The sequence below is a fragment of the Phalangium opilio genome, unplaced genomic scaffold, assembly GCF_054372755.1.
Source record: "Phalangium opilio isolate 3A_F unplaced genomic scaffold, DU_Popi_V2 ptg000039l_1, whole genome shotgun sequence".
Lineage (NCBI taxonomy): Eukaryota > Metazoa > Arthropoda > Arachnida > Opiliones > Phalangiidae > Phalangium > Phalangium opilio.
Window position 1 is genome coordinate 207122 of NW_028324162.1, and position 62012 is coordinate 269133.

Consider the following 62012-nt stretch of genomic DNA (forward strand, 5'->3'; position numbering starts at 1 on the left):
CTGGAACAGAATCACGCGTCATATGTTGCTATAAAATTGTACAATTATCTAGATATTAAAATTAAATCTATCATTGATATCAATCTCTTTAAAAGAAAAATCAAAAACTGGCTAGAAAGTAAAGAAAATTTAGAACTTCTTATCAAAATATAATAAAAAAAATATTGTATACATCCTTTGCTACTGCTCGCACAAAAATTAAAATTGTTACCTCGTCGTCCACGGACAAGTTATACTTATGTAGACGGCGAAAATCTTCCTAATATAATCAAAGTCAAATCGAAATGTATAATCACAAATGTTGAATTAATGAAATACAAATACAAAAAAATCTCAATTTATTTTGACTAAATTATAATAATGTTTACCAAAACTAACAATATTTTCTAAAAATTTCATTCGGTGTCGCTCGACGACTCTACCCTAAGTTTCGAACAAACAGACCTCCGCTTGTTGGAAGTCGACTGCGGGCGCGTCTTTCGTATCATGAGCCCTCGCGAAAATCGCGGAAGGAGCTGCTGAAAAGGTAAAAACAATTACTTAAGCAGCTGAAAATTTAAGTTTCTTGTAGGAAAATCAAGAAACTCGAGGATTTTGGAAAATATCTTATCATAGTGGACGTGTGGATGGTCAGTAGAAAGCGATTAACGAACTTGAGAGCCGTTGCCCAATGGACTTGACGCGATACGTAGAATGGTATATAAATTAAATATTTTGCTACTATAAACAACAATATATACGACCTTTTACTGATTTGGGCATCAGAATTAGCTCTCGTTCGATTATGAATTTAAAAATAGCGCTTCTTAAGCTTTAAGGAAAAGGTCAGATAACGACGACATTTTCCTTAAGGCTTTTTAGTGTAAGTTATTGCAGTTAATAAAAGCAAAACTCGTGGTAAAATTATTAAAATAATAAATAAAATTCTCGTGCTACAAAAAGTGTGTAAATAAATAAAGTCAATTCACTCTCTGATAAATACAGCACAAAATCCGAATCGTCCGATTCTATTCGAAAAGGTTTCTTACAAAGCGATCTCCGAGAACTTCCAAAGCATGGCTCTGCTTCTTTTTCATCTTCGAACGTGTTGTCTTCAATTTGGATAAGACTTACGTCAAGTATTATCGTTTCATTCTAGAAAAAAAAGTGGTTAATTATTAAATCTCAAGTTTAGCGTCATGCCAAAGACAAATAATGAAAGCCTTCGACGTAGGGGAAAAGTCATAGATTCAGGTAGAGCGACGCCTGGTGAGGCGCTGTCAAAGGGGGCTTAGTAATGCAGACTAAATTTAGGAAGATGGAAGTCCTGCGAAATTAACCACCGAGTGTGGTCAATAATTCTCGCTTCCGTCGATCTCCCTCGAACTAGCTCTCACTTGTAAGTCTGTCTCTAGCATTCCGGAGTTTAGGAAGCGTCATACTCACGGACGATATCTTAGAAACTTATGACAGTATTCAAAGGAGATTCCCTCCCCCAGCATACCGCGAGTGACTGTTAATATTTATCCAGTTGGCTCAAAGGCAAGTTGAATTCCCTCATTCTTGTTATTTGGATTTGTTTTTGATTTAACGTGGGAGGGCGTGGACCTTACTTTATAATCAGCTTTTTGTTGATTCGCTGGTCCCGGTTCCGCTTTTTCGTTTCAACTTTCTCGGCGCTGACCACCTACAAACATTTATTATTAATTCAATTCTGTCTCCTTCGCACGCTGATCTTACGTTTACTTTCGCAACATCCTTGGGATTTACACGGCTAGGACTGATGCCAAAGTCTTGAAAACTTTGAGCTAAACGTTCTAGAATGGTATATAAATTAAAAATTTTGCAACTAAAAACAACAATATATTGGAAGGTAGGATTTAGGCATCAGAATTAGCTCTCGTTCAATTATGAATTTAAAAATAGCGCTTCCTAAGCTTTAAGAAAAAGGTCAGATAACGTAGCATTATACCTTAAAAGAAAGGTTTTTTTCCAAAACACACAAGGAAAAATAAAAAATTAAATGATCTCTTATTCCGAATTAATTAGCATAAAATCAAAAGTAAATAGATATCAAAAAGTTAATAGCTTTAAGTCAATCATACCTTCCCGCCTGCATGCTATGTAAAATGAGTATCGAGTATCACGTGGCTTGCTTGTAACCAATAGGATGTTCGCATGACGTCATAGAAGCGACAAGAGATATTGGAAAGCAGTACAAATTACTGAGCATCATGGGAGTAAATTTAGGGCAATATCATTGGTAGCCGTAGTAGTGCGGGTAATTGCTGAATTATGGTAAATTATATTAAAATACTAAAGTCTAAAACTGTAATTAGTTTCATAATGCCGCGTAAAAAACGATTATAGTTTCGCCTTCGGTATCGACCCAGTGCAATTTTTATTTGAAACCTACGAATAATACCATAATACCGCATACTCCTCCATCATGTTGCAAACAAAAGTTTTCAAACGTCCTTGGCTCTCCCAACATTGTAGTATTGTTTTACGTTCATCTTTTTGTTTCACGAATTCGTCATAATCATATTCCTTATCCATTTTTCATATTACTATTTTATCACATTCTTTGGCAATCACATGTAGTCTTCACAGATTTTGTACTAGGCCTAGGCTATACTGTCACAGAATCACAGCAGACAGCTGATTGAAATTACCTTTAGAACGCATGCGCGTCGATTTAACCTTCAACAACCCGCACTACTTTGTCTGAGCGGCACGACACTAGATACGTTAGGTACATGTCAAGTGGTTCGCTAGGTGCTACGCCATTTGTGCGCTGCCGCGGAATAGGAGCGGGAATCTCAACTTTCATAACGTGCCCATGCCGGGGAGATATTAACTTCTTGTTTATAATCTATTTACTTCTGATAAAATTAGTCTTAAAAACGAGGACTACCGTGGAGTCTGCTAAACCGAACCTCTCTTACCCTTAGACCTCTCTCTGACAGCGTGAACTCGACCAATATCTCGTAGGGGTAAGAGTGTCGATTTAGCAGACGTCATACACTAAACCAAAGCCGGCGGTTGGCGCGGTAGTCATCGTCGTGTTTAAGACAAATTAAACGCTAATTATCATTTGTAATAAGAGATTATATTTTTCGATTTATATTTAGAAAAAGACCGTTGTTTTACGGTGTAACGTTATCAGACCTTATCTAATTTTTATGTCAGGTGAAGGATTGCTTACAAGACTTTCCTCGGGCAACTTCCTTCCTATCCAGGCACGCGTAGGGGCTTCTGTAGGTGCTTGTCCTCTTGCTCTCCTCCTCGACGCGTCGCGACTCTTGACATATTCGTTCCTGAGCCTCTTTTACCTGCAACGAGTGATCAAGAACTCGCAGCGTCAGGCTTTGGATGAAATTTCCTTTTTTATTGAAAATGGCGGCGGTGGCGGCGGCTGACCAAATTTTGCCGCCAAGATCCCCTGGGACCACCGCCTTTACCCGCACAGCCCCGCACTTCATCATCATCATCATGATCATGATCATGATCATGATCTCCACCCGGCCGAATCGCGCGCGCGCTTTCATAATAGGAAACTTGAAATCCCCGACGAGACCTAGACGGGGATAAACCCCGAGTATATTCCAATGATAAACCAAAATAAGCAGCCCTAACTTAGAACACTTTTCTTAAAATCGTCAAAAATGAAGTTCGAGAGCTTGAAACTATTATTTTTAGGCCTCATTTTGAAGATTGAAAATAGCTCTATCCGTAAAACACTATCCCAAGACGTTATGATAAAACTCAGAGAAGATAGGAGTATAATTAGACAACTTCTCGTATTTCGCGTCATTTACTTTTCCCTCGGGAAATAAGCACTCGGGAACCATATGAGGAAAAACAACATAGGCTTACGAAAACGAATCCATTGAAAACTTCGGTTGTTTCTCTTCAAATTAAACACTTTAGGCTTAATAATTATCGAGGAGGAATCTCGAATAGAAAATGAGTCTTCAAATTGGACACACCCCGTAATACGGATATTTACTCTATCCCTATACGTCCATAACTAATGTGTTATTGACTTATTGACTAATGGACAAAAAAAACTTTAGAAGATGTTTTGATTCATGACGTGTCTAATAACGTTGGACCAGTAGGCTTAGATTAAAACGCGAGATATGATACGGGTATTATTAGCCCAATATTCAGATTTAGTCATAAATGTCATGCCAAATTTAGCTGATTTAGCGTGTTTCGCCAAGTGATATTCCAAAGACCACGCGTCATCACTCGCTTGATTTAAAATGAAGACTCCATAACTTTTTCGCCACAAAAATATAGCAGTGCCTAAGTCACTTCAATGAGCTTTAAGCGGATGACACTCGGTGCCCGCTTTAAAATATACGTAGAGGAATCAAATAAGGGGAAAGACTTGGTCGCTAGATGGTCGCAGCATCGCCAACTTTACCCACCCGCCGATGCCTTCTTTACAGTCTCTTTAAAATATCGCCTCTAATCCGTACCAAGGCGAAGCTAAACTCGTGGCCATTACTGTTCTCCATTCCTACTTCTAAAATTAAATTTATCCCTGATCTTATTGAAATTAAAATAGTATAGAATAAGATTCGAGGCGGCCACGAACGTCTTGAAATCAAAGCTTTATTATAAATAATAACTTGTAGGGGTGTGCGAAAATACCACTTTTTGGTTATCAAACCGGTTATCGAATACTAAAAAAATTTCCTTATCGAATCGAATAGTTTATTCCAAATCGAATAGCAAATACTTAGGCCTTTGTCAATTTTTTACTAACCGATTAATCGCAAATAGCTAAGCCTAGTATTCGTAATATTTAACCCTAATACTCGCGAATACTAGGCTTAAATATCAGAGATAAATCGGGTGGTAACCCTAATATTCGCGAAGAGTTAATACAAAGTAATGAGAAAGACCATTTAGAAGCTCCAGGGTTCATACAACTTTTGGAAAACAAATTTCCCTAAGATTTTCAGGGTTTTTCCTTTATATGGAGTATCCTATGGAGCAAATGTTATAGGGCAAATTGGACTATAACATACTCAAAGGACATCCCCGTATCTCTAATATAACCAGAGTTATGAGCCTCCAAAGTTTAGTGCAATCTTTATCCTATGGAGGGGATGTTTGTTTACGTTTTGCTTAATTACTCGGCCCCTGTTTGTCGTAGCTCCAAGTGTTTAGTATGGTTAGATGGGGGACAAATTGGACTGAAACATACTCAAAGGACATCCCCGTATCACTAGTAGAACCAGAGTTATGAGCCTCCAAGGTTTAGTGCAATGTTAATCCTACGTAGGGGGTTACGAACATTTTGCTTAATTACTCGGACCTTGTTTGACGCAAATTTTCCTAATTTCCCTGAATTTTACTAGACATTCTAAATATCCCTGAGTTTTCGCTGAGGTTTTTGTCAACTATTTATTTCCCTGAGGTTTTCCAGGTTTGTATGAACTCTTTAGCTCTTAAATTTCTAAATTTCCTAGACACTCGCTGGTAGTTTTTGATGCGGGTCAAATAAAATCGGGATGATTAAATTTTTTAAATTTAGGTTGGAACGGCCTGCCCCCCCCCTTATCAAATTATACTGACAGGACGTTCGGGTAACCCCAATTTAACCAAGGGGGACCGCGTAACAACGTTAAATCAAAAAGAGTATGCCTATTGCGTCAACTTTATCCCATTTGGAGACTTAATAAAATAAAAATTATCCTTCATACCTTCGGCTGGTGTTCTGGTAGCGAAAGATTTTCCACTTAGAATTTGGTAGGATGCAGGACCCTTTAGAACTTTTAGATTTATTCTTCCTTTAATAGGCGCGGCTTTTAATGCATGTGTTAAACGCGAATATTTTTGCCGAGAATACACGCGACGACATGACCTACCAGTTGTTAACTATTTTATTTTAGATATATCAAAATCAAAAATTTCTGAGTACGCGTCTGAAATTCTCCCAGAAGTACGGGAATGCACTGGTGTTAACGGTCTTAAAGACAACGTATCAAGTTGTCTAGGAGAAAGGAAAAAGCTAAACTTAGTTCATTCATATTTTAACCCACATTTTAACTCCTCCTTGGAATCCTCCTTGCATGTAAACTATGTAAAGCAATATAAATCGTTCCGGTTGACGTCTATGATAAAAAAGTTCCCGCTTTTTTACGAGTACGATCATGGATGATGACGAGAGAGAGAGAAAGAGAGAGAGAGAGAGAGAGAGAAAAAGAGAGAGAGAGAAAGAGAGAGAGATGATGATCATTACTTTATTTAGGAGTAAAAACTGCCTTAACCATTATAGGGTTGTATACACACAGTGTACCAAATCAGTCGCGTGACATCGTTAAGCAAGTATTTAAATTTTTTTTAGTTAAGTATAAACAAAGCTAAGTTAATATCTTTATAATTTAATTAAGAAGAATGGAGATGAAAGTTAAGCTGCGCAATTGAATCTCTTAGCACAGATATTGCAATGTCCGTTAAAATTTGTTCGTGCAGTCGAAACCGGCGGGTGAAGTCAACCCAGAATTTGGGAATTGTTCCTCGGGAGCCCACGTACAACCCGATCGTTTCCCAGCAGAGAGAACTAAGTAGGGAGCGGAAGGTTGGTAGAAAAATGTAGCTCTATAAACCACGTGAATGTAATTTTAGTACAAGTTGTCTTCCGGTATGACGTTAGTAACTCCCTCCTTCGTAGGCGGGTCTAAAAAATACATTGGGGTTCCGGTTGGGGGTAAAATTTCAAATTTCCAGCGCTAGAGTGGCAGCATGTCTTTCCTCAAGAGTTTGCAGTTAAAAGGTAACTATTTTAATCGTTACTTTAATTAATTAAACAATTGTTATAATTAGTCTACTGCTTAGGTGTTGTTAACTACTGATTTCAATTAACTTCGAAGAAGATGAGGACCCAAATTTTTGTATTTCGCTTTGAAAAAAAAACCAACTATGAAGTTTCTTTTGGATCTTGACACCGCTGGAATTAGAAAAGCAATTACATCATACCTGTTAGAAAAGGTTCAGTCGTTACAATTTAAAACGACAAGAGAAGAGTTTTTGAAACAAACACATGGTTTAACTAAAATTGAACGAAATGAAGAAGAAATTGGAAATATTGTTCGTACTAGTTGCTCTTCAATTAAAAATGTGTCACGACAAGCGCAAAAAACATAGTAAGTCGCATAGTGCAACATTTCTTTCTTGAAGTGATGGTCAAAATGGAAGTTGGTGTTAAATATGCAGTTTGCAAGGAAAATGCCAAAGCAGAACGTGAAATTAAAAAGGTTGAGCTTCTTGGACTATCCCCTAAGAAATGTAACGCCTTCACCAACAGCAACCAAATTATTGAAAACACTCCAGTCACAAGATATGTTGCCGGCTATACTGCATATGCTTTGGTGAAGAAGAAGAAATGCCCTCCAGAACTTGCCAAAATGATTATCAAAGACAAAACAATTCATGCGGATTTTAAAGAACCAAATGAAACAGAAGTGTGGATTGTAAAATTGTCTAGAGGTGCATTAATCTCCGATACAGACCAATTTTTCCACGTAATCAAATTAATCTACGTGACTGATGTTTCCAAAATTAGAAATCAAAATTTAAAAATAAGAGCTATCCAACATATTATTCAAAATTCTGAAATTAAGGAACGCTGGAATTCTATTTATAGTCAACTTGATAGTAACAAATGGCTTTTAAAACTATTGGATTGTTTTCAAAATACCAGGGAAAGGTTTTGGGTCATGACTTGTTGGAGCAATACCAATATGAAACCAGAGAAACCCTCAAAGCAAAAAAGGCATTAAGAAAAAGTCTACTTCAAAAGAGCAACGAGTCAAAAATTAAACCCACGAAACAAGAAAACCAAAAAAATCTAATCAAATACTCAGCATAAAAAACTACCGTCCCCCAAAAAAACCATTACAAAGTGAAAGCAGCCCAACCATCCCAAATATTCATATTTCTAAACGTAAAATGACACCACAGAAATTAGTTACCATGAATGAAAACTCTGAATTTTTTAAATCTTGATCCTGATCTTGATCTATTTGTACAATATCTACCACCCCTTCAAACTCAAATCTCATCTATCCTTAAAAGTGATATCAACATCGACTACGATTTTCTAAATGGTGATCCTGACCTGGATATTTTTCAACAATTTATACCTCATTGTGGAATGTGATACTCACCATTATTTCCTAACCAAATTTTCCAAAATAAGTTTTGTTTTTGAGTACTTGTTACTTAACAGAAATGCCAAAGCTTTATATTTATCAAAACAAATGTGATAATATAGTGAGAGTAATGGTCTTAAATTATAATTTAGCAATAAAATATTTCATTGATGAATTGAAATAAATGTACTATGCATTAAATTGATTAAAACTAGGTACTTCATATGCCAAATTTGTTTCATTTTTAATATATTATTCCAAAGGAGTTTAATGTTAACATTTTTAAATAACTTTCTTTTTAGAAATGCTATTATTGCCATTAATCGCTTCTACAACTAGACCTTTTAAAGCTTTCAGCTTGTCCATATTGGCTTCAAAGAGGGAAACTGAAGGATTGCAGTTTCGACCTCCAGCACATCGTTGCCTTTCAAAGTACTGCTCTAGGGGGTCTTGATTCAAGTGTCGGGTCAAAACATATTTTGCTCCTTTGCTGAGAAGAAATTTGACTTTATGGACTGTTGAAAGGGCTATAATTGAATTTTCAGGTATGGATTTTTATCAATATGTTTCTTATTTTGTTCAATTTAAAACTTTTGTTCGCGATTTGCAAACGATTGGTGCCCCGATTGGTTTCTTTAAATGTCTGTGATTTATTTGCTAACAAATACGATAGTGCCCAAAAGATTCTGTGGGTCACCTACCTCGTCGGTTGTTTCCTTTTGGTTGAAGCGTTCAAGGCCAGCATGTCGACCAAATTGACGGTGCAGGTGGATCGAAACATAAATCACATATGAACCATATCTTCAAATACCCTAAAACGCGCATGGTTTTTCAACACAACAATGCATTAGTTGACTTTTTTAAGGTAAATAGTTGTTTCAAGTTTAGTGAGTTTTAATTCCTCGGTTTGAAAAAAAAATAACTTATCATAACTCTAAAACTGGAAAGTCCGTAACCTAGGTAGAATGCAGTGACTTTTCTCTTCGTTAATTACTCACACCGTGGTACAGATCTGGCGATGCGGGTTAAGACACATTTGCTCTTGTCCGAACATAGCATAGACCGATCCGAATGAAAACCCTAACTTAAAGTTCATTTTGTCATTGTTGTCTATTAAGCTCAAACTAAATTCCCTCTTCTACAGGCCAACCGTCAAGATATTTTTCAAGAGTTCCAGAGAAGATTGAAGACTTTCCCGAGGAAGACGGGAGAAGACGAGGATTTCGTCTTCAACAACGGAAACGCAGTCTACTTTGGTAGTCTTAGTCATTTGGAGTTTTTCTGTCATTATGGATACACCCAGAACAAGTCATTACATTACGGAAAAGATCCTTTCTTATCGACCTATAAGATTTTTGAAATGTCAAATAAGGCATCGCCTTTTATCCAAAACGTCATAAACATGAGGTAACTTATTCCAGAAATTGTGCACTTTAGTCTCTTTGGGCACAAATTTCCCCAAAAATGTTTCAACTACTCAAGCCGAGATAAAAATTTACAAACCTTGCGAACAATTTGCATGGTCTTGAAGATAATTCCCAGCTGCCTTACGTTTTAAAGCAGCCATCCTAGTCACCCTTGGATTGCTATTTCAGCTTAATGCCTAGTCCCCGAGGCATCAGTGGCGTGGGTCTCGAAACTGGGAGGGCTTAAGCCCTCCCTAAAGTATTGTGTTTCCAATTTTTCAAAGCACACTACTTTTATCATGACACCCTCTTGTCTAATAAGGCGAATATTAGAGAAATAAAATAAGGAAAAGTAATTAAGGACTGAACGCATGTTTTATCACAAAAGCTTTCGCATCACACAATTTAATTTTATTAGTGTGAAAATGTTTGAATATAACTTGACATTGACTATAATAGGGATGCACCGATATATCGGCCTATGTTTTTTATATCGGTATCGGCCAATACCGGCTTCATGTAAACCGATATTTCCGGGAAAAAATTTACAAGAAATAAAGTACTCAATGAATACTAATTGAAACACATCAAAAAAATTTATACCCACAATTTAACATTTGCCTTTAAAAATGCAAGGTTTTCCACAATCTCAGTTCTATGCCGTTGTTTACGACTATGAGAAAGTAATTTCCCTAGTTCGCCATACCTCCCGTAGACAATCGAAGTCGACACTGACGCTCTCTAATGTTTTTGGTGTCACTAATTTACATTTTGAACTTTTCACTTATGGTCCAAAAGTCTGCTTATAACGCTACTTCATGCTAAACAAGGAAAGGAGCTGCATTTTTACTAAAAACCAAGCAAGGATTTAAGTTAGACCACACCATTTTTAAGGAAGGGGTTTAAGGATAGAATATGTATCGGTACCACATTGAACGAAAGAGACGTGACACATGTCTCTAATAAAACCAAGTAAAAACGTAAATGGTCCTAAATAATGCTGATTCTACTCTTGGAAACGATATTCATGGGGAAATATTATTTTTTTATGGGCCGATAATATCGGCGGATATATCGGCTGGACCCATATCGGTGCATCCCTAGACTATATCAGGACTATAGACTAAACTCGAGTGTGACTAGTGGGCGTGCTTAATTGAACGGGGGGGGGCGTTAATGGCATAATTTCAATTATTCGATTCGGAGATCCTAGATACTTTAGTGGGTACAGGACGGGGAGATGTTATTTTTTAGACCTTGCTTCGGAAGGCAGGCGATTGAGACGAAAGGGAAAAGATGTTGCAATCAGTGCTTGGGACGGTGAAGGGTAGCTATACTATAGACAAATCATGAAAATAGACTGTTACGACTGTATACATACGCTCTAGATGATATAAAAATGATATAGTGTTTCTATGTGTATTTCACTTTCATATAGTAAAAACTTCAATTCACCCCAACTGAATTATAAGGAGAGGCTTTAGGTAATTTTTTTATTCACCTGTTTGTAGTCAATTAAACCACGTACAGTTTTGTGCAAATAATAATAATTGTCTTTCTAGTAATAATTATTGTCTTTCTAATAATAATTATAGTCTTTCGAATAATATTTATTGTCTTTCTAATAAAAATTATTGCATTGCCAATACTATTTGTCTTTCTAATAATAATTTTGGTCTTTGTAATAATAATTTTGGTCTTTGTAATAATAATTTTGGACTTTGTTATAATAATTTTTGTCTTTTTAATAATAATTTTTGTTTTTCAAATAATAGTTTTTTCCTTTCAATTTTAATTAAAGTATATTGTCTCTCTAATAATCATTGAAGTATATTGTATCTCTAATAATCATTAAAGTATATTATCTCTCTAATAATCATTAAAGTTATTTTCTCTCTAATAATAATTAAATTATATTGTATCACTAATAATAGTTAGAGAATGTATCTCTAATAATAAAGTATATTGTCTCTCTAATAATAAAGTATATTGTCTCTCTAATAAAAAAGTATATTGTCTCTCTAATAATATTTAAAGTACATTGTTTCTTTAGTAATAATTAAAGTTTATTGTCTCTCTAATAATCATTGAAGTATATTGTCTCTCTAATAATCATAAAAGTAAATTGTCTCTCTAATAATCATTAAAGTATATTGTATCTTTAATAGTAATAAAATTATATTGTCTCTCTTGTATTAATTAATGGATATTAGAGCGAAGTGCTCCACAGTCACTTGCTGACGTCACCACCCGTCATCAATCTTCATCATTGTACACCAACTTTACTGTTCCTCTCGCTCAGTTTCCGGGTCCTACCGCATTTGTTTCTGCTGCTCACTTGTCCCGCATGGCCGTTTGGCTTCAACCAAAAACCCATCCAAGCCTGTGCAGACTGGGTCTGCCACTACCACTAAGCTCAAAGCAATAACTAACTAGTCGCCTCGACGTTCCCTTGCTCTCCAAAGACTAACAGGACACTCTCTGAAGAAGCTGGTATAATGACTGCTCAATGTATTCGACTTAAACCTAAAAGCCCTGTGGCAGACCATTCCTCTCTTTACGTTAATTGTACTGATGCTAATGAGTTTGAAAAACGTTCTGATCTGGCCATTACATTGCATAATCACTGACTTCCACGGTGTTCTTCCGGATACTTACAAACATAGCTCTGGATTAAGTGATACTACTGATCAAACTTATGAATAATATTATGACAGAGCTTGCCATTGCTAACCAAAATGTTCGCGGTCTTCATACAAAATCAGATGAGTTTTTCAGAGAAATTGTTACCATTTACTTGGACATAATTTGTATCACAGAAACGTGGTTGAATAGTTCACATTTTTCAAGTGATTATTTTCCGTCCCAATTCACGGTACATCTTGCCGATCGCCTTGACCCTCAACTTTATAAATGCTCGAGGTGGGGGCTCCCTGATTGCTATAAAGAATTCTATTGTTTGCCTTCGGAGGCATGCCCTTGAGGCTACTTCTGAAAGTGTGTTTGAGGATATTAGACTTGATTCCCGTCGTTCCCTTATTCCAGAATTTCTAACTTGGAGTGCAAAGAGTATTATAACCGATTAGTATCTGTCATAGACCCCTAATTGACAAATGTAATTTTACTCGGTGATTTTAATCTACCGGGAGTTGATTGGAAGCTTAATGGCTGTCAGGGCTGCTCCTCCCTTATCCAAGCTAAAGCTACTCCCATTATGGATTTGTGTTTTGCTCTTAATTTTACCCAGGTAAACCTTACCCCTAGCACAGTTAATCTTTTAGACCTTTGCCTAACTAATATTAAGGGACTAGTTTTTGAACCCCTAGTTGTTGCTATTGATAAGTATCACCCACCGACACTGTTAACTATGACTTTTTCTGTTAACCTTGGCTCTGTGACTCCGCCTCAGGGACCTGCTTACGTTTACATTCAAGGGGACTACAATCTCCCTTATACCACATGATTGGTCTGATGTTTCCGCTTCTACTGATGTTGATTATTGTGCTGAATTACTTACCAAACGTCTTTTTACAGCTATGAACTTGGGGGAATTCCTAAGAAACTTGAGCGCGGCAATAGGAAATTTCCCAATTGGTATTCACAAGATCTTAGAATGGCACTGAAACAAAAACGTTACTATTTTCAGAAAAAAAAACCGGTGCTCTGTCTGATGCCATAGAATTTCGTAGACTTCATGCTACAGCTAGGCGGCGCCTTCTCGCGCGTGATCGTACTGCTATGGTTACGGCCACGTGCCAGTACGCACTTCCGCATCCTAAAACACTTTTGAGATATATCAAGGGCAGCCTCGGGGTAAGGTCTGACACCATTGCTTTAAAGCGGGGACAACTTTTGGTGACTGATCCTTGCGAACTTGCAGAACTTTTCAGGGCCCACTTTTCGTTTATTGCTGTCGATAACACTGACCGTACTGGGACATACACTTTTGACGCCTCTATCTAATCACCCTTACTCTAATCAGGTTATAACACAAGCGGACATTCGTCGGGCTATTGTTAAACTCCCTGCTAAGTTCTCCACAGCGGTCGATGGTGTCCCTGCTTTTATTATCAAGGGCTGTGGGGATCTCCTACTATCTCTGTTAGAACACGTTTTTAATTTGTCTCTTTCTACCGGAATATTCCCTTCCATTTGGAAACAGGCAGTTGTTGTACCGGTTTTCAAATCTGGTTCCGAGTGCGACTCAAAAAACTACCAACCGATCTCCCTGTTGTGTGCGCTTGCTAAGGTTTTTAATATTGTTATGCATGTCCATATCCAGCGTTGGTTTACCATGTTTCCTAATGATTGCCAGCCTGCTTTTGCCCCAAACAAAAGTGTGGATACTAATCATGCTGCTTTCATGGACATCGTTGCCCCTGTGGTTGAGACCCGTGGTCAGGTCGATGTGATTTACTTAGACCTAGCCAAAGCGTTTGACAGAGTTCCCATAAATTTTTACGCGATAAATTATTTGCATTTGGAATTCATGGTAAACAACTTGATTCGATTTGTAATTATTTGCATAGTCGTACCAATGTTGTCAAGTGCAAAGGTACGCTTACCTCTGTGTCATATCCTGTACATTGTGGGGTCCCACAGGGTTCATCCCTGGGGTCTCTTCTTTTTAACATTTATCTATATGACTTTCAATACGCAGTTCGTCATTCCAATCTGCTTCAGTTTGCCGATGATAATAAACTTATTAAAGTGATTGATTCCATACAGGAAAGGTTGTTTCTACAAAGTGACATTGAGGCTGTGTCCCTATGGTGTAATCGCAATAACATACCTATTAATCCGTTAAAATCAATTCATATCTCATACACTCGCCGCATTAGTAGAACTATTACCACTTCTTACGTTATACGTTATAGACCACTCCGTTATACCCACTTCAACTACGACCAAAGATCTTGGCGTCATTTTTGATTCCCGCCTACTTTTTGCGAATCATGTCAATAATTGTGTTAATAGATGCAGGCGCACTCTCGCGATATCTCTTAAACTTACACGAAAGATACACTCATTAATACATTTCAGAATCTTGTACCTCAGTCTTGTAAGATCTCGTGCCGTTTTTGGATGGGTTGCTTGGGGTGGTGTTAGTGCCCACCACTTTGATAAGATTGAACGTATTCAAGGAAATTTGTTGAATATTGCCACACGTATTTTATACCTAAAGCTCGCTATGACTATTTATTCTTACTTGAAATTCTTGCCCTTCCTACTTTGCGCTGTCTTTTAGATCTTTTTGAAGTAAAATTTGTCTATAAACTTATCCACAGCTTTGTATACTTACCTGCTTTTTTAGGAAAATTAAACTCTCAGGTCTATCAGACATCACTACACCGCTCCGCTTTTTATATTGCGCATACTAGTTTACACCCCCTCGTTAGGATGCAAAACACATGTAATAAATACAATGAAACTTTTGATATTTTTTCCATTAAATTTTGGAAACTGAAATTTGAATTGTTTAATAAAAAATGCACAAGAAACTTGAAAATAGTTCAGGAAATGGCTGCAGGCATGGTTTTTCTGACCCAACTGAGGATGAAATGGTAGTTAAATTGGTTTTAGCAAATGTATACTTTCCTCAGACGCTGATTCATAGCTTTTTCTTTTTGTAGATGAACATTGGAAATGGGGTTTTCGTGAAGACATCCGATGTTACCCAAGCCGAGTTTTCTACTAACGGAAATGGGCGGTTTTTTGCCAGAAATCTTTTTCTGAAGGTATTTACTGAATTGGAAACTGCCAACACGTCTCTTACTGGAAAACAATCAAATGCCTACAAGCACATTCCCCCAAAAGACAATTGGACCCGAAGCGAGTCAACGCAGTACTAGGTATATATTCATAAACACTTTTGCATGTATATTTATTCAAGAGTTGATTTTTCTAACATTAACTACACGTACCACTTGTAACCGATTCGCTTAAAAAGCTGTCCGCTACACACTTTTCATGCATAAAAATGTTCTGATTTATCAAACAGTGAAAGGTACTAATGATTAGTAACCTTCATATCTGCGTTCATTTAAAAATTCTTATTCTAATACATGTATTTGGATAATTTTAGGGTTTGCAGGCACAAAATTTACAGATGTACCAAAAGCTTCCTTAGTGATAAAATAAAATAAATTAATGACATGCGGAAGGGAAAACCGCGAGGAGAAGGGCAAAAAGTAAAGAAGTTCCAGCTACGGATGAAGGAAATGAAAATAATTAGATTATACCTATATTAAGTTATTTTCTATAAACAGTTGATTTTAAGGTGAATTATTCTGGATTTGTATATAAACCCTACAGAATATTTAGAGAAAGACCTACACAATATTGAGAGAAACCCAAAAGAAGACGGAGAGAAACCCTTTAGAAAATGGATTGAAACTCTAAAGAATATATTGAGAAATTATTGAGAAATTATTGAGAATATCTTAAGAAGTTTTAGCGAATGCTTATATAATTTTCTAAGTGGATTCTTAAGAAAACCTAAAGGCAAAAGTGCCAAATTTCTTAAGAACATTTGAAAGAACCTATTAAGAAATTCACCAAAAAATACCTTCAACTTTTCTGAAGAATTATAAAGAAAATTTTCGTAAGGGATAAGACTCCCGGTCCCCCGTGAAACCTGCTACGTTTAGATCAGAGATCTCACTTTCGTTTATTCTCAGTATCATCTTAAGCTGAAAATACGAGGTTCACTGCATACATAATATACGATACCCCTGATAGCACGCGGTCTTTAGAGCGGCGTTATATCCTTCGTTGATTCTCAGTAACCTCTCAAGCTGAAAATACGAGGGTCCCAAAGTACATAATATAGAATCGCCGTGATAGCGAGGCGCCTAGGCAAAACCGTGCGACGCGAGCACCGAACGTCATTCGAGGGATCAGGCACTAGCGTAATACGCTTCCCATCATACACCCTCAGAAAGACTTTATTAAAAAGTGGCTTTCCCCTCGTCAACGAGCACCAAACGTCATTCGAGGGATCAGGTACTGGCGTATTCCTTCGGTATTACCTCTTTGGAGGTTTTAATGCCGTAAATTCGGGCGATATGCCTACAATCCGTTCCAATATTGAAATTAATATTGTAAAAAGTAATCCCCAGTGTATTTCCGCGTTATACGGCGTAATATGCTTCCATCGTGTACCCTCAGAATTTACTTTATTACAGAGTGGCTATTGCCTCGTCAAAGTTTCCGTATAGAGTAACATTTTTGCAACGCCATCTAGATGTCGTGTGCAAAAATAATAAAGTAAAACAATAGGGGTAAAAAATTGAGCATAAAAGTTTTTTACTAGACGCCATAGCCCCAATTCTGAGCGAGACTAATTAATATAACTTAATAGTAGAACTCGCAGCAGACAGCTTAAGTCTTTAGAAGAAGGAAAGTTATTCTCTAGCACCATGCCTAAACCACCGCGCGCAACCATCCCTAAACCACAGCACCATCGCGTGCTTCGGAGGGGGGCGGAGTCTATTTATCCTTTTTTGTGGCTTCAACTAGAGGTCGTTCTGATGGACTCGAATTAATAGGCGCTGTGTTAGGTGAAAAACTGTCGAATTATTTAAAACTTGCCTTTCGATTTCAAGTTTTTTTTAACATGAAAAGAGCAAAGTAACGAGAGAAAACCTCTCTATGTCCTTTAAAGGGGAATTTGCAGGTTAACTTGCAGAGTTTTATTTCAATTTTTACATTCATACTATATAAACTTCAGACTTATGCAGTTAATATCGTAATATTATTAATTGTAACATGAAAATAGCACACAATACAGCAAAAACCCCTTTGTGTCTTCCAAAACTTCCAAAAGGGAATTTGCTCGTTAATTTGTATAGATAGAATTTTTTATTTGAACTGAACATATTTAATTCGTGCAACGACAATGTTGGCACCAGGTAGTAATAACTTAAACCGAATTCTTGAATAAAAGAATTAATTCTCATTGAGAACAACTGCGATTTTAAAGTCCTCTTTATCACTATCATAGTGTTGGGGTCTATTTGAGACGCCTCAACCCCATCGAAAGCGCTAAAACAGTTTTCAAATTTATCTTCCTTAGTAAAAGTCATTGTTACAATGGCAGTGTACGTTTTATTCTGGAATTCGTGGACTAGATTGAACATCTCTACATTTCCAAATTGGGAAATGAATTCGCGTAGATTTTCTTCTTCACTCCATAAATGCCTTCGTAAATATTTCTAGCTACAGGTTCCAGTGCAGTACCGTGCTTTGTAGCTTTGTTTCCTTGAAATTTTGAAAAAAATGTGATTTTTCATAAAGTTTTCTGGTGAGGAACATTTTTGGCTGTAGATGCGGTAAAACGTATTAATCGACAGTCTTGCCAGATTCCAGAGATAGCTATCCGCTGGTGCCAGCGTTTTTTTTCTAATAAATTAATCTTTTCTTTATCCATTTCAACGTTTATTTAAAAAAATTCTTTACAAAATTTATTTCACCAAACACTACTGGATAATTTTACGCTTTGTCGTAATGTTCCATTTGTCTTCGAGGCTAGTTCATCCCGGACCCCTCATTTCTTCTGTTTGCCAAAACTCTATTTTGAATAATAGGGCCCCAACGTGGCTGCATACCTTAGCCAATCCAGCGGTATAAGATTAGTGACCAAAAATAATATGTCCATCAAGTGCACTAACAAACAGTGCTTGGTGGTCCCTTTCTGACAGAGTGCGACCGTGCCACCAAGTCGTTGCTCAGTTTTGCGCTGTATGTGGTTCCAACCCATCCACTTTCAAAGTAATTCCCAGCTTCCATACTTTTCCTAGCATTAGCAGCTTGATTATCACAGGCAACAGAATTTATCAAGTAGACTTTGATTTTTTCTTTCGTTAATTTAGGCCAATTACTAGTGTTATCGTCCCAATCCTTTTCTGACAGAAAATTAGGATTTCTGAACGCCCATTTACTTGCAAATAAATAGATACGGTTTATTCAAATCCTATTAACCTATTTTAAAAAGGTTGGTTGAGAATACGTTTTATAATCCATTATTTCAATTAAAAGAGGTCTATTTTTGGGCGTAGGTATACCTACCATTTATATGTCTCTTGCAAAATTGTACTTTAATTGATGCCAATTGTAATTAGGGTGATATTATAGTTGACATTCGAGTCAACTTTAAGAATGATTGTTTTAATTAAGCACCCAGTATTCATATCCATTAACGAAAATAATTATTTATTTTAAATTTTTGATTTTACACGAATACATAATTGTTTAAAGCTTGTCTTGAAATTGAAGCGCAGCATTTGGTGTCGATGCATCTCTCTTTGCAAATCGTCAAAAGCGGGCTTGCACGGCCACCAGATGGGCCCTCTTTTATTAAACTGCTCAATTTTCTAAAAGGTGGACCCTAAAGAGCTGACCAATTTATAACAGTATCAGAGTTTCATATTGAGAGTACAGATCGACGTCTTCTTGGCCGGTGGACTTGAGAATGTTTCTGATAGGCGTTTCTGGACGCGAATATAAAATGAACGATGAAATAAGTGACCGATGCGACGTATCCGATGGCCAGTAGTGCGAATGTTGATTTTGCTTCGCCATAACTAAGAACGGATTCTGTATCTTGCTCCAATGTTGGACGAAACGTGCATTGGTCCAATCTGTACTGTATCTCCTTGGTCTCAGTTTCAACCAACTTCATCTCTTGCATTTTGATTATACTTTACGCGAATGCTATTAGAAACCCAGCTATGAATAACCATGCAATTTACGCTTACATCCGGTTGATTTGTTCCTTGCAAGCGGGGGATACGTCGGGCGAGTGCACGAGTCCGAAGTTGACCGTGAAGATGGGTGGTCCCTCGTGGACCCTGTCCGATTCGATCAGACCGAGCAAGTCCGTTCCCAGTAAGAGTGTGATGCTTTTGATGGTGAAAAATGTGTTTAGCGTTATGTACTCTGTCGATGGCTTTGCCGATTTCGTTCATGTACAAGAGTTGGTCCTTTTCCTTCAATTGTCTCCACGTGAAGAGGGCTTTCGGGTCCAAGGACGTCTGTCAATAAAACACCAGCTCTCTTTTGTTAAACGCAACTTTATCGGGCCGACGTCGTGACTTTTAGGACGTACGTTAAAAAACTTTTCAACGAAGTACTCTCCTAAAACTATGGGCTCCACTATGTCCATATTGTCGGCCACGTCAGCCACGCTGTGCATCGTGATATACAAACTCGCAATTCAGATACGTTTGAATCAAGGTCGAGAAGAGAAAAGCACCCAGGAGCCACACCCCGAAAAGGACTTTGTACGACGGAGATCTGCTCGACCCTATATCTCCTGCACATGCGCAGTATTCTTTAATTGCATCTTGAAATGTCCTCAATAGCCCTCGTGGGATACTTACCTTGTTTAATTATAATGGCAGCCATGTTAGCTAATTCGCTCGTCTGCGATTTAATTACAAAAGCCAAAAGGGTTCTTATATTTTCCTAATGTAATCGTTGGACAACACGCGAGCCTTTGTTGATCCATGCACGAAAAAGTAAAAGAGAATCGTACAAAATGGATTCTCTGAAGTTCCAGATATTAGAATATTTTAGTTTTAAAAACACGATTATGAAACATAAATTGCCCTGTTTGGCAAAAATTGATATTGGTGATTATTCGAGTTTTAATTAATTTTCGTATTCATTAATGACCGTGAATATTTATTTAAATTCTTGACTTTACACAAATACATAATTGATTATAGCAGAAGTATATAATACTTCTCTCCGAAAGAAGTGTACCACAAAGCGGGGTAAGTGTAACGTCACTCTTCCCAACATCGGAACATTTAAAGCAAGGTTACTAAAACGAATCACATACGCGATAAATAGTTCCCTTATCATTACTCTATTTGCGTTTAAATATTTGGCAAGACGCACTTGCGCATTTTTGTCCCACGTCAAGACGAGGTTTGTTGGATGATTGCTGGGGATTTAGCGCGAAACAATTATAGAATTCACCTTAGGGTACGATGCCCATTTGTAGTTTGATGAGCAGGAAAGCAAACTAAAAGGGTGAGCCTCTGAAGAATGACGTTACATAACTAAAGCATTAAGAGGAAACAGAGTATCACCCTTCTTATATTATCCCCTTCTGATTATTGTTGGTGTCCAAATTCAAACTTAGTTGGGTGAATCGCTATTTGTACATCCCCAACCGGGGGCTTAAACGGCGACCTAATTCTCCACCTTTAATATGTTGCTCCCTACATCTTTTTAAAAAGATTGACCCCAAAGAGGGGACCAATTTATAACCGTATCCCAATAGACCATTTCGACGTAACTAAGAGGGAAAGACACCGTGGGGGTAAAACTCTGCCTTCCATCTTGCTTTTAGCGCGTGCGCTGTCGTCCTTTAGTATCGTGAGAGTGCATGCGCAGAGACAAATGGCAATGTATCCACCCCTTTGTACGTCCCGATACTAAGGGTTGCCTACCCCCCTTTTTACACCGAGAAGGTCTATGAGAGTAGAGGTCGCCGGCGAACTTCAGAACGTTTTTGATGAGGGTTTCAAGACGTGAATATTAAATAAACGGTGAAAAAAATGACCGAGGCGACGTATCCGATGGTCAGTATGACCAATGTTGATTTTGCGTCTTGCTCCAATGTTGGACGAAATGTGTGTTGGTCCAATTTTTACACAGCCTCTTTTGCCTCAACTTCAATCAACTTCGACTCTTGCATTTTGATTATTTTCTACGCCAATGCTATTAGAGAAATCCAGCTATGACAATTACCGCTTACTTCCTGTTGATGTATTCCTTGCAAGCGGGGGATATGTCGGGCGAATGTAGGGGTCCGAAGTTGAACGTGTAGATAGGTGGTCCCTCGCGGGCCTTGTCCGATTCGCTCAAACCGAGCAAGTTCGTTCCCATCAAGAGTACGATGCTTTTGGTGCTGAAAAGGGCAAAGTGTTTTGCGTTATTTGCTCTGTTGGTGGCTTTGCCAAATTCGTTCATGTCCAAGATTTGATCCTTCTCCTGCAAGCGTTTTCAAAATAAAAAGCCTTTTGGATCCAAGGACGTCTGTCAATTAAACACCAGCTCTCGTCGGTTAAAATGCAACTGTATCGCGCCGTCATGACATAAAGGGAGTACTTTCAAGAACGATTCCATGAAGGTATCTCCTGGAACCAAGGCCTCCACCACGTCCATATTGTCGGCCACATCAGCCACGCTGTCGATTGAAATATACTGGACATTGGCAAACTCGCACTTGAGATAAGTTTGAGTCATGACCGACAAGAGAAAGGCACCCAGAAGCCACGAACCGAAAAGGACTCTATTCGTCAGAAATCTGCTCGACTCTATTTCACCTGAATTTGAAGTAATTCAAAAAATGTCATAGTTTGCTTTCGTGGCCAGAGGCTAATCAATTTGCGATTCCCCGTGACGAGTCCGTCGAGGCATAATTGCCTTGTTTAATTATAATGGCGGCCATGTTAGCCAGTTCGCTGGTCTGAGATCTAATTACCTTGACCACGCCCTTAATTTTATTGTTAGTAAAGATCAGGATACCAGCAACAAGGATCATTAGCCCCAACAACGACAGATAAACCGGATAGAGCCCCCATCATGGCCGCACCAAATCAATTTTAATTTCATTTCGAGAGATTTTTTATTATTCTAATTTAGAGATGAAAGAAAATACTTCAGAATTGGAAGAAAATTTTTTTTTGAAGAAATAATTTAAAAAACAAGTTGGTGAAGATTCCGATAATCATTCTCCACTAGTTACTAGTGTGTATGTTACCTTAAAGTAGAAGCGAGGACAGATAAAGATGACTTTTTTGATGATAAATAAATGGAATATACTGTCTCCGCTTAGCCAATTAGGGGCATTCCCTTACTTTCATTCCACTCTGTACGTTACGCTTGTCGCCATTTTGATGTAAAAGGGAGGAGCTATTTTAAGCCACACCCCTATAGCTTTTAATCAGGAATAAATACTGCCAATAAGAATAATTGTGCACCCAATATCTCCCACGTTAATTTCCAAGTGGGCTTTGTGTACGTTACGCTTGTCGCCATTTTGATGTAAAAGGGAGGATCTATTTTAAGCCACACCCCTATAGCTTTTAATCAGGAATAAATACTGCCAATAAGAATAATTGTGCACCCAATATCTCCCACGTTAATTTCCAAGTGGGCTTTGTGGGTATACCAGGCTTGAAAACTTAGTATCCATCATGTGACTTTATTAATTGGTACTTGGTAGCAACACGTGGTCAGGTGCGAGCCCAAGGTTCAAAGTGCAGTGAGATAGATTATTCGCCAAGTAAAATTACATATAACTCTTCCCCCAAAGCCCGATTAAATACGTTAAGTGAAAATGGATACTACACAATAATTCCAATTAGCTGTATACATTCCTGGATATTAATAAACAGTCAGGTGTGATGGGTTTGGTTAAACTGGGAAAGTGTGGCTATGTTTTCCACGTAGAATCTCTACGAAGTAATTTCAAAGGTGAAAGTCAGTTCGAGAGTTGAAACTGAAAGTGCCAAAGATGAATGGAATTAGGCTATAAAAAGTGTCGAGGGGTGAAAAACTCAAAAGAAAAAGTGCCTGGGAGACGGGTTGAAGTGTACTTTCAACCGAACTGTCTTTTGGATTTCTCATGCACGCACCAATAAGTTGCTTTATAGCAAATCCCGTGCACTCTGCTGCAATCATGCTCTGGCCTTAGAAGTCTAGTCTTGTGTAGCAAAAATCAAAATTTAGATAAATGGTTCTCCTGGTATAGCTCTTGTGGACCCCGGTTCAACGTTTACCCTCGTTGATGACAAATTCAAGAATGTTATTTCAAACGCCTCACATAAAACTGACAGAGTCAAGTTAGGGATAAAATTGGCAAAAATTGGCAAATAAAACTAGAGTTACCACAACTGGTACAGGGCACGCGCGTCTTTCTCTTCCGGGGCTGGAAGTATCAAGCAACATATTTTTGTGAAGAATTTAATTTTTCCTTGTATCATTGGTATGGATATTTTGCATTCCCGTGGAATGAAGATGGATTATGGTGAAATGTGTTTTAGCTGGCGAGCCGCCCCTCTGAATAAAATCCCCTTTCAGCGTAATTTTGGTGCCCTTCCCTCTTTAGATTCCCTAGCTTTAACAGCCCCTGACATCGCTATAGACGAGGAGGAAATGGTAACGGCTTTAAATTTCGCCAACGTCTCCCCTATTGAGAAAGAACATTTAGATAGTTTAGTGTATGAATTTCGACACTTATTTTCCCAAACACCAGGTATCACAAATACTGCCTCTCATGTTATAGATACGGGTGACGCCATGCGTATATCATGTCACCCTTACAGATACTCTCCTTACAAACGTGAACAAATCGACCTTATAATTGATGACATGTTAGCGAGAGACTTAATTGAATCTTGTATTTCACCATGGGCTTCTCCATGTATCTTGGTTAAAAAGAAAGACGGTACAAACAGCTTGTGTATCGATTAACGAAAACTAAATAACGTCACGCGAAAAGATTCATACCCTTTACCTCGTATTGAGGAGGAACGCCGAAGTTTATTACAACGCTTGACCTGAAGGCAGGTTACTGGCAAGTGCCACTGAATATCAGGAGTAGGGATAAAGCCGCATTTGTAACTCATCGTGGGTTATTCAGACCGAAGGTGCTGCTTATTTTGGCCTCACCACCGCCCCTTCAACATTTCAACGTATGATTGATCGTCTCTTCACAACATTACGTCATGAAGGAGTTAGTGCTTATCTCGACGATCTGATAGTTATATTGTCAACTTTCGAAGACCATATGGCAACCTTACATAAAGTCTTTGCGATCCTCAGTAACGCTGGTCTCACCGTAAAGGCGAGTAAAACCAAACTTTGTCAAAAAGAAGCTTCTATATTGGGTCACCTAGTATCCGAAAAAAGCGTTATGGTAGATCCAGCAAAGACTACAGCCGCTAGCCAGTATCCCGTTCCTAGGAATGTCAAGGAATTGAGAAAATTCCTGGGAGTGGCTTCTTATTATCTTCGTTTTATTAAAGGATTTTCGATAATTGCAGATACTCTGCATGCGTTATTACATAAAGACACCGAATGGAACTGGACGCAACTACAGCAATCTGCATTTATTACCCTTAAACAATATTTAACATCTGCCCCTATTCTCGTGCCCCCGAATTATTCTAAGCCCTTCATTGTATATTGCGATGCATCGAAAACTTGGCTAGGTGCAGTACTGTGCCAGAAGGAAGGCCCAAAAGAGGTGGTCATTCAATACGCCAGATCTTTTCTAAACACCGCCGAACGTAACTACTCCGTGAGTGTTTGGCTATTAAAGGGCCATACAAAAATTTCGTCCCTATATCAAAGGTGGTCAGGTGGTAGTGTTTACAAACCTAAACTAAATAAACCTAACCCAACCTAACCTTCGATCGAAGATTATTTATATGAGCATTAAAAGCCCGCCTCTTACCACGAACAATATATTAGCAATAATAGAAATGTTTTGGAAAAAGTGGCAGCTAACTAATAGGAGAATATTTCGGAAAAGGTGGCAGATAATTATAATAATAATAATGGGCTTTTATTCAAGGATCAATCATTAAGAGAAAAAACTCTTGTTTACAGTGATGTCCCTTATTAGGAGAATATTTCGGAAAAGGTGGCAGCTAATTTAAAGGCGAATATTTAGGAGAAAGTGGCAACTAATTAATAAGAGAATATTTTGGAAAAGGTGGCAACAAACTATTGAAACCATTGTTTTGGAAAAGGTGGCAACGAATTATTGGGACCATTGCTTGGAAAAGGAGGCAACTAATTAGGTAATCAAATAATTACGAGACCAAACCGTCCCGAGACCAAATAATCACGATACCAAATAGTCCCAAGACGAAATCAGTGAGACCAAATTTTTTAGTTCCGTGGACGCATTCAATTAGGCAATTTCTCGAAAATTTGGGTATTTATGGGTCGATTTAAAACCTACAACGTCAGATGAACATAGATTACGAACGGGGCTTATACCGAGAGAGAAAGCTGCTGTCTCTATCTCAAAATGAGGAGAGTACAAAGTCATTATGATTTTTTAAAATATCAAACAAGTTGTAATAAATGCTATAGAAAATCTGCGATCAAACACTTCAAGATGATTCGATTAAAGCGATTGTAGAATGTTATATAAATGTATTACGCGGGAATGTGAAACTGACAGATGAGCAGAAGAAACGGTTGAAGAAACACAGCCAAATTATACGCAAACTATCAAAACCTTCTACTGTAGTTAAACAGAAAAGATTAATTTAAAAAGGTGTACAATTTAAGGATATTTTTTGGTTAAAAACTACTCCTATTCTAACTTTAATCCCTATTTTATTCTTAAAGTGATTTTCTCCCCTGCTTCTGGCACCAATTCCTTCTATCGCTAGTAGTGTTGCTGGTGCTGCTAAAAGTAGAGGTATTAAAAAAGGGTAGAAAAATTATTTTAGAACCGGAAGAAGTTTATCGTCGAATGAATTCACAACCTAAAGTCGATCTCGATGAAAACTTGGATACAGAGTCGGTTCTGAGCAATACGAAACTAAACAAGTCATAAAAGGTTGAACTGTATAACCACCTTCTACAGAGTAAAATTAATAGAAGAAAGTAGATAAGAAACCGAAGAAAAAGGATTGGTATCCCGAAATAATTCTTGTTGTCCCAAACTCGCATCTGAAATCGGTCGTTGCTTTATACAAATAGATCGAAAACAACACCAACATTCAGTGGCACAATAGCGGCGAACTTATATACAACGGACGTCCTGTTGAATGATCTAATATTATGGATATTTTACACGAATCCGTAAAAAGTTATAGATATGCACCTCAACACGTTACCATCGGAATGACCGAATTTCGTGAATTTGCTTGACAAGAAAACATACCCAAATCACTCACGAAAAATAAATTTCTAAATAATTCACCTGCTTATATAGTACGCCGAATAAATCATTTAGCCATATGCCTCTTTTGAAACCCGCAAATCCATTTTTCACGCCAAAAAAATTTAATTCTTTGGATGGTAATGGATTACCAATTTGGATAATTTTGAAATAATTAATACAAAACACTTACACCTAACGTTTCTTTTTACTCCCTTTTCTCATACCACTATGGACGGACCCGTTGATCCTTTCCCCTACGGACTTTTTAGTCCATATCATTTTTAAACAAACAAAAGTTATAACAGCGCTAAAAATATTATTTATTATTATTATTCTTGAAATATTTGATTTCGCCTATTAGGATCATGAAAGAAATATGAATTGTACGAATAATGAATAGTCTAGGAAAAATTGACTTTGATGTCAAAGACCCTGGAAATTTTGGGGGTGTCCGAGTGCTTTACCGCGCATCTAAGTCGAAGGGATACAGGTTTCCGTGAAAGATGTGAAATAGTTTCTAGAGCGGCAAGATACCTATACGCTCCATAAGCCAACGAGACACCATTTCAAACGAAACAAGACCGTAGTATATGGTATAGACGAACAATGGAAGATAGATCTAGCAGATATGCAGAACATTAAACGTGATATTGATGGTTATCGGTACGTATTATGTTGCATTGATGTATTTAGTAAATTTGCATTTGTTGTTGCTACAAAAGACAAGAGAGGATCCACAATGGTTGATGCGTTTCGATCTATTTTAGAATCTGGTGGAAAACCAAAAGTAATCCAGTCGGATTTGGGAAAAGAATTTCTGGCGAATGATCTTCAACGTGAATTTAAACGTTTGGGGATCAAGTTTTTTGTTACACACTCAGAAGTGAAATCCAGTATCGTTGAACGCTTCAATCGCACTCTGAAAACGCGAATGTACCACTATTTTACACAATATGACACACGTAGATATATTGACATATTACCGGATTTGTTAGATGCATATAACAACAAATATCATAGGTCCATTAAATGAAAACCTATTGAAGTGACAAATGAAAATGCAAAGCAAGTTTGGGATAATTTATACGGAAAAGTTTGTTTTTCTCCACCGTTATCTTACCCTTTTCAAGTAAACGACTTGGTTAGAATAAGTAAAAATAAAAGAACATTCGAAAAAGGTTATTTACCTAATTATACAGAAGAATTATTCAAAGTAAAAGAGCGGTTGGCGAGAGATTCACCTGTATATAAACTAGAGGATTTAAATTCACAACCCATTACTGGTGTGTTCTACAAAGAGGAAATACAGAAAATTGGGAAGGACTTAGAAAATTGCAAATTCAAAATTGAAAAGGTTTTACTAAAAAGAAAAAAAAGCGGACGGCTCTAAAGAACTGTTTGTTCTTTGGAAAGGTTACAACTCAGATTTGGCTCTTGGGTGCAAGAAATCAATTTAACATGAGTTTCTACAGAACATTACCCTCTAACTCTTCCACACAGCATTTTAAAAATAAAACTATTAGCAAATTCCAAAAATATCTACCAGAACCTATTAAACTCGTGGGTGTTTATGAAATAGGTCTAGCAGAGATACGTTACCCAAGAACGTGGAATAACGTTAATGAAAATTGCGCAGCTCTTATTTGGAACACTGGGTTAGAATATGATATCAAAAAAACTAAACAATCCGTCAATGATTTGGTTGAGAAAGACAGGAAACCAGACATAAACATAATTATACCTACCGGATATTATGGTTCCGCGGAAGAATTACTCGAAATTTTACCAACAAATGATAATGACGTCGATAAAATAAGCGCATGGGTTAAGTTTCATTACAATAAACCTAATAGACGTGTAGCGGTTGAATTAATAGACGGAAACCAGATCTCTATACCTCATGAAATTGCTATAATATTAGGATTTACACGAAGTATAGGTGAAGATGTTACAATATATTCAACAATGAGTGCACAATATGGCTCTGACATGGATGCTGGATTACATTCTCTGTTCATATACTCAGAAATAATTCCAAATCGAATGGTTGGAGATATAGATGCCCCTCTTTTAAGAACTATACGTATTCAAGGAAAGGACGGTGACACTCATTACTTTCCAATAGCATCCAACAACTTTCAAACAATTGAAATACATATTATCAGAAGTGAATCATATTACAGCTCCCTAGAAGTACTGGACGATAAAACATCGCCGTGCATCAGCATTGTCTCACAGCACTGAAGGGAAAGGGGTATATGCGACACGCCAAGGCAAATTTGTAAACTAAACCAGAGAAGTGATTTTGGCCTGAAAGAAATTTTTAAAAAGGCGGGCAAACAAAACGGAAGCTATTGGTGGCCAATGACAGGAGGGTTTAGAGAGATAGTGGTAGCCAATGAAGGGAGGTTTAAGAGAGAAGAGCGTGGAAGGAAACAAAAGAGTAGTTGTGAGGGTGAGTAGTCCGGCTTTTTTGGGATTTTAAATTAAATCGCGGTAAATGATGGGTACTTTCGCGAAATTCCTAAACGCGAGCCTTCAAAAGGAAATTCATTTGAATTCAAATGACCCAAAAGTAGTAAACCACCTAAAATATGGAGAGTTAATTAGGTCATTTAAGTGTGCCGCCAGCCTTCTAGCGCGCTAGACTCGCGCGTGTATACTCGCGTGAGTTTAGAATGGGGGAACACCGGTTTTTTATCCGGGGGGGTTTCTCTGAGTTCGTTTATTGGTCGAGAGTGGGTTCGCCAATTGATTAGGTCTTTGTTAATTGGTTAAAGGGTTAAGGGCGTGAACTTGTCTCTCTTTAGTCGTGACGTAACCGTCAGTTAGAGTTTGTCTGATAAGACATTACTCTCTTTATCTCGGTTATTCGCCTTGAAGAGAGCAGTGACTTCTAATGGATATCTTCTTACACACTATGCGTTATATAGTGACGTATCAACGATTCAAAGGGCGCGAGGATTTCCAATATATGGTCGCGTATCTTTTAGATCAATGCACTATGTATACAATATGTTTCGAACACCGAGTATCTGAAAGTGGAAAAATCGCTCGTGTTACTAAGAAATGCACGATATATGAAGATAAACCTCCTGAACATCAAGATATCGAATACCAGAATCAGGTGGAAATTTTGAAGCGATTAATATTTGATAGTAGTGACATTATTTTGGAGGATTTACATGACGGACTTTTATTTACCCGATTGGGTCACGGTATAAATCAAACAAGAGTTAAAGCCCCGGAAACGGATTCACCGGCGCCATTGTGTTTAGAAGAAAAAGCCGAATTTTACGGAAATGACTTTTTAAAATGTTTACGGGAAGAATTGAGGAAATTAGGGACTCTCGATAGTATCTACGAGGAATATTTATACTTTTTATTTCCCGGTAGTCGTTAATGTAATCTATTCTATAACCGTCAATTGATTAGGTCTTTGTTAATTGTTTAGGGGTTTTTAGGACGTGTCTGTACTTGTCTTTAGTCATGACGTAATCGTCAGACTTAAGAGAGTGTTCGCTTATGTAGCGTATGTTAACTTATTTATTATCTGTTAACGTCTCGAATTTCACTCGAGACAATTTTCTTTACATATTATCCGTTACTCGGTCATTGCGCTAGAAAGATATTACTATCAGAAAACTGACTAAACAAGATGTCGCGAATACGTTTAATGGTATTGACAGCGCTGTGTTGAAGAGAATCCCTATTTATCATATATAATAACGTAAATAAAGGCCTTTTTCGGCGATAGGACAAGTTAGTTATAAATTTTCGATAACAAAATTTAGCCCTATGGTTATAAATGAACAAGTTGGATAAAATAAAGAGATATGGTTGAAGACTTGGAAAAATAAAAGATGAAATTTAATATCACTGTATATGTACAGATATAATGATGAAAAAATAAAGGCGTTCATCGGCGATGGGAAAATTTTATAAATTGTTTATAACTAAGTTTAATCTTGACCCAAGGTTTAACTCGAACTAGTTGGATAAAACTAAAGAGAAGCAGATATGGTTGAAGGTTTAAAAAAATTAATATTATTGAATCCATACCCCCACAGTAGCGATAATAAGTAATATGACTCCGCTTAAGTGTAATCAGAAAGAGCTATTCATACCCTTACATTAAAGGATAGATATCTTTGACTTAAAGCTAGAAAAGACAACGCTCATTTAGTATAAAAGATCAGACTTAAAGGACGAGATTCATTCGTACCGAAAAAATACTTTACTAACAATTTGCGATAACACATTTCTATAAAAAGGTGAGTACTTTGTACTTTTCAAATGGACTGGAAAATTTAGTAAAAGGGAAATAGTTATTTTATACAGCGAATCAAAGTAAGAGACCGAAATGGAAGAAGAAAATATAATAGAATCCCCGAGAAAAAAAACAAAAAATAGAAGACGTTAAAGTAACGTCTTTACAAGATATCGCTATAAATAATTTAATGCATGTTTTTAAATATAAGTTTCATAATGAAAGATATTTTAATTTTAACGATGTAAAAAATTTCATACCGAAAACCTTTTGGGGACACATAGAATCAGTCTTTTTTAAAGCCGCCGAAGTAGATAAACATCGAGCACCTGGAACTTTCGAAGATTTGGATATAAGTATATCAAAATCATCTATAGAGAGAGAAATAGTGTTCGACGAATTCAGTCCCTTAACGTTCGAAGAATTTGAACTAGTGCATCGCAACCGGATAGAAACGCCACCATTTATCTTATCAAATGAACAAAATCATTTACATTACCAATATTACGTAAAAATATGCTATTGTGGTTGCCCGCAAAATTATAGACGAATATGTCCCGCTTGCTATTTTCATCATAGTTTAAACGATTGTTTAAACGCTAAATATGAACAAGTAACTGATCACTATCAGGTTAATAGTAAAGACGTGCTACGCAATTATATCTGGAACTATAATAAAAGCTGGTGTTCCAACTGCATTTTACAACCATTATTCTCATTAAAAGATGCTGACGATTGCGAACAAACTACTGATTGGCATAGTCCCTCAAATAATTATCCCTTCGAACACGGTTTTATCGGGGAAGACATTAACCGTAACACTGTTCCAAGACCTACAATAGAAGATGCGTTCTAACAGTTAATCACTCCAACATGGTGCTATTTTAAATATCTTAACAATGGATTCATTTTTACGGTTCGAGCCTCGTAACCAGAAAAGGTTCCATTGAGGAGAAGGAAAAAGCCTGGGTTTTATTATTGGTTAGTAACGCCCACGCTTTCTCTTTCTCCCATACGGTTCTATAATCATCTCTTCGAAAACGGTTTTATCGGGGAAGATATTAATCGTAACATTGTTCCAAGATCTAAATAGAAGGTGAGTTCTAACGGTTAAAATATATAAAAGCACGGCATTAACGGATGAAATTCATTCGTGTCGAAATAACGATACTATCAACTAGTTTTTAAGATTGGTGAGTACTAAATATTTATCATTGGATCATTAAATTTCTGGGAAAATTGGTATTCATTTGCTTTCGGAAAGAAATATAGATTTGAAGTGCTTTCCCGCTAAAAAAATGTCGGACACTTCATCGTCGGACACTTCATGGTCAGACGATGAGGTTAAACCAGTCGATTTATCTACTAATTTTCGACCAGAGCTATATTATACGATAGATAAAACATCAAACCGGGTATCTAGGAAATATAGATGCGTTACAACCGAATATAACGTTAAATTCCGCAACTTAGAAGAACTTAAATTAATAAATATTCACGATCAACTTTCCCAAATTTTGAATTCTCTCATAACTCATGTTACGCGAAATGCTGAAGAATATAATTTAATAAGATTCGCCCTGAGCTCTGACGCTTTAGAGAACCCTATCAATTTAAGATTCATGGATATAAATGAATTAACTTCTGATCGGTTACTAGCTAGTATTGAAAAGGTGGCGCAGTCTAAGCGTAATCTTATACTTGAGGGTACCCTAAAAATTGATGTTATTCTTCTAAAATGTAAAGTTCCAATGGCAGGTACCTTCCTTATCTAGTTTTTGGGCTTATCTGTTAAAGATATTTAAGCCATCACGACCCGTCCGCTACCACAAATGAAAAAACGGACCACTAAACATCGGGTCACGTTTTCCCACCTTGTTAAAGTGAGAGTGATACCGTACGAAGATCGAGTCAACTACGAGTTCATAGACGATATTAGAGAACGTTTTAAAAATGGAGAACGGGTTAGAGTATCGCCTCCGCTTAGAAACACCGATGACCATTTTACTGGCTGGCCCAAGCAGCTCGGGGAAAACAACGTGGGTAATAAATTTACTCAAATATAAAGACATTATCATGGACAAACCTCCTGATAGAATAGTCTATTGCTATAGTGTTTATCAGGACATTTTTGATGAACTGAAACTCTTTTTACCTATTGAATTCCACGAAGGACTAATTCCTAATGATCCTGATTTTTTTGATAAACGAATAAATAATCTTTTAATCCTAGACGATCTAGCTAACACCTGTACCAAACAGGAGTTTATAAGTAATCTTTTTTGTGTCGGGAGTCATCATTTATCTTTAAGCATCGTGCTGCTGTCTCAAAATGTCTTTAACCCAGGTAAATATTCTAGAAATATATCATTGAACTGTTCTTATATCGTTATGTTTAAAAATCCTAGGGATAATAACCAGGTTCGCTATTTAAGTCGTCAGCTTTTTCCTACAGACACCAAACGCCTAACGGAAGCGTACGAAGAGTGTACCGAAAAAGCGTATTCTTATATCTTAATAGATCTAAAACAAAGTACCGATAATAGTTTAAGACTTAGGTCCAATATATTCCCTAATGAAGGACCGATGGTAATCTACGTTAGAAAATAATAATCCATAAAATATAAATCTCAATTTATTTAACCTCATTTCGAGACATGCCTTTACCCGTGTCGGTTAGGAATCAATTACCCTTTTTAAATCTCTTGCGCAAAAGCGGTGTGAAACAAAGAAAACTTTTAATATCAAAGTGTACGCGACCCCAATTGGATTGTATAAGCGGTATTTGTTATAATTTGAAGAACGGAGGTATTCCATTGAATCGACATAAAAAGAAAAGACTTCAACGTTACAAAAACGTTATAAGGTATTTATCCAAGAGAGGTTTAAGCGACAAAAAGAGGCGACAGGTGTTAATTAAACAGGTAGGAGGATTCTGGCCGGCGTTGCTTTCAATGTTAATACCGACAATAGCTTCGGTCTTTACTAGATAATGAAAAAGTGCGTTTTAGTACCAGCGGCTTTACTGACGGACAATCAAAAGGAAGTTAACAGTTTAGACAACGCCATTAAAGAGGTACTGAGAAAACCTGGTTCTGCCGAGGAAAAATTGAAGGAGTACCTTTTAACTCTTCAGAAATATTTATCTTTAAAGAGTTTAGCGGAGCCACCAAGCGTTACTATCTTGCCACCTACAACGAGTTCGTCTTTTCCAGCACCCGGAGTGTCAAGCAAGATACAGCCTCTAAGTCCTTCATCCTCGTCTTGTATTCCTCCATCGTGGCCTACCCCTATCCAGAATATACCTATTAATATATCTACCCCCTCCCAAATTGTCCCTACTAATGTCGCTACCCCTCCCCAAAGTATCCCTTTTAATATCTCCTCGAGTCTGACTACCCCACAGCCTATAATGAGTAGTACAGCAATGGGTCAAACACCGGCGATATCGTTTACTACGCCAGCGTCACTCTCTCGAACGAGCAGTATGCCAATTTTAACACCCATGGGACCCGTGGTACCGAAACAGTCCGGGACGTCTCAAACGCCTAGTATACCAGTTTTAACACCCATGGTACCGAATCAGCCCGTGGCGTCTCAACAGGCCTTATCAACGAAGGGCGCTTCTGGTTCAAAGTTCCGGAAACTTAACCCTAACGATGAGACTTCGCCGAAAAAAAGACTCGCGAAAATTCCATCTACGAAACCAAAACCGTACCCTACACAAGCCAAAATAAAAAAAGATCGCGAAGCTAGTTTGAAAGAGCTTCAAAAGCCCGAATCTAAGATCGAATGGGTAACTTATAGAAAGGCAAAAAAATAACCTTAATAATGATTATTACATTAAAAGCAACTAACTCATTATATTGAAAAACACGTATCTGATTATATAAAAGCATGTATTTGAGTATATAAAAAATCATGTATCTGATTATATAAAAAAGCATGATAATAACAATTTATATAAAAAATTATAATCGAATAATAAATATTTTTATTCTCGCATTCAATACAAGTGTATCTGATTATTAAACATTGCAACTTTAATATTTTATTGGTTACATTTTTCATATCTATGTCTTAACAAGTGAAGGCAGATATTCCATAAAGATAAGGCGTCGTTAATTTCCGTTTTATTTTCGTACATTTTCAGAACTCTATGAAACGAATTTCCTAGACATCTTTGAATAAGAAAGAATATACAATGAGGTCCGCAACAAAGGGAGAACATATCTTGAATTAATTTATCGTTATAGATCCATCTGGACGCGTATTTGGCCAGGTTAATTTTATACGTCTCCGGGCTCTGCCCGTAGCTGCAGAAAAAATTACCTTCATTGTTTTCAACGTAAATGGCTACCCAATGAAGTCCAGGATCCTCGGCTCTCTCCGTGTTCAGAACAAAACAAAATTTCTTCTTTCTAGGTTTCCTGGGAAGCATGTCTCTAGGAAAAGTACCTAGGTAGTAGGGTTTTGTCCTCTGGTCGCATGATAATATTTGATTTATTTGTAACGTATTCATATCACTTTAGATAGTTCGTATTCGTAAAACGTTCCTTTAATTATCTCGTTATTTTTGTCTTTAACGACGTATACTGGAGGATTACGGTATAAAACCTTATCAATAATAAAGATCTCTTTTGTAAAGTAGCCTTTATATCCCTTTGAAAAGGTTTTTTCAAATTTACTCAACCTTACTAAATCACCTTCTTTTAGCTTTGGTTTTGTCCCAGGTTTAATGGTACCGAAAAGACGGTACCACACCTTATGCTCATTTTGTAGATTAAAATTGACTGGCGCGATACCAGTTGAGCGGTGTATCGAGTGATTGTAAGCCTTAACTATTTTTGGTAACGCACTCAGATAGCTACGAGTATCAGCGCTAGTTATGAATTTGTGTATTTTCTCTTGAACCGTTCTGTTAAATCTCTCGCAGATCGCAATTTTTTTATTCCCGTAAGCTACGTAGTGGTGAATACCTTTCTCTTTAAAATATTGCTGAACTGGTTTAGCTAAAAATTCAGAGCCAGCGTCCGTATTTATATTCGTGGGTACAACATCTTTATGTATTATTTTAAAAGCTCTTATAACTTCCGCGGAAGTCTTGTTTTTAATAGGTATAACGTAGGCGTATTTACTCAAAACATCTATATTACTTAACAAATATTTCATACCCTTGTTGTATCTGGAAAGTTTATCTAAAACTATTAAATCAGCCTGATGAGTCTCATCCATAGATGTCACTGTAATTTTGTTGCGAGGAAACTTTAATCGACGATAACGATGAATAGTATAGGTGGGTTGTTTTAATAGAAAACTCTCAACTTCTTTCCTCGAAGACTGAGGAACTCCTTTCGTTAATTTATCCAATCCGGAAAAAGAGGAGGGATTTTCGGGGTCGTAGTACGCGTTTGAGAGAGACATTTTTTCTAAACAAGATCGAAAATGATATCTGACAATATAACGTAGTTGTAGGGTATTATATAAGAGGGAGAGATACAATTTTCTGGAATATTTTCTAAATAAGGAAAAAAAATTGATATATAACGTAGGTATAGGAAACGCAACAATAAGAGTAGTTTATATTTTATTCGGTTACTTAAAAATTAACAATACATTGTTTTTAGACCGACAAAATTTCCAAGAATATATTTTAAATAGATACGTCATTAAACACTGGATCATTTAGGACATTAGCTTCGGTAGTGGTTGTTCTCTGGCGAATATCTCCTGGTCCCTTGGCACCGTTTATCGAGTAATTTCGATATTAAATTCATTTTGCTCTTCTCCGAGGTAACGCATTCCAACGATTTCAAATCCTCTCGGAATATTTTCAGACGCCTTAGAGTAATCCATGACCCAATACACGCGAGATAAGAGTGACATATATTTTAACCGTACATTAGTTCAGTTTTTAGACCGACAAAGTTTCCGAGAATATCGTTAAATAAAATTGAGACGTCGTCTTCGTAATCTCCGTATTCCTCGACAAAGGATTCTAGAATTCTTTCGTAGTTAAGCAACGGAATAGCTCTAATTAGGTTTTTCTCCACTCTCTCGCTCCAATTAGTATCCGTGGGTAAACAAGTGATATCGTGGGCGATTTCGTTGTGACAGCTGATATTTTCGCACGAATCAGTGAAATTAAATAAAATATTGGTCAAACTGTCCAAGATAATTTTCTTCATTATTTCTCTGGCCTCTTCTTTTCGCTTTAATTCGCTACCAATAACATTTTTCAAGTTCTTTAACCTTAACCAACTGTCTTTATTTAATGAAAATCCTTTCGATGTTGAGAATAGAATATTATATCTATTATTCGATCCTCTAATATATTGACGAATATCAACTATTTTTCCTCTCTGACATACGAAGCATTCTAGCTTAACTCTCTGAGTACCGTCAACTAACCAAGTCAGAAATCGTCCCGTTATTCCGTTAAAGAAAGCGTCAATATCCGCTTCGAAAGTCCATATACTATTCCAAATACAACTGTCGAAAGACGCTTCGGTTTTAGTATCGAGTCGTTTGACATTGAAGACGGGAAGAATTCCGCTTCCAACGTAAATGTTTTGCTTCTCCGATAGGTAGTGTACTTGATTCATCTCTAACCGGTTATGAGAGAATGCTTCTTAAATCAGAGGTTATATAGAGCCTTTTTACTCGGGATTAAATAACACCGAGCGATCCCTAGTTATCATGATAGAATTTTCAAATTCGGAATAAATTATGCACGTGACATTGTGTGGTAAATTGTTTTTAAATTTCATATTGATACGTAGATTTCCTTGTCGGGGCAAAGAAAGATGACTAGCCCCCGCATTTTCATCCGGGCTTAAATCTAGGCAATACAAAGCGTAACCTTTTTTGTACTCTTCGTACGTGATAAAATTTCCCTTGTTTTTTCTGTATGTGTTTAGAGAGGTGAATAACGACATGTACTCTCGAGTGTATAGATTGTTTTCGTAATCAGGCGTAAAGGCTTCCGAAGGATAGGTATCGGTACCGACGTTGACGGATAGGTAATTAAGATCAAAGGTTTCAAAATTAAAGGGGTTTAAAGAATGATTACCATTAAAGGCCGAGGTTCGAACTAGACCTATGATTACTCTTTGAGGTATTTTACCTAAGAAGACGTTTTCTCGATTAACGTCGTTCATTCCAGCTGGAATTGAAAAGGTTTTCACGACTGTTTGATTCAAAGGATAGATGGCGCTGGTTTGCTCTAATACCGTAGCGTGGGCTAACATTATTTCGGGATTTATTTTTAGTCTTTTAACGTACAATGAGGCATTATCGATAACCACTTTATATTTCTTATCAGCGGCTTCTTTCGATATTACGCAAAACTCTGGTTTGGATCGAATAAGCCTAAATCTAACGTCTACATTATTCAATAGGAAACGATTTAAGCGACAAATATCAACGTGTAACGGGGCGTATAAATCTATCGTACTCGATACCTTGGCTCTCTCGGCTCTTCTTAATATCCCATTGGTAGTAAGATTTTTATTGGCTGCCACCCAGGCGGTATCGGGATCGATCGGATTATCCTTATAATACAACCCTAGATTTAGTTGGCTTTCTTTAGCATCTATACCGTAATTTAATAAATTCTCGAGATAAGCGATATAAGGGGCTCCTTGGTTAGGGGACTGAACGCTCGTGTTTCCTAAAAAGACGTCTATTTGGGAAAAGAGGGCGGCGTGTAAAAGATTAACCGGAGCTACTTTGGTTTCAGCGGCTGGTACTTCGGTGCCGTCCAAATGAAGCACCCTGACCTTCAGCCTTAACCTAGTTTTAGAAAGGTCGACATAATGTTCGCTCGTGCCAGGGACAAAAAATTCCAAAGGTCCACTATCCGTTACGGAACTTAAAGGTTGATAACTTTCGTCGCTACTAGTTATAATATTAGCGTTCAAAGGGGGTGTCGCGAATAGGTCTAATTCCCCCATCATCCCTTCGAATTGGGCCATCTTGTTTTATGATAAAAAATCGGCCTTTGATCTACTTTTCTTCTTGCGTATCTTCTGACGTTTCCGTCGAATACCAGACCCGTACTGAGAATTAGCCAGACTATCACCCGCTTTATGAATTAAATTTGAGCCGGCTATTTTTAGATTCCTTTTGAACGCTCTCTTGGGTTCTTCTCCAGCGCTTAAATCTTGAATAAACCTACCACCAAGTCCTAAAGCTTCTTTACCCACGCTCTTAGCTATCGGTTTCGCTAGAGGAGTTAACATTCTCATCAAAGCTCTAAAAATTCCGCTCAACCCAAATCCCTTTTGCACTAATACACCTGGTGGAGATCCGAGGAACTGTTCCTGATAGTAGGACACGTACCTATTAGGTCGAGACATGTCGTCTAAAGTGAATTTTGATAATGATGCGATCCGATATAAAGGATATAGGAGCGTCGGCTTCGTCTCTAATATCAATTTTGATAGTTTCAATTTCGTTGGATCTTATAGGATAATAGTCTATAGTATCGTATGTGATAATTTTCTCCGACGTATCGTTTTTAGTGGGAATGACGCGTAGAAGAGGTTTGAAACCAGAGCCTATAAACTGGGGGTATATCAGATCAGTGTAAACGTATAAATATTGACTGACTAAATCCGGTTTGAAGTTGGCGTTTGCAGACCCTAATAGACGATTAGTTTGGTCACCGAATCCTAACATAGAACCTAATTTGTTACGAACGCCTCTAAAAAGCACGGTGCACTCCTTATCAGTCGTTATTCGAACGGTACCGTTATCGTTTAATGAGAAATTAAACCGAGATTGATGAGCTTCGGGTATCGCTCTATTCATAGCTTCCAATAGGGCGTCGACGCTATAGGGTCCCTCAGGAATCTTTACCGTTACCATACGATTTTGAAGTTTTAAAGTTTTTTTCAATTTTATCTCGATATAATTATTGGTGTAGTTTATCGTAATATTTCTAGCTTGTTGAGACAATGGAATGGGACAAATGTATTCCCCAGTAATGTACTCGTCCGTTTCGAATCCTAAAACCTGAGCCAGAGGGCCAGGAGCTAGCCTGGCCTGGTGACCGGCATCGACTGATAATTTAACTCTCTTGATAGGAGGCCCAGTCGGGACTGACATATCTATAACCTGTATTTTCACGGGAAAATTCTGTTTTTCAAGCTGAACGGTTAAGTCACGCACCAGTTTATTCTGCATTGAAAAAAATACGGCGTTTCCATTTTTATCTTTCGAACCTTCGTACTTTTGCGGTATTAACTCCACTCTTCTAACGTCCCAGCCATCATTCGTTAAATATCGTTCAGGTACCTGTATTTCGAAAGAGTTACAGGTATTGTCTATTACGGTTGAAATTTTCGGTGTTAATATTTCCGATAAACCAATTTCCCATTCGTTTGAAAGAATAATTGGTTTACCTAATTTGACCGTGAAAGACGATTGTGAATTATCGGGATATTCATCAGTTTTATCACTTAACAGAGTAACGAAAAAAGAATTGACCGACATAATTGATATTTTATTTAAAAATGAATGAGGATTTACACGTTATCCAATTTTATTTAGAAATAAAAGGTTGAACTCGATGTGATGGTTAGAGCGGGGTTCGATCTCGCGATCTATTGATTGGCGAACAAACGCGCTAACCACTACACCGAGAGTGACCTTAATCGCTTCCTACCTTTTAAAGAAGATTACATTAACATATACTTGGAAATAAAACTGGTAAATGTTCATGATAAAAACTATCGGGAGTACCGAATTTACTCATTTGTTCCTGTATGTATTTTATAAAGTCATTTCCGTAAAATTCGGCTTTTTCTTCTAAACACAATGGCGCCGGTGAATCCGTTTCCGGGGCTTTGGCTCTTGGTTGATTTATACCGTGACCCAATCGGGTAAATAAAAGTCCATCATCTAATTCCTCCAAAATAATGGTACTTCTAGGTAATATGAATCGTTTCAAAATTTCCACCTGATTCTGATACTCGATATCTTTTACTTGAGGCTCTCTATCTTTAAACATCGGGCATTTCTTCGTAACACGAGCGATTTTCCCACTTTCAGATACTCGGTGTTCGAAACATATTGTATACATAGCGCATTGATCTAAAAGATACGCGACCATATATTGGAAATCCTCGCGCCCTTTGAATCGTTGATACGTCACTATATAACGCATTTTGTAAGATCTCCCTCGGAAGTCACTGCTCTCTTCAAGGCGTTCGTCGAATAACCGAGATAAAGAGAGATCGCTCTCTTATCAGACAAACTCTTATCTAGCGATTACGTCACGACTAAAGACAAGTTCAGACACGTCCAAAAACCGTTTAACCATATAGAGGGGAACTTTTTAAATTATTTCCAAATTTTTGGACTCATTATCGCAGAATTTAACCATGATGTAATCAGTACATTGTTTTTAACATTTAATTTCAAAATTTGATTGGTTTTTTACACCATTGACATATTCGTTTGTTTATATATATGTCAGGAAATAGTGAATATGGTAAAATCAAAGGATAGAGACCAAAAAGCGCAACTACTGGGTTCATCGTCAACATTCCCAAAATAATTCCTACAGGTACAGTTATAGGAAGTAGAATAATATATGTTCCAGCTATAAAAGAATATTTGATTCCAACCTGTAAAACCCTCAATATACAACATCTATTATTACAATATTCTTTAGTCTTGGATTTGTTTGTACTTGAAACGCATTTCTCCGTTACTGACACATCTCTCCCAGACTCGTCGTTAGAATAATTTATAGGTATGTTACATGTTGAAAACCCTTTAACAAGCGGACATTCCGGGGAATATTTTCGATGCTCCTTATTCTCCATTAGAAGTCACTGCTCTCTTCAAGGCGAATAACCGAGATAAAGAGAGTAATGTCTTATCAGACAAACTCTAACTGACGGTTACGTCACGACTAAAGAGAGACAAGTTCACGCCCATAACCCTTTAACCAATTAACAAAGACCTAATCAATTGGCGAACCCACTCTCGACCAATAAACGAACTCAGAGAAACCCCCCCGGATAAAAAACCGGTGTTCCCCCCATTCTAAACTCACGCGAGTATACACGCGCGAGTCTAGCGCGCTAGAAGGCTGGCGGCACACTTAAATGACCTAATTAACTCTCCATATTTTAGGTGGTTTACTACTCCCAAATAGCCTTCATCATGCTAGAACATTGTTGTTTAAAAAAATTGTCGATAGCAATTTGTACCAGAATAAGGTTTCGGATCTTTTTGCTAACTCTAAAAATGGAACACATGATCTTCGCATAAAATTGAGACCAAACCCACTCGAAAACTCAGCAACAACCGACTCGGCCAATAAAAAAGATGAAACCAAATCCAAGACTAAAAACCCGAGGCTATGAATACCTTATACAACCATGGTGCAAGTTAAAATGCACTATTTAAAGAAAGCCAATGACCTAAAAGAGTCTTTCTTCAGTAAATTAAGTGAACTAAAATTTGCTACTGATGATGAGGAGAAAATATTTAATTTTTTGACAATAGTAGTATACGAATTTTCTATGTTAAAACTAAGGGAAGATTATAAACGATATGATTTTGGGTTGGAACTAAACAAGTCTTATGTTGATTCAATTGATGAAGAATTCCAAAATTCCGAATTTGCGATTGATAATGAAGTTTTAGACGCGTTAGTAGCTACCTACCTTTGGTGGGGTGGCGTAGCGGCTGGAGCTTTCACCTCGCAGCAAGAGGATCCCGGGTTCGTTCCGTACTGTGGCACCGGGTGAAAATCTGGGAACAAATCCTTCTGCTGAGAGTTTGCAAGTTCTCTCCCCGCTTGTTAAAAGGAGTTTTTCTCCGCGGTCTAACCCGGTTTCTCCTTTCCATCAAAACTTGCAGAGGTAAGGGTAATAGTTAGTAAAGGGCGCTGTAGGTTGGCTGTGGCATAGGGGCTAGCCACCACCCCTCTATGCATTGTAAAGGAACCCACCTGTAAACAAGCCACAGGCTTAGTGTGGAAATCCCTTCATAGACAAAGCTTAGATTACTATTATTATTATTACCTCTGTGATAGGATCTGATGTCAATAAGTCAAAGGAAAATATTTTGAGTTTAGAACAAACTTTATCCCTAAGTGGAAGTCCTATGGCACAGAAGCCATTAGTTGGTCTTTACCGTCTAGCTGGTGGCACAATTAGACAAATCAAATACGTCTCAAAGATCTTAAAGGAAAAATATGGTTACACATTCGATCAAAAGATAAGAGAAAGACATATCTATAATATATGAATGAATGAATTGTTTATTGTATATTACAACAGAACAATGTACCTGCTAGGTAATACACATTTTAAATTAAATGATAGTATAAATAAACAAGTTGGGAAACGAAATTAAACCTCTCCGAGTCGAGACGAATTTACTTTCCAAACACAGGTCCACCATGGACGAACCAATACTGAACGACGAATGGCAGAGGGAGAAAGTTGAAAAATACTTGTTAATTCGCCTTCTAGCGGCAGATAGTAGCAAACCGGATGGTGGGGGAATCAACGTTCTAACGAGGGAAGCAGCTAAAGTCTTATTTTGTCTAGATGGCGCTAGCGTTTTCCGGGATTTGACTCCGCATTTTCATAACACCCTCCATTTTGGGGCTGAAAAGGGGGAAGTAAGCTTTACACTGGTTGTTTAGTCGCTTAGTTATGGGGGCAGTAATGGGCTGCCATTGGTTCTTCAGTAGAACTACGTCCATGGGTCCACCAGCCAATGAGAAAAACCGGAAATACGTAGCTCAAATTGGCGGGATATTGCGAAGGTCATTTGTAAAGGTTTAATCGTTTAACATTTCCCTGTGTATTCTCATAATTCTAATGAGGACCTAATATCTATCACTTGAGTGTGTATTTTACTTTCGGCTCACTCTGAACCGTTAACACCTCTTGTAAGAGGACACGAAACAAGGTCAATTGTGGTTTAAATCTACGTTATCTTATTTCATAGACCCAATCGCTTCAACACTTATAGAGAGACGAAGTATTAAAACCCACATTATGTAGTGAAATTAAAAGTTGCGTTTACACTATATATAAATGTAGTAAAGCTGAATTAAAAAGTAAACACCAAATTTGAAATGTTAATATCAAAAGATGTTCTTGGAATATTGAGATGAAACAGAGCTTTATAGCTACACAACTACTAAAAGAATCGTAATGCCGAAAAATATTTAAAATATTTCCATTTAATATTCTGCAAAAAGGAAATGTTATCGTTTTGTAAGAGATCTTATCATCCTACTCGCTTTATACTAACTTTGCTATGAGTGTAGTGTTTCGATTCGGATGCAATCTTCATTACTCGTTCTATATAAACTCTCACTTGTGTCATTACATAGAAATAAGTTTATCTTAAATAGTTAAATAAAAATAATTATTTTTAATTATTTTATTCTTCAATAATTAACATTAATAATAGTTAAATCGTTTAAAATAAAGTTATTCCTATTATCTTTTGAAACTTTTCTAATATTGACGTTTAAAGTGAAGGGTACCCCTCTTGCCCGCTTTCTTCAAATTTTGGGGTATATATACGATTCGTTTCCATTATTTTAATAGATAAAAACGCATTCGCGTGAACCCTTGGTGGAAGCCCTGCCCTGGGGAGGCTAGACGTTTCTCTTAACCCTAGCCGATCGCCGCGTATATCTTAAAACCGAACGTTAACGATGGAGAAGAAGCCGGAATGGACAAAGACCTGAAGATGGTGGTGCATAGAAGCTGGTGTCAATGTGGGATTGACGAAGAACAGAAGATGGTGGTGCTTACGAGCCAGCAAGTACAGGCTAGTGTCCATGTGGGATGGACAAAGACTAGCAGATTGTGGTCCTTAGAAGCAAGTTAGTAAAGACTGGTGTTGGTAGATGAATGGCCAAATTTCCGTGAACCGCGAACGCGTTTCGGAAATCGGGTATTTGTTTGCTCCGATTTGTAAACTGCGAACGCGGTCACGTGGGGTCTGACAGACAGACAGACACACAGACAGGCAGACACGACCGGTGTAATACCTCTCCGTGACATACGTCACTCGGAGAGGTAAAAATAATATTAAAATTCATCATCTTCCTTACGAAGATAGAAGAAATTACTATAGGTTAAATCAAATGCAATTTAAAATTAAAATTTAAAAAATATCCTTATTATCAGAAACTATACTTTTAAAGAAAATCAATAACTTTTTAGCTTATATCATAGTCTTTATAAATTTATTCCTACAAAAGCATACTTTGTTATAAGCTTACAAAACTATAAGCATACACAATCTATCAAATATTGACAGGTTGAGAAAAAAAAGAGGAGAGTACGTAAAACCCGGTCCACGCCTTAACAGTGGCCGGCATCTTGTTTCCCATGCATATTTATGGAATTACAGAAGATGTAAAATATTATTTTCACTTTGGTCGGTGGCAAAGTAATTGATTCAAAAAATTGTTGATAATGATATATAGATGGTGTACAGAACTAGGCATTATCTTCTATAAGTTCCGAATTGAAAAAAGGGGAGGGGTTACAAGAGCTGAAGAAACTCACTATCGACCAAACATCAAAGGTAAACCTAATTTAAGAGTGGAGCCTTGCGTTGACAAAGCATCAATTTACCGCCAAGGACGCTAAAATATGCTGCACAGAAATCCACCACCGATTCAAATTTCCCGCCAAGATCACCACGACGTGACGTCATCAACTCCCCCCATCTCCCAACCCATTCCTATTTCTAATTTGGTCTATGAGAGTTCCACAAAGTGATTTATGGCCTTTTGGGGGTTTCACAACTAGCCGTTCATTTAAATGTTATTATCCATGTCGGAATATATTACAGTGTAACTTTCTAGGATGTTTTCTTAAATTGTATATAAAAATTGTCTAAAATTGTCAGGATATATTATAGTGTAACTTTCTAGGATTTTTTTCTTACATTTTTACAACTAGCCTTTCATTTAAATGTTATTATCCATGTCAGAATATATTACTGTGCAACTTTTCTATGATGTTTTCTTACATTTTGTCTAAAATAGTACCTATAATAGTGTATTTTCTTATTGACATTCTACCGTGCTAATATATTTTTGTTTGATTCATGTCTTAAGAGTTTTTAATATAATACTTAAACGGTTACTGAAGTAGTGTAATTTCTGCTGTGCCCACCCAAGAGGCCATATATCACTTTGTGGAACTCTCATAGACCAAATTAGAAATAGGAATGGGTTGGGAGATGGGGGGGAGTTGATGACGTCACGTCGTGATGATCTTGGCGGGAAATTTGAATTGGTGGTGGATTTCTGTGCGGCATATTTTAGCGTCCTTGGCGGTAAACGGATGCTTTGTCAACGCAAGGTTCCACTCTTAAATTAGGTTTACCTTTGACAATTGGTCGATAGTGAGTTTCTTCAGCTCTTGCAACCCCTCCCCCTTTTTCAATTCGAAACTTACAGAAGATAATACCTAGTTCTTTACACCATCTGTATATCAATATCAACATTTTTTTGAATCAATTACTTTGCCACCGACCAAAGTGAAAATAATATTTTACATCTTCTGTAATTCCATAAATATACATGGGAAAAAGATGCCGGCCACTGTTAGGCGTGGACCGGGTTTTACGTACTCTCCTCTTTTTTCTCAACCTGTCAATATTTGATTGATTGTGTAGGCTTATAGTTTTGTAAGCTTATAATAAAGGATGCTTTTGTAGGAATAAATTTATAAAGACTATGATATAAAGTAAAAAGTTATTTATTTTCTTTAAAAGTATAGGTTCTAATAATAAGGATATTTTTTCAATTTTCATTTTAAACTGCATTTGATTTAATCTATAGTAATTTCTTCTATCTTCGTAAGGAAGATGATGAATTTTAATATTATTTTTAAATCTTACGTAAGTCATAAAGTTTTTCTTTGATATACAAAGCGTTTATTTGTTTTCTAACAAAGTGTTTATTTGTTTTCTAACGTAAAGTTCCAAGACTAATCTTTCGAGATCTGTAGTTTTAACTTTAAAGGTATGATAAATTTCTTCCGTGTTTTCTTGGGGTTTTTCAGGTGTTTTTTCCTCGGTCTTGATTTTGTTATTTATTGACTTGGTGTACGTCTCTGTTTCATCTATGCTAAAGGGTATGTTTTTTGTGTGCCTACCTCTGATAAAGTTGCACTTAGGGAAATGTTTCAAATATTCTTCGTAAGGATTATCGGTGGGTTTCCAGGCTAATAAAATGCCGTTGCATTCGTAGCACTGTACTAGATCATCGGTATGTAACGAATAAAACCCCGCTCTGCTTAAAGCTTTTTTATAGTTTCCATCTTGTGGCCAGAAGTAAAAAGTATGATATCACTGCAGCTCCGAGTTCATGATTAATGGATATGAAGATAGAAATATTCGATTTATTTATCACCAATAGTTCCTACCTCTCTTAATATATGAAATAAAAGAAAACAGTATTGAAAAGTGACACATTTATAGTTTAAAAATACAAAAGAGATTACAAAGAGTATTTCTTAACAAAAAGGTTAAGTTATTCTTTACGGGCGCGTTTCAACATGTTTGTAAAATGACGTCATTCTTCAAACAATCTCGTCCAAACTCTGAAACCAGAGATTAAGGAAATCCAGCATTCTCAAGATCAATAAAATAAATAGTACAATAAGTAGTTTTTAGGGGGCTGAGCTCCAAGATCTGGCGTATTCTTGTCAACTCACAACATACAATGGGGATGGGGAGAACGTAGCAACCTCCCGCACCTAATGGTAACGGACCCTTCAGCGTGTCAGAGTGAGTTATTTTTACAATTATTTTACTATGCCCTTAAGATCTTTGTTGATTTCCTTCCCCCTCTCACCCCCTTGGGTGGAGTATATACCGTTAACAAATATATCCTAAATTCTTCATCGGTGCTAAGTAAAAAGTTTTTTTTGGTGAAACATAGAGTAATTTTGATAAATGCTGTGCAAATTTATCGACATACCGTTAACAAATATATCCTAAATTCTTCATCGGTGCTAAGTAAAAAGTTTTTTTTGGTGAAACATAGAGTAATTTTGATAAATGCTGTGCAAATTTATCGACACGTTTATAACAATTTGAAACGTTTTTGAAAGGTTTATCCTCGCCCCCCTTTGAATGTCATAAAAGCTGGTGGGTGGTCCAATTAAAGAAAGGAAAAAATAAATTCCATTGATAACAATACAACTGGTTCGACCACGCCCCCAAAAGCCATTACGACACGTTTGAACGTGTTTACATATAAGTAAAAACAGATTGGGATAAATTCTTTTGTTATGAACCATGTTCGACCCCCCTCCTCCCCCCTTAATGTCATATAACACACACCCTGGGTGGCCAAAAGGGGATTTTGTAAACTATAGAGAGTCATTTCACTTCCGAACTCTGGAGAGAAAGGTTGGTGACAAGGCTAGTAAGAAATCACGTGTTTCCTCCGATGCACCTTACGTAATATGTAATTCTTGTTTTGGTAAAAATGTCCCTTAAAATTTGTGCTAAATAGAAAACATATGAGACAGTCTAGCCATATTCGTGTATACTCTACTCGGAAATGTTAAGATCGGTAAGTTTTTTAGCATAATAAGTAATATTCCGGTATATTTCATTCATCTGACCACATCTCTTTCGGTATGGTCGAAAATGTTCATGAAAACCTCAAAAAACTAGGGTATGTCCCCATGCCACGTCCGGGTCATCTACACTGCCCTCATTGTGATGGGACTTTAAAATACGTGCCTGACTTCGTCCAATTAAGTTATTTCTCCACATCACGTGACTGTGCGCACTTCAGACGTTGCGTTTTAGTTCAATCTAAAAACCTTATCCGTATGTCGACCCATAAAGAGCGAAGACATCTTCTTGACGAGCGAAACTTTTGTACTCTGTGCGGTGAGTTTAAATACCGGATTATGGACTTGTGCCCGTGTTACAAATGGACATATGATTCACCAGAGATTTAAATCAGGTACGGCAGTGACTTTTGAGATGAAATAGAATTGTGGAAGCATCATAGTTAATACAAATCATTGTTGCTTCATAAAAAAGGGTATGTTTCACTTTGCATCATAACAATGTTTGTAATTTAGTCGATATTCATGTGTACTTTAGTATTATTCGTATGAAATTCAGTATTAGTTTATAATAAGCCACTTGTGCATGGTTAAGTTGGTGTTTTTTAGGTAGTTCATGTGTATTTTAGCCAGTATTCAACTAGAACTTTTGCATGTATTTTTTATAAATCACGTGTTATTTAGTATTATTCGTATGAAATTCAGTATTAGTTTCTAATAAGGCACTTGTGCAGGGTAAAATTGGTGTTTTTTAGGAAGTATTATATAAATGCCAGTATTTTAATCAATATTCATGGGTATTTTAGTTGTAGTCAGCTATAACCTTTGCATGTACTTTATATAAATCCCTTATAGTTTGGTATTATTCGTATGAAATTCAGTATTAGTTTCTAATAAGCCACTTGTGCAGGGTAAAATTGGTGTTTTTTTAGGTTGTTTTATATAAATGCTCGTATTTTGATCAATATTCATGGGTATTTGGTATATAGCCAATTGAAGAAAGACAATAAAAAAGCATCAGTCAATATACCCTCAGGCTAAATATAGATAGTTTTCGCACATGGAGGATTCATACCATTTATACCAGAAGCCGGGCTATCTGGAGGACAAAAGCAGACGGGTTTTTGTCCGCCAGATAGCCCGGTCTCCTGGTGTAAATGGTATGAATCCTCCAGGTGTGAAAACTATCTATCAACCCGTACTCTCAAGAAAACCGCGCAATTGCCCTCGTTAGGCTATGGGGATGAATGTTATGCCGTTTTCGGGGTGAATGGATACGAGCCAAGCCTACTTTTGACAATAAGGATGGAACCATTGTTACCATCTCGGAAAACGTTTTGAAGGAATTTATGGAGGAGTGGACGGAGATCTATTCAGCGTTGGAAACTGGCGACTGGGATAATTATCGTTACTTAAACTTGAAAATAAAAGTAACCGTTATGGAGGGGGGGATAGTATTAAACGAGAGGGTAGGGTCTTCACTCTAACAAAGGCCGACGCAGGGAAACTGAACGACAAATTTAGTTTTATGAAATTTCACTACAACCTTTTGAAAGATCAAGTTATAAAATGCATTTACGAAGCTATTTTAAAACGCCTAGGATCTACCATAGAATAACCTAGCATAAGAGTATATTTTTGCAGCATTTACCAAAGAATCTAATACAGCATAAGCCTGCCAGGATCTACCATAGAATAAGTCTAAAATACCAAAAGCCTATCTTTTTCAGCATTTACAAAAGAATAAACCTATCTTTCATGATCTAATATAGCATAAACCTACCAGGATCTACCATAGAATAAGCCTGCAGTAGCATAAAACTATCTTACAAGATCTAATATAACATAAACCAACGAGAATCTACCATAGAAAAAGCCTACAATAGCCAATTTATTATTATAAATTTTAGCCCTCCCCCAAAGGGGGGAAGGAAGGGGGTAAAGTTTTTGGTTCTATACCGTCAACCTTACTCTCTTTACTTAGAGTGTACCCCGACCCAAATATGATATTACATTATTTGTTATATTGACACTAAAAATTAATTTGGACCAAAAATAACGCCAGATAATTCAACGTCTTAAACATTGATTAAGGACTAAAGTTATTCGCGTTAAAAACACCCTTATTGCTCGCGTGTAAAAACTCGCTTGTCGCTCGCTTGACCAAATTAAGTTCTTTCGAAATTGCTCTTTAGATCGTTATATTTGAAATACAGACTTTTGGGGAAGGTTCCCAGGAATGATTTAAATCACGCAATTGCGTGGAGTAAAGCGGGCGTAGAGTTTAACTTCTTTCTAAATCGATTAATTCGCGTCCAAAGAGAAAAGCTTATTTCTAGATTTCTGTTCATTTTTGCAAGGTATTAAAAGAGGACAAAGAAAGGTTTTGCGTCACGCGTAATTATTGAATAAAGCTTTGGCCTTTCAAGTATAAAAACATTAACCAAATACTGCTATTTTTCTAACCCACGGCTTTCGCCATAGCGCACTGAAGCATAATCACGAATAGATGAAGGTCATAAGCGGCCTGTCATCTATCCATATACAAGGTGTGCCCGATAGCAGCGTCATTTAGCATACGAAGAGTAAGGAAAAAGTATATTATTTTAGGTTTTTATTTTTCTACATTTGTAAAACTTTCAATTCTAGAACGTTTACTCGAGCGTTCATCGAGTGGAGTATGTGTGGACAGTGTGATTTTCAATGATTTAACACTGCGTAATTAACATTTCACCACTGCTTCACTTTTTCATCAAGAGAGCAAAATATATAAAGGTAATTCAAGAATTGGTTAGTAATATTCAAGTATGAAAGATAGGCGAAGAAATGACTGTTCTGGTGCTCTTTAACTGAGTTATTTTATGATAATTATACTCAATAGTCTATTGTAATCTATTAATATTGTTTATAAGCGAGGACGTTGAAACTCCAAGACTATTTGAAAAGAAGAGCAAATATACCCTGTCGTTATTTTGAGAATGGCGTCTCAAGGCGGTCTTTATAACGATCTTGGTTATGAATTAGTCATCTTTCCCTCCGTGCGGATTTTTTACATTCGCTCGAGTAGATCTACATATTCGAGACCCCAATATGTTTTGTGATAATTCACGTATCCCATCCAGTCTTGACATTATTAGCGTACTCCATTGAGTTTAAAATATTCCCACCAAAAACTAGACCTAATTAAGATTAATTACAACCAATATTTAACTAAACTAGACTGGTTTGAAAGAAAAGCATATGGCTAATTTGAGTGACATTCATTGTTTAGGGGGTAGCAGACTCCCATCTTCCCCCTAAACGGAAGATGCCGCTAAAATTAGGCATTCTAGTTTCAAACTAGCCAAGTTTAATTTAATATGAAACTCTGATTGGTTCTAAATAAATTAATTGATTTAAATCAATTAGATTTTATTTACATTTATTACAACTAATTAGTTAATAGTCATATCTTTTAAATTAGGCCAGGACAGGTAAGCCAAAAAAGGGCTTGACCTAGAACATTTGAACATAAAGATGAAAATTGGTACATATGTTGTTTTTGATCCAACAAAAAATATACTAAAAGTCCCCTGCTGTAGAGCGCGAGCTTTGCCGCCATCTTGGAAAATGGCCGCCGCTAATTAAGGCTACAATGTATTCCACGTTCTTCTTTAAAAATTAGGAAAATTGGTACACATTATGATTGGAACCACATGAACATCATGGCTAAATTTTACAGCTCTGTGTTCAATAGTTTGGTCGACATATTGGAAAATGGCCGCCGTGAATGCTAGGTCAGTATATTTCACCATGTTGATGGAAAATTATGAAAATTGATAGCTATTATAATCAGAGCTGTGTGAACCTTATAGTAAAATATTGAAGCCATTAATCAGATAGTTTGGCCGCCATATTGGAAAATGGCCGCCATCAATGTCATTTAGATACAGTAGTAAAATATTGAAGCCATTAATCAGATAGTTTGGCCGCCATATTGGAAAATGGCCGCCATCAATGTCATTTAGATACAGTATATGGTTCAAAAATTATAAAAATTGGTACTAATTATGTTGAAGACCGTCTAAACATCATACTTGAATATTGAAGACGTGGTACTGATAGTTTGGGTGCCATCTTCGAAAATGACTGCTGGAAATGCTAAGTATATTTCAAATATATAAATCTTTTTAAAATACCTATTTTGAATAGATGATTTTCATTAACGTAATAAACAACAAAAAATGGATATCTCGAAGTTGAAATCATCGACGCCATCTTTAAAAATGGCCACCTGAAAATCATTGCCCTAAATTCTGAAAGAAAGAAAAGGAAAGCCATATCACTCGGATTTTGGTGAGGAAAAACCGTTTTATATGGGGTATATACATTCTAGTGTCGTTAAGGATTAGATTTAAGTTACATTTTTAACATTTCGTTCATATTTCTCGTCATCCTGAAGATTTTTAATTACGGTTAATACCATGACTATGACCACACTTTGCCCAGCAAGCTAATCCAGATCGTCTACATTCACCGTTCTTTATACAAGATGTTCTGCAGACTGCAGGTAAAAATAATGAGTGTTATAAGTTCATCTGATGCCGGAAGGAGAATGGTGTGAATGGGTCTTCAAATTTCGCGATCGCGAACCAATCCCCACTGGTTGCCACACATACTGTCAAGTCCTCATTTGATCTCGCTAAGCTTCATCCAACAACCGACGCCGCAAAACTACATTTTTTTCCGAGCGTATCTTCAAGTCCAACAATAGCTAGGAAGCGATTAAATCCCGAACAGTGGGGATTGGTTCGCAATCGCGAAATTTGAAGACCCATTCACACCATTCTCCTTCCGGCATCAGATGAACTTATAACACTCATTATTTTTACCTGCAGTCTGCAGAACATCTTGTATAAAGAACGGTGAATGTAGACGATCTGGATTAGCTTGCTGGGCAATGTGTGGTCATAGTCATGGTATTAACCGTAATTAAAAATCTTCACGATCACGAGAAATATGAACGAAATGTTAAAAATATGTCTTAAATCTAATCCTTAACGACACTAGAATGTATATACCCTATGAAAAACGGTTTTACCTAACCAAAATCCGAGTAATACGGCTTTCCTTTTCTTTCTTTCAGAATTTGGGGCAATGATTTTCGTTTGGCCATTTTTAAAGATGGCGTCGATAATTTCAACTTCGAGATATCCATTTTTTGTTGTTTACTACGTTAATGAAAATCATCTATTCAAAATAGGAATATCAAAAAGATTTATATATTTGAAATATACTTTGCATTTCCAGCAGTCATTTTCGAAGATGGCGCCCAAACTATCAGTAGCACACCTTCAATATTCAAGTATGATGTTTAGACGGTTTTCAACATAATTATTACCAATTTTCATAATTTTTGAACCATATACTGTATCTAAATGACATTGATGGCGGCCATTTTCCAACATGGCGGGCAAACTATCTGATTAATGGCTTCAATATTTTACAATGAGGTTTACACAGCTCTGATTATAATAGCTATCAATTTTCATAATTTTCCAACAGTATGATGAAATATACTGTACCTAGCATTCACGGCGGCCATTTTCCAATATGTCGACCAAACTATTGAACACAGAGCTGTAAAATTTTGCCATGAAATTCGTGTGGTTCCAATCATAATGTGTACCAATTTAAAGAAGAACGTGGAATACATTGTAGCTGTAATTAACGGCGGCCATTTTCCAAGATGGCGACGAAAGCTCGCGCTCTACAGCAGGGGACTTTTAGTATAGTTTTAGTTGTGTCTTAAACAACACATGTACCAATTTTCATCTTTATGTTCAAATGTTCTAGGCCAAACCCTAAAAGTCCTGGGCTAAATCGACAGCTAATTGTTCCATCCATTAGTTATCGTCTATCTCACTTAGACTTTAATCTGTACTTATTGGCTCCCCACAACACTAATCTTTAAAATAGGCTTGTTTTCCAATATCATTAGGGTTAAGATGTACGCTGTGATATTCTAGCGTTAAGAAAAACTTTTAGCCTCCCAGTGCAGCAATTCTTCCACCAAGTGTTCTCGAAATTGCGTTTTTCTAATCATTTACTCTGAGTCAATGGCCGTTTAGACCCAATATTTCCATAATTCGTGATAAAGACATACGCTAGAAGTCAAACGTCAAGAATATGAATATTTTGCATAATTTTACGATAACGATTATAATACAAGTTATCAAGAATTGAGGTAAATAACTGACGATTAAAAATGGTTAATATCAACTATATTTATTTAATTATTTAAAAAACCTCGTTCATCTTAACTTCATCCATCAAAGTGTATATACGAAGAGTAATGAAGATTTCGTAGAAGTCGATACACTATATACATTTCATTGTTAAATTGAAGCGAGTAATTAAGACGCGTTCCCATGAATTACAAATCAAGTAAGCTCCCTTCAAAGTTTATTAAGGATGACCAATGATATCATTGCCACGGAAAATAATGTCATTTGCATGGTATGTCAATTTCGATTTAATTTTAAAAACAATTTTTATAGATCATTAGAAATGAATCGCAGTGCTTTTTTTGACCACCTGAAAACGGATTCGATGTGAGTATAGCCGTATTTTTTAAAATTCTGACAAGAGATACAACAAGAATAGTTGAAACATTGGGAGTTTAAGAGCATCTAGCGCGGTCAATACATGGGAGTTAGACAACTCTAGTTCGAACTCCGTCTTAGACGTTTTATATATAATTTTTTCGTAATATTTTATGTAAGGAAAAGGTTTGTAGGATGGATGCAAATAGGTTTATAAAAAGAATACATTTGCAACATTACAGTATTGGCTTATTGTTCAAATTTAATAGCTCCTTCGCTCGTTGATAGTTGCGCCACGTACTACACATACGAAGAGGGTGGAAGATATTTCTTTCACAAAAGGCAGCTAGACCCGCCTCGAAATAGTTTGTCTAGGATTCTTAAGGGGGAGAAGTACCGACATGAAGTACGAATCTTTTTCAGTGGATGGCGCCAGGTGAGCGGAGGATAATTCCGCTCGCCCCCCTTTGAAGTAGGGCCTATAGGGGAAATGTAGAAGGTTTCTTCCTACAAGCTATGCTATACACGGAATTCAATCCCTCTTACAATGCTAATGATAATAAGTTCGTTGAATGACTGACGCATAGTGGGGCTAATTACTCAGATTTTCTGTATCTCTTTTAAAGGTTAGTCATATGTTGAGGGTAATTATATTGGCACAATTAAAGTAGCGCATTGAAGCGCTATTTACACAAATGTTTTGTACTCCTGTTAAGTAAGGTACGATATAGGCACTATTATGAGCCCAGCCCTTGGGCAATCTTGTTATCCATGTTCAAGAGCGGAAACTTAGCTAAGCAAAGTTCAGATGAAAAATACAAATATACTGTATAATCGTTGCCTACAGATTGTATATTTAGGCCAATTCAAGCTTGGCAGATGGTGGGGAAATTGCCTTATCTCGAAAATATATATTACGTCACGTGATGGCACTCTTTGCTATCCTTTTATGAAGGGATCATTCATAAAAGTAAATTTGCATGGTTCATTGAGGATTTTAATAAATTTCTTATTTAAGTTATTTATTATTTTATTATTATTAAATATAAGTAATTTAATACTAAAGCTGCAATTCTGAATATAGAACCATATGTAGCGCGAGAACTAACCTTGTAAAACGTTTTAAGAAAAGAACGCCAACTGAAACTTCTTTTTTAAAGATTCTTAAACATCGCCTTCTATTTTTTCCAACGGTTCAACATCCTATTCGTCTCGTTCCATCTAATGCAGTCACGCGGGGGAAAGCGGTGAAAACAGGTAAGAGGTTGATAAAGGAGGAGCTCGGCTGGAAAAGATTTGAAATCAAAGCGTAGCGTCACTGAACGGATAGCAAAGAGCGCACCTAGCGGAGATTAAAGGCAAACTAAAATGTCAGAAATATAGTCTGCAAACTCTTCGGTGAACTGGCCTTAATACTTTTTCCGTAGGCAACGCTAAAATCATAAGTAATCACAATAATTTTTGTGGGTAATCAGAAATCTCCGATAAACATTGAAAATCACTTGAAATCTTGGGAAAATCAGAAATAATCACACGATTTCGAAAACACGGTGAATTCACTTTCATTAATATCCGATCCTCACGGTTAGTTGTAAGCCTAAATATGATTGCGACCATAACAGAAGGGATTTAAAAACCCTTTCAATACAACCTTAATGCATATGTGGCAAAAGAGTGACACACTATTCCCTCCCCTTCCATGGTCTACATAAACATCACTGATCTATAAATTCTAATTTAGTTTGGCCAACTAAATTTTACTTTTCAAATACTTTTTTCAATATTTGTTAGGCTTAGCTCTAAATTTTAGTATTTTTCATAACTTTAGACTTTTTATTTGCCTAAATTAGCTGAGTGGACTGGATAAGTTGTAATGCGGCCCCCAAATTGGCGTGGGGGCTTAGAGGCTTCACTTTCCAGTACCAGGTTTTTCTCTTTTACTTGCGGTTTTCTTCGAGTTCTCATCGTTCTCTACCTCATCCACGGGTTTTGTATTTGCAAGGAAACACGGTTACAGTGCTCTAGCGTGCATCTTCAAGATATTGCCCATTACTATGCTCCATTGGAAAAATACTCCCCTTCACTTTTCGACTATAAGATTGGACATAGACGTCGCTTTCGTTCGCTTTCACTGAAATCTATTTTGGATGTGCATCACGAAGATTTTCCGATTTTGGCAATACGTTTTAATGGCCTAGATAGATGCGGGGACGTGGAATCCAATCCTGGTCCGGTGTTGACTGCCAAATGTGGGCATTGCGATAAGACGGTACGGGATAATCAGATGGGTAGCTTTTGCGAAGCACCACACTGCCACAGATGGTTCCACGCGAAGTGCGTTAATATGTGCAAGAATGAATACCTTCGTTTAAGCTCTTCGGATGAACCATACACTTGCCCAACATGTTCACTTCCGGCCTTTAGTGATTCGTTTTTTGCTGTGCCGGATTCATCCAGTGATGACAGCTTACCACACGCTGTGGGGACATCTCGTTCTAAGAAAATTACATTTGTTCTTTCAAATGTGCGAAGTGTTCGGAACAAGCTTCTGGACATTTCATTACAACTGTGTTCAACTCCCACTGATATCTACGCTTTCACTGAGACGTGGTTAGACGACTCCATTTTAGATTCGGAAATTTTCCCCCAAGACTATGTTATCTTTCGTCGGGATCGACCCACTAGAGGTGGTGGTGTACTGCTTGCCCTACATGATTCTTTATGTCCGTTACCGATCGAGATTCCTGAGGAACTTTTAATAGCGGAAGATGGTACACCCATCGAGGGTGTTTTTGCGTCATTTCGTTGTGGGACTCGCTCTGCTGTTGTTGGTTGCCTATATAGACCTCCTAGATCTTCTATGTCTACTCTACTTACGATGTGTGACCTACTTGGTCAGCTCCATGAAACTCTACCTCCACATGATCTCTTCGTTTTGATGGGAGACTTTAACATGGATATTGATTGGTTACTCCCTTCTCCGAAATCCGCTGCTGAACAGTTATTCTTCGACACGATCACTGACTTGGGTCTTCAGGAAACTGTATTAGCACCAACTCGTGGCTCTAGCAGGCTTGACCTTGTCTTTGTTAACGACATTAGATTTTTGGGCGAGACGTTGGTCCGTGACAACCTTCCTGGCTGTGGTTATCTCGCTGTCACTGGTGTATTTGACCTTCCCCGTAACTTCGTTCAGCGTGTCAACAGAACTATACTAAACTACAAAAACATAGTTTCGGCAGATCTACAAGACTCAGTCAGATATGCTCCATGGGAGTTGGCGTTCTCGACAAACATCAATGAAACATGGGACCTTTTCCTGGACCTTTTTTGGGCTCTTGTTAAGGACAATATTCCAAGCACTACGCTACGAGGCAATAAACGATCACCTTGGATCACTGGTGACCTCGTGCATCAAAGTCATGTGAAGAACTCGCTATTTAATAAAGCCAAACGAAGACAACGTGAGTCGGATTGGAGCGCTTACAAAGTATTTAGCAATGGTTTACGACGTAGAACGCGTATCGCTTACGACCATTATGTAGCGGGTCTTCATGAAACCCTCGCAATGTACCCTAAACGTTTTTGGACCTTTATACGCTCTAAGAATCAACTACCGCCACCGTCCTCCTTTACGGGAGATTTATGCGAAGTCTCCTGTCCTTCCATGGTGGCGCGTGTGTTTGGCGACTTCTTTTATAAATGCTTCAGTATCCCGGATCCAGATCTAACTTTTCCGACTTTGGATGCTCAGGGACCTCACTATTCCATGGATTATGTCACTCATTTAGATGTGGAAATTGCTTTAAAGCGCCTCAAACCGGGGTCAGCATGTGGACCAGATGGTATTACTCCGAGACTACTATTAGCCATGGCCCCAGCCATCATAGACCCACTTGTACGTCTCTTCAATATTTCACTCGCTACGTCATCTTTGCCATCGGCCTAGAAATTGGCTAACGTAGTTCCTGTTTACAAAAACAGTGGGAAAAGGAACAATATTTCGAATTACCGACCCATCTCTCTGACGTCTGTGGTTGGAAAGCTTTTGGAGTCCATAATCTCAGAGAAATTGACAGACTTCCTCGAAGAGAATGATGTTCTTCCGCCTTCTCAGTTTGGATTTCGCCGTCATCGATCTTGTACACATCAGCTACTAAAATCATTCCACTACTGGGCAACCCTCTTAGATGAACGTGATCCTCCGGATGTTCATGTGGTTGGTTTCGAATGGTCTAAAGCGTTCGATTCCGTGTGCCATTATAGACTTTTTTTCAAGCCTCAGAACGTGGGTGTTTCCAGTGCTATTCTTCTGTGGCTCAAAGATTTTCTAGCGCAGCGCTTGCAACGAGTGGTGTATCGTGGGGAGTATGCCAATTACATGCCAGTGACCTTGGGCGTACCACAAGGTTCGATTTTGGGACCTTTGCTTTTCAATATCTTCGTGGCTGATCTGCCTTCGGTCCTTACGGAAGGTTGTACGATGTCCCAGTACGCCGATGACTCCTACATCTCTATCCCCATTCGCTCAAACGTCGACAGTATGACATTGCAGGATAATATCAACAGAGTTTCTGATTGGGGTCTCTTAAACAACTTAGAACTCAACGTCAGGAAGTTTACCTTTCTTGTGTTAACCAGACGTCGATGCACTGATCACGCCAGTTATACTTTAAATTCGTTGCCGCTCAAGTTTACACCATGCGAATCTTGCGCGTAATTATATCGAGTGATCTGAAGTGGACCTCACAAACAAGAACTGTTGTCAACAAAGCTAGGCGGATCTGCGGCTTAATTAGGCGTGCCTCCTTGACTCTGTACCGGACTCTCTGTTTCCCATTATTGGATTACGCTTCCCCAGTTTGGAGCCCCTCCCTCCACAAAGATGTCTCCTTACTCGAGTCTGTCCAAAGAGGATTTACCCGGTACTATCTTAAATCATCACGGCCGTATTTACCTGGTCATATCCCATACGCGTCGCGTCTCCAAACTTTGAATCTCCAGCCCTTGTGTGTTCGTCGCGATGTGACGGATCTTACGACCTTTGTCCGCTTACGCGGCTTAGACTACTTTCATATGGACCGTTTTGTCACCGTCAATCCTCGACACTCTGTGCTCACATATGCTCTAAACTATGCCAGGTGCACTGCACTGAAGGAGTCATTTTTCTTTCGTACTGTACGATTGTGGAACATTCCCGTGGACATAAAAACTTCGGCTAACGGTGTTTCTTTTTTTGTATTTCGGTCCTCCATTTTAAAATTTATAATTGACAATTGGACGTCTATTCAAAATTAATTTCTGATTTGTGTATCTTATTTCTTATTAATGTATTGTTTTGTCCCGGTAACCACATTATATAGGCTCATGCCTCTGTGGTTGCCAGTAGCTTTGGGTTACGAAATAAATATTATTATTATTATTATATTAATATAATATAATATAATTATAATTTCTTGTCAAGTCTGACCAATATCGATCTATCATTACTTAGTCTGGCCTAGAGATGTGAGTCGGTAATTTACCGTCCGTAAATTACCGGTAATTTACCAATTACCGCGTAAATTACCGTTTTATATCTTACCGTAATTTTACAATTTTAATTTACCGGTAAATAACGGCGGTAAATTACCGTCGTAAATTAAGAAACATTTTTATTACGCATTTAATGTTCATTTTACACTTAAATGATCAATCATTTCTGTGTTTACTTCCAAAATGACTCACCAGGCGCTATTCGCTAGTCAGTACTTATAAAGTTGTGCTAGAAGTTAGTCTTTTAATAAATCTTTTATTAGAAATCAGATTAGAAAGGCCACGGCTGTCGTCCTGGTAGCAAAATCCGCAAATACGTGAAAAGCAGTCAGATAGTGCTCACAATTAAGATTTGTTTTAAGTAAAGCGTTGTAAGCACAGGAAAATATAAATTACCAAAAATTACCAACTGAACGGTAATTTTTGTTTTCCCAAAATTTTAATCGGTAATTTATCGGTAAATTACCGTTTTTGAAAATTACGGTAATTTCACATCTCTAGTCTGGCCTATTATTGATCTATAATTTCTTATATTGACTGGCCTACTATTATTCTAAAATAATACCTGCAATACGTGTAGTATTCATCCCAGTATGATATTAGGCTTGTGAAAATATTCAAACTTTGACTCGCAACCTGTTTTCGTACAAATTTGCAAGTATCACGAAACCTCCACCAAGCTTAATAACAGTAATTGGCGAGACAATTTCTTCTTCACTATGTTTCAACTTAAATAATCTCTGAGTAAACAACGCTATCAATGGGAAGCTTTAGCTGTCATGCGCGTGACGTGTTTCATTACACAGTTCCTGGCAGCCTTGTCGCTGGTCAGTACGAACTCCTACACAACGCTAGCACAGGATAATATAAAACTTTAATTGTCATGCGCAATAGGCATTCTATTTTTTATTCCACATCCGCGCATTGACAGAATCTCGAAATGTATACACTAAATTATGGTAGCTGTATATATGTTGGCTCCTTAAATTCGAAAAGTATTAATTTAATTATTTTTATTTTAATTAAGTAATTTATTGTTAGCTAGTTACAAGTTACTACATATTAGTAAAGAATTATTTTGAAATTGGACTCGGTTAAAGGCGTTAGAACTCGCACTGAAAGTTTGGACTTTCTTAAGGGCTCGCCAATACAGTTTTTCCAGTACTCACACTTAAAAATCCGGACTCGCATATCCCCATTATTAAAGCGTCGATGACACCAAATACAAAAAAGCTTTTTTGTTTGCTGTTTACGCTCTTTTTGATAATTACACAATTCCAAAGTTTGTATTCTCACATATATTACAAAATGATAACTTTCAAGTAAAGAGTAACTGTCAGTTCTTCATGTAGATATTGTTTTTGCAGGTTCGACCAATTTACGAATCATCTCTTTTCCGATGTAAGACAAGTTTAATTTCTAACATAAATAATTCTAAATCCACGCATTACATTTTGATGGCGATTCACTTGAAGGGTATCATTCCAATGAACCGAATTGCCACTGGACTAAAATGCACCAAATAAGATACGAAACT

The 62012-nt window shown here is 37.3% G+C and overlaps 2 protein-coding genes across 2 annotated transcripts; both read left to right on the forward strand.

The window, feature by feature from the left end:
• Positions 1 to 32368: 32368 nt before the first annotated feature.
• On the forward strand, positions 32369 to 33417 carry LOC149680941 (uncharacterized). Its single transcript, XM_089834518.1, has 2 exons — positions 32369 to 33103; positions 33165 to 33417. Exons 1-2 carry the CDS (start codon positions 32710 to 32712, stop codon positions 33188 to 33190), a joined length of 420 nt encoding a protein of 139 aa, XP_089690644.1. The 5' UTR covers positions 32369 to 32709; the 3' UTR covers positions 33191 to 33417.
• Positions 33418 to 45407: 11990 nt separating this feature from the next.
• LOC149680942 (uncharacterized) lies at positions 45408 to 59660 on the forward strand. Its single transcript, XM_089834462.1, has 5 exons — positions 45408 to 45532; positions 55229 to 55376; positions 56101 to 56197; positions 56845 to 58838; positions 58890 to 59660. The coding sequence occupies exons 1-5, from the start codon at positions 45408 to 45410 to the stop codon at positions 59658 to 59660; spliced, it is 3135 nt and encodes a 1044-aa protein (XP_089690588.1).
• The last annotated feature ends 2352 nt before the right edge of the window (positions 59661 to 62012 follow it).

Coding starts and splice junctions, on each gene's coding strand:
- LOC149680942 (XM_089834462.1), top strand. CDS start 45,408: ATGCTGCACAGAAATCCACCACCGATTCAAATTTCCCGCCAAGATCAC. Junction 45,533..55,228: donor GTCTATGAGAGTTCCACAAA/GTGATTTATGGC, acceptor GCTCGTTGATAG/TTGCGCCACGTACTACACAT. Junction 56,198..56,844: donor GGGGAAAGCGGTGAAAACAG/GTAAGAGGTTGA, acceptor GTGGGGGCTTAG/AGGCTTCACTTTCCAGTACC.
- LOC149680941 (XM_089834518.1), top strand. CDS start 32,710: ATGGAGAACGGGTTAGAGTATCGCCTCCGCTTAGAAACACCGATGACC. Junction 33,104..33,164: donor TCAAAATGTCTTTAACCCAG/GTAAATATTCTA, acceptor TAAAAATCCTAG/GGATAATAACCAGGTTCGCT.